Genomic DNA, 72,089 nt, shown 5'->3' with positions numbered 1-72,089 from the left:
TCGTTTCGTCTAACTGCCGCTATTTGCACTCCGCATCTGTTTGCTCCATTAAAATCTGATCACGACACACAGAAGAGATTAAAATAGAGAATTTTATCGATGCTCGTAAAATTCATAAGCGAAATGTCGAGGGATATGCGTTATGTGAGCTTAAAGCGGCAACGAGGATAAACTCGAGAAGAACTTTGCTTTTACATCGAGCTAGTTCTGCACGCGTCTTCTAAGAAAGTTACTATTGCTCATAGCAGATGGGAATCGATTGACATTTACGAGAAGATGAGTCCAACACTTCCCATAACGCAGCTCCTAGTTTCCACTGATGCAGTTTCCGGCCTCCTTACGATCTTACAAATTTTGTTCGCGACGCCTCGCATGCAAGCGAGCTCTCTCGTGAATAATGTATCGGGATAGCGCGAGAATTGACGTTAACGCTACGATGGGTTGAGTGCTCTTGTATAAAAAAAAAATTATAATCTATGATAAAACGATACCATCGATATCATTATGCCTAGGCGAATATACGTGCCCTCGAGCTCACCTGATGAATATTTCACCACGATGAGAATATTTGAATTTCAAGCACGCACTGCAATTGCGCCGTGCAGATTTAATTCCTGTAATTATAAGGAAAAAGAGTTTTAAATTCGCGGAGATTAGTTGCGGATTAACTGCATGGAACATGAACAAAATTGCATATGTAATTTGCAATCGACTTTTTCGCAGCCGGCATAGACTCTCAGGAAAGTTAAATTACGTCTATATTTTGCATTAGAAATAAAAGGATTTAAACTTGGTTAGCTTCAGCTTTGAATTAATAAAGTTTATTTTAACAGAAATTTCATCGGAGACTCATTACCGTGTTGTGGTACATTCGCAGATAGAAGTGAAGAAGTTCCGGTAAATGACATTTCTCTACTAAGAAAAGCTCAATTTTAAATCTGTGTCGTAGAATCTATAGAAATCTCCTAAAATACTTTGCGTAACTTCTGGAATTTTATATAATTTCTGGAATTGCTAAAATATTTTTCTTTGAAGGATTCCGTGTTTTATTTTCAACTCGCAGTCTATTGCTTTCTCAAAGTAGTCAATTTCTGATGCATATGCTTTAAAGAATACAATATAACAAGAAATCTTATGAGGTAAATACATTAGATCTGTTCTTTTTCGAAGAATGTACTGAACTGGTGTACTGAACGGTTGCTCTAAATTGGAGTGAAACAATCATATAATACGTATTTGTTTTACTTATTGCATCTATAGTGTGCACCAGTTCAGAACATTCTTCGAAAAAGAATAGACCTATTTTAACACAAGTTGCGGATTGTATTAAGAACCAATTGCGAGCTATTTTCTTCCCCCAACCAGCGATGCGATTGATTCGACCGCCTTTAATTTGCAGCTATTGTCCGTATCGGCCTGAATGTTGGGATATTTGTTCCTGATTTGGCATCGCATTATCAGTCGCGATAACACAATCCCGCAATCTCACCGCCTGCAGAGAAGTCATGTTTCGCGTTTCGCGCGAACGCGATATATGCGTATATGTGCGTAATAATGCAAATTGGTTTATAGATCGCTTATATCAGATTTTATCTCGGCACGGAATATGCGCATCGCGCCGCTGATGATCGACATGACATGGGTTTTGACATTGCGTTTCATTTAGATACGTACTGCCGTGCGTGAAACAAATGTGTCAGAGTAACATGCGTGAAGCGCGTGTTGAGTGGGCGATTCTCGATGCCTCATCAAGCGGCTACACTCATCCAAGAATATTGGGACTAGAATAACGCTGTAAATGCGTTTATCCTATAATGTTATCTAAAATTGCATAATGTCTTTATTATATTAATATTGTAACGTTGCGAATTTAAATTCTTACGTTATGCATCACTTTATATGATAGTCTATTTTATTATAAAAAAAGGCACGAAAAATAAAGAAATATATTATATTTTATTAAAAATCTAAAAAACGGCGAATTAACTGTGTGAATTATTTAAGAAATACTAAAAAAGGATCTATATGTCGCTTCTAAAATTACATTACTCATCAGATTTCCAAGTAAAGTCATATTAAAATATACTATTATACTTCTTGTTTAAATGAGATTTTAAAAAACTTTTTGTCTCTCTTGAGAAATGAATACTCGATCTTTTATTTTTATTATACAAAAACATAGAAAAGAAGGATTTTGCTGAAGTATCTATCTATTTAGGTATAGGTATGAAACTTTATTAGACTATCGAAATAATTATGTAAGAAGTAAAATGATTATGTAGGAAGAGCATGATGAGCAATGCAGCAAAAGATTGACATTCTAGCAATTAATTTGAGCGTCCTATATAATAATTTTGATAGTCAACAAAATTTTCAGACCTGTATCTAGCTACATTTTTATTTTCTAAATTCTTTAAAGTGAAATCTCACTCTAAAGGGTGAAAATTGAGCCAGTTTTGAAAAAGAGTGGCTCAATTTTCAATCTTTAAGAGTAAGATTTCACTCTTCAGAGTGACGATTTCGTTACGATTTCGAGTTACGACAGAATGATGAGTTCACTAAAAGTTTTAGAGAGTAGTACTTCAGCAAAAAAACTATTCTTTTCGTGTAAGAGTATGATATTTGACAAAATTTTTTTATACGTCAGTCTATGTGAAAAGATATTAGATCTCATGTAACGTTTGAAATTCGTATTATAGCATCAAAGGTTGATAGAAGATCAAAAGGCATCGACTATTACGATTTTCCAATATATTTCAACGCTGTTGTAACAAAACGTAATTTTCACGTGTGCATGTCGAGCATAGAAGCCGGGAAAGAGTTCAACAGATAACACGGTCGGCCGGAAAGGGTTGCTTCGGTTGCGATAAAAGCGCGCTCGCGAATCTAAAATGCTCTTTCACTTTTGTATGCAACAGCCGTATCCATTTTAAGCCGGATGCTCGTACATCTAGCAATTTTTTGTCGTTTTCTCTCTATTTTTTTTTACATACGCCCACTAGCCGTTTGCGCCGCATAAAACGCAAATATTTTATAACGTATTGCCTATATTTTCTTTGATCCCATATCACATGTGTGAATCGATTGAATTTATATCGTGAAATCGATACGATATTCGTCACTCGTAGTTAGTTGCGATAACGCGATCAGCGAGAAGTTTGACAGCCAGACATCGTATCGATTGGAAACGTGCTCCTCTCGAATCTGAGCGAAATTTCAGAGGGAATTTTTGTCAGCAGATTTTACCATGCGAGAGAACAGCTGCAGCTGTTAAATGTATGAGTACGTATGTATACTGATTGTTCGCATGCGATGTGCTTTCCATGTATACTCACTGATGTATTTCCCGCGAGAAACCTCGCGAGACTGACGTACGTATGTAGTCAGCGATTTGCATGTATACGCGCTGATGTACTTCGCGCGAGAAAACTCGCGAGATTGACATCCGAATGCAGTCAACAATGTGATTGACGTGAGTGGCTATCAAGCGTTTAATGAAACATCTTGCTCAACATTATTATGCCGTGACAACAACGGAACAATGCTCGCACTTAATTAAAAATTCTCGTAATTCGACTGCTGAGCTGCGCTGTTTCATAAAAGCGTGTGCAGCGTGAGGTAAATGAAAAATCACGCGCCGATACCCGTTGACTTCGCGGAAATTACAATTTTATGAATTAACAAGTGCATTAATGCATGTAAATATATAATATAATTTAAATGATTCATTAAAAAGGGAGAAAGAAATGAATTATAAAATTATAAAATTAAAAATTTTTTATTCTACATTATTTTTATTTCTAAAATCGGAAAAAAATTATTTTTAAGGTAAATTTACGTTTAATAGCGGAATATATATATATATTGTAACATTTTAACTATAGTTGTGAATATGGGAAAGTAATTTTTAACAATTAATTTAGATCAATAACAGAATATATCAGAATTTTTCTCTGCCTATTTTTCTCGTATAAAATCCAAATTATTGCGAGCCACGATATCAAGAGCGGATGGAATAAATCTCGGTTGAATATAGCTTTCCGAAATAAACTTGCGTTGTGCATTCATTGATTTTCAGATAAAAGTAAAATTCCGTTCGTTTGTTTCGATATTTCGATACGGTGTTTTTCTCTTGGATATAACCGAATTTTCGTTCGCCGGACGTGTAAATCAAATGTCGCCGTCGATTTCCTAAAACTACCCCCCGACCAATGACTCGTATCATTCATTCTCGAATAACGATAACGGATAGTATGGCGTTGGTTTCGTTGAGTTTAACCACATGAACAATTTTGACGTTCTCCAATATTTGGTGGCAAAATCCGGTATGCGGTCACGCTTCCTATGCACACACTGCCAATCCGGCTTTTGCTAGTACGTGGAAACGTGAAATCCAATGACCGAAGACATGAATATACAAATGATAAATTCGAACAAAGACGGTGCTTAGGTATTATTTTGTTGCCTTCAGAAATAGTATATTTATAAATATAGAAATTAGAACATATAAAGAAATATAGGATAATATTATTCTATATCGTGATATGTTATTGTGGTAATGTGGATATTGTGAAATTATCATCAATCTAAATAGAATTAATATACAATAGGTTTACAAATAGAAAAGACGGTTTTATTGAAATATCTAAAAATTTAGCTGAATACAGGTTTGAAAACAATTTGGACCATAAAAATAATTATATAAAACATTCAAATTGCTGGCATGTCAACTTTCTGCAATATTGTTTATAATGCTTGAGATTCCGACTAATTATTTTGATAGTAGATAAAATTATTTTCAGATCTGTGTCTATAAACTCAATTTTTAAATGCTTCAGCAAAATCGTTTTTTCCGTATAAATTCTTTTATCCAACAGTAAGTTTAACATTGTTAGTATATTTGCAACGAGTACATATAACTGAAAGACTTTCAATACTAGTCGCAACATACGCGAATCTATTTCTAATGTTCATATAGCACAATGCGTGAAGTACGTTTGTGCAGGAAAGAGCAGATTTGGACAGACAGTTGAAATAGAGACACGCATCAAAGTAGCTGGACCAATTTTCCCAGACACTCTAAATGCAAATCAGTCTTGTTATCTTCGTTAGATGTGAATTTTCGAGGCTGCGAACTTCTTTTATAGAAGTCGTGACGGGAGAGAACATCCGTTTGCATATAACAGTGTGCGCAGACAGTCTACGACGTATACTAATCACTTGAAAGCGTATCATATCAAAGAAACGCTAATATTATTTTTCATTAAGAAAATTGCAATGGCATTCATTTCTATCCTCTCCATATCGCGGCGATTCTACCGCACGTAAAAAATTTTATCGTCATTGATTATAAACCAGGAAGAGACATTGATATCAAGTGTAGTGATATACCTATTAAGCTTAGAGAAAACAGATTTCTATTCTAACGTACATATAACAAAGTTATAATTAATTAAAAGTTTTATACAATACACATTTTATTTAATTAATTAGCATATATAATATCGTAGAAAAGAGATATTAGAGTTTAATGCAATTAGGATAATCAGAGGAGGAAATGTTTTTTCATATTTTCTTTCATTTATTATAATTATTACCAACTGTTCATGATTTTAATAATTGTTTTCTTGTGTTTGTCTTCTCTTACAATTTGGATGTTAATGTAATATTATGATTAAGTGCATACTCAGTACATTATTTATAATTAAACACAGCAGTGTTCATAATTAAGTTACGCAGTGAAATTATTGATATTTTCATTGCATTAAGCAAATGCGATATTTTCCACATAATTAATCTGAATGATTGCATTTTACAATCGTACGGTATGCAAGAAATAATCTTATCATCAATGACAAGCGATGATTTGTTGATTTGCGACGAGATTTGATAAAGATATTGAACGTGAGAACGATTGTTACTGATTTCACGTAATTTATAAATTTTTTACTATATTGTTCTTTTGGATTAAACTCTACAAGTAAATTTTCTTCAAAAAAATTAATGATCAAATCATTAAGTAATATTGTAACGTAATGAAATGAAATCCTTTGCGATATCGTTATGACGAAAAAGCTAACAGTATTTCTTGGATAAATAATAAAGCCTCGGATAAATAATAGATGTAATTCATATACGTCACTTATGCCTCATGAAATCTCACTCAAGAGGAATGACAGGGGGGAATTTATTTTTCATTACTCGTCGTGCTTTATTCTTTTGCGCGTCCATTTCACTTCGTTTCTTTACATGGTGGCAAAGTGGAAAATTGTCTGCGAACGTAATATTATTCGTTTGCGGAACTCCAATTTTTCCACGTCATTGCGATTGTGCTGAATGGAGGTATTCCCGCGAGATATCGCAATCGATGAAACTTGAGAAAAGCAAGCGCAATGTCAGTAATAGATAAAAGCTGTCTTTATTTCTACCCTTTACACAATAATAAACAGTAGTTGAGGGTATCAATTACAAGGAATTTTCATCTCGGTATATATTTCATGTAAAGTTTGTTAGGAAGACTCGTTAATCAAAATGATTTAATCAACTTCGTGAATATCTCATTACAGTTAATGCCAATCGGACATAATTGTGACAAGAAATTAAATGCGATCTTGCGCGATATCTTGAGATTTTCAATCATTAAAAAACAATGTCCATTTCACAGTTATTAAAATTATATTTAAAAATTCGTAATACTAAAATCAGGATAGTTGCAGTCTCGTATTAATTTCGCAATTATTCATAATGATGAGAGAAAGAATTGTTTTTAATACACAGAATATTACAATAACCAAACATAATATTTTAGATTCGTAATTTTTCTTATATTTCTTATCAATTTGATAAAAGATAATTAGGTATAATATGCATCTAATTAAAATATACGTCTTTCACGATGAGTATTGTTTCTATCTTTAATTAAGTATTAATTCTAAGAAAAAATACCTTGGCGAAATTGTTATATTTCGCCATGTTGATAAATTACTTGCGATTCTCAAAGGAACGCTTGATACTCTTATAATAAGGTAACAGCGGGGGGATTATCTTGCAAGATTGTTTTGCCAATTATAGCAAATTGAGAGCTCGTGTCGATCTTCTTCGAAGAATTGCAGTTATTTTCGAGCTTGATGGCACAAAATTATCTTTCCGTGTTGCAAAACAATTATCGGAAATTTCTGTTTACACGATGGCACAAGGAATGGCTGGAAAAAATTGTTTGCAATAAAACAAACAGTAGTTATAATTTATTTTATAGAGAGTATTAGTGTTTCAGTCACTAAAAAAATCATTGTATATATATATATATATAGTACAGGTATTAAAAATAAACGACAAATCAAAATTCTGTTACTCAAAAATAGTCTTAAACAAATGTTAAAAACAGATAGATTATTTTTATTTATCTATTTATATGTATCTATGCATATATGTTTATTCAATACATAAAAAATAGCTGAGTTGTCGAAGAGTATTTTGAAGAATATTGATACACTTTTCGATACTATTACAGGAAAATATAATTTTTGAAAATTAATTGCACAGTAATGTAAAATGTTGATTAGTCTTGGGATGGGTTCAGACGTAGACAGAAAAGCAGAAAGCGGCAGCCAATTAGAACTCACGCTGGTAGTCAATAGTTTTGACTTTCTGTACTGCGTACTACTAGCACAAGTTTTGATTGGCTGCTTTCTGCTTTTCTATCGAAATCTGAATCCATCCTTATACGTAAACATGAGATATTTGCATATGAAAGTTCCGATATGTATAGTGGATGATCATAGATTCATACACTTACTCGTGCGTATTATTTTGCACGAATGCATGGCAGATAAACAGCAGGAAGAAAGTGTATCTAAAAAGACCTTTTTACTTTGCGCCATATCGCTCGATATTATACACGTAGCTCAGTACGCAATAGCGCAACTATAGTTTCACATGTTTGCCATCCTGCAAACAAATAAACAGAAATTCCAAATGTGTTTGTAACGCCATTTATAACGCCTCCTACATCATGGCATCGATTTACCACTTTCCCGTCGAGCAAAAATCTCGTTCGCTTGCAAAACGTTATCGCGTTTTTGCAGATAGTCTAATCGCGAAAACACATGAATTTTACTATATTATTACTGTATATATAATTACTTCGAGATTACCGCTTAACGCGAAACTTAACCATTATTATGAGTTATTACTACACGCATTGCTAATATTAGCAAATATATGATGTTATTTTAAATTTTAAAATTGAACACAATAACTCGCGCGAATAAAAAATAATTTAATTCCCAATTATATAAATATCGAACGAATAAAGTTTTACGAATAAAATCCTTAATAATAGTTTGCTGCATATACGAAAAGACAGTACCAGCTGAAATAAATCATAAAAAATAATGTGTTAAGCAAATTCTGATATTATAGAATCTCTTTAGCATTTCAAAATGAAAAGCGTACAGAAAGATTAAATTATAATATTATACGATTTTGGCATCGCGTAAGCGAGTTGTATGCAGAATAAATAATTTATTGCATATGAATTTTGTCTTATTCATCATTATTTTATATTTGTCGAAATAAAATGTGACAGTCTTTTTTCATATAATATAAACACTGAATTAAATTAGAGTAAATTAGAGTGAAAAATTTTATTTTAAACTGGACTTAAATTGAAAAACGATTGAAGATATATTTTAATTGAATCACAATAAATATGAAAACATAATTAGGCAATATATATATATATATATAGTCTAATTAATTATCCACTGGAATATATTGTATATAATGTGAAAACATAAGTAATCCGGAATTTGGTTGATTAATTATAAAAATAAAAGATAACATCTATAAGATATCTATAGATATCTGCCAGATATTAATTAATTAAGGAATGACATAATTACATTACATCTAATTTCCATTAGGTTGTTTTGTGTTACGTAATTATCTCAGCCACCTTATTGCGAAAGTACATAGAAACTAGTTAACAACTCAGTTCACTTGAAACCCGCAAAATCTTGTGAAATCCATTCTCGAAGATTCTAGTGCCCGGAGGCAATACTTATATCGATCTCGAGAAGAGCGTAACCAGTATGGTAGAAATAAAATTCTATCCTTTTTCCTTTTTTCGAAGAAAAATATAAAATAAATAGATAATCATAAGCAACGATAATGTTAAAAATTTAATGATTAATATTTTTTAGAAATTTTTAAAATACAAGTTTCTAATTATATCTCTTAAATCATGCTGAATCATTTTAAAATGATATATATTAGTTCTCTATAGATAATATATCGTGTGTAAAGAAAGAAAACCAATTTTATATTTCTGTAGAAAAATAAATATTCGTCTACTGTTAAATTTCGTTTCCAAAGCATGTGACCTTTTTGAAAGAATAAATTTAAATATAACAAAGGATAAAAGGATCTGTATAAGTAATACTTGTATAAAGATTCACAAATCCCATCTACGCTGTTGAATGATTGAAAGGCTTTGTAAAGACGACTATGTCGCCTATCCACCTTAATGGAAAAGTCAAGTCGGTCCATGATAACTTAGCTTCTAAAGCGAACAAGTTTCAAATTCTCACTAAATTTCGCAACGAAGGCATTGATGGGAATTATCTTACACAGGGGAATGCGTGATAGGATGTTAGATATTCCTACAGGAACCATACGTACATACATCGTGGAACCTCCTGAGGGATTGATCGAGATCGGATTCTTGAGATGAGCGTTATTTTCAATATAGAACGTATTTATTCGACTTTCTTAGACTGGTATTCATAATTCGTTCTTATTTTAAGACTTAAATAATCGTTTTAAATAATGTTTTAAGATGCAAATACGGTTTTGTGATTCGCTTATGATATCTCGAGACTGTACTTAAGATATAGTCTTGAATATAAGAACTGATTATAAACACTAGTCTTAGTGACAAAGATGGACGAGAACGACGACGAAGTGTCGCCAAATTCTCATTGAAAGCAAACAGACGTGATATAAAAATTACTATGAAGGACACTCCATAACTTTCCACTTTGCTTTCAATAGATTCTTTAATGGGTTTGGAATCGATTTTTGAATAAAAAAAATGTTGAAACACTAAAAGCTTACGCTATTACCGATATTGGATTTAATTAAAAGAGAGGCAGTGTAATATTTCGTTTCAGTTTTTATGCTTAATCAGTTTATTTAAACGTAAATTACAATGTACAAGAATATTTTTGCAAGTTTGAAAAACAATATCCGTAAGAGCTAGCATGATCCATCTTTCTGTATTACATTTCCTTTCGAAGTCCCCGAACATTGGACCCATTCTCTGAACTTTATGTAGCCCAATCATTCATATAACAATATGATCAGCTATCGTTACGAAATGCGCGATCAGCTATCGCGTATCAAACAAACAAGTGTCATCGAAAATACGGCCAATTTCATTAAAATCTAACTGAATATGAAACATTAAATCTTCCATTTTCTACAAAATTTACATATAATTTTATCTTCTGAAATTTTATTATATATATATATACAAAAATATATTCATGATAAACAATTTTTTATAAGTAAATATTAACATGAAAATTGCATACACATTATTTTTATTATCAACTGCAGCGCACCAAACGTATATTATCAATCGTTTTAAATAATCACGTTGTTATCATATAACTCGTTAATTTTCCAAGGAATGTTTAGTTGCTAGTTATCTCACGAAATGTAAAGTTGAATTAAGTATTTGCATGTGGAATAGGAGTTCTAATATAGTTCTCTCCAACAAGCCCGATGTTCATATAGTTACAGTACCTAGCAAAGAGCATTCTTTAGGCGATAAGTTAATTTATATCAAAATTCAAAATAAAACTGTATTTACAATATTGTGTGCACGTACGAAAAATTATAAGAAAAAACTATATAATATAAATAATAACAAAATACACAGCATATAAAATTATAAATACTATTTTATCGTAAACTCCGACATAAATTATAATAACTTATTTAAGTGAGTTTAAATAAGTTTAACACAGAGATTTTCTTTCGATATCGTAAGTTAAATTAGCAATGCTAACAGAATTCTAGTAAAGTATGTAGGAAAACTATAAATTGTTGGAATTTTATGAAATCTCGAGTAAAAATGTAGAACAACAAGAAATGAAATTTTAGTGATTTATGATTTCTTACATATCTTTAATTTAGATATTAATATAATATATTAAAATTAGTTTATATATTAAAATAAACAACGTCGCATACGTATTTAGTATTATAAAATCATATATATATGTCATAACGGACACGTTGGTGAGTGATGACAAGGGTCGATATCATCGTCTTTCTAATTGAAAGAGGATCCTTAACGCGCCATAATCTGCCCTCTGACATTTTGTTCGTAAAATCGTGTCTGATGTCAGTGATCTGACACCACTTTACCGGTAACTAAAGATTTCCAACGTCGTTATCCATTTACGAATCTTAGTCTACCAATCCAACGATGCTCCTACAGAAGTGAATGCTATTTGACACTTTCCAAACTATTTAACATTATTCCGCTCTCGTATTTACAAACTAAATTTAGTTTCCACTCCAGAGTAATTTGAGTAAGAACGGTAATTTCAGTCATTGAGACGAATTAAGTTATTTTATGTTCGAGATTTGGAGAATGTTCGAATTTATTATCCTTTTTCTTTATATTTAGATCACTTTATAACTCTTATCACGTCCTCGTTAATATTATCGGCTATGCACATGTTATTCTTAGGTAATATCATAGCAAAGCTGACTTTGGTTCGAGATAAGAAAACAATCGATACCCGTGCAAACTGCAACGCTTACGATTTCAACACAGTTCACGTACTTTAACTCAAGAGCGTCATTAATCCTTTTCGAAAGATTGATATAGACGACAGTGTCCACACGATATGGTGCAAATATCGGGTTTGTACTTGCTTTAATTTCGTTTCACGAGAGGTAAACAGCTACAGCAAACATTTAATCTTTTATTTAATTCCTTCATTTAATCTCGCGAATTATTGCTATAATAGATATAGAGATATTGTTATTGCTTGTGAAAATTTTAAGTTAATGGAACTTTTCGTGTTGCAGATATAATAACAGATCATTTTTGTAGCGCTGCTTAATATCGCAATTGAGAATTTCACGTAATAATATAATATTGAAATGAAAATGAAGCTCATTATGGAAGGACAAATTATCATCTGTTTGCGAAGAATTAATATACCTAATGCTTTTATTAAAATACGTAATGCTTTCATTAATCATATAAAAAGTCTTTAACATCATATGAAAATTTTCATCAGAAAAAATAAAAATTATCGCGATTAGGGAAATTCTCTATTACATTAACTTTATACGAACAACTTTTTCAAAATTTCTCTTTTCAGGGATTCTAATCTCATCCTATGTAATGAACAAAAAATTAAATTATATTAAAATTAAGTATGTAAAATACATGAACACTTAAATATTACGTAAAAAATTTGTATGCTAAAGTTGTCTAACTTTATTGTATAATATAGAACTTAAAAGTATATTAAGAAGTTAATTGCAAAATAAAAAGGAGAAGATAAAAAGAACGTAACTTCAAATAGCCGCTTTAATAATAATTTTTCGGATAATTAATTATTTTTTCATATTCAGTACCTACTATCTTGTATCTAGTAATAATCCAGTTGAAATAATCCGACATCACCCAAGTGAATTGTATCAGAAAAGAGTCAGACGAGTCATAGCCAGTTTCTTTACTTTTTTGAAGAAGGTTTTATCTTTAGTAAAGTTTTTCTCGAGGGGTTTGACCAACCAGTTAATGTAGTTGACCGTGAAACTCTCGTGAAACTCGAACTTCAACTTGAAGGTTCCGTTAACAAATCCTTTGGTCTGAAATCCTTCAGTCTGCCTTTCCTTCTTGAAAATCGCACCGACCTAATTCGCTAAAAATGTTTAACGAGACGGAATGATTTCATATTCTTGCGATTTACTACTGACTCGTAAGGAAAATAAGAGCGACATTCTTAGAAAGCGGAGCATTTGGAATTTAAGTACGCTTTTGGAACTCCGACCTTCGTGAGAAGAGTAGTTCGTCTAATAGCCGACTCGAACTACTTGCGCGTCCAGGCACGTAGATGCGATTCAAGGCCGGTCGTTGTCCCAAAATTCAACACACGTAGATAAGTTTAATTTTGACTTGAAGTGCCAATGTTCCCGTCCCAAAGTGATGAGAGCAGCGTGATGATAAATTTGAAAAAGATATGTCCTTTTTATTAACTTCTTTTAGAGAATTTAATCCGCTGCTCCTGCAGAACGAAAACGAAAAAATGTGATTTGTATTGTAAATATTATATTTATATTTAATATAATTTAAACAAATTTGTTTAACTGTTAATATGTAACTGTTAATATGTAACTTGTTAATATGCAAGTTATAAATACTGTAGTTACAAATCGATGAGCAGTATGAGTCGTGCGGTATGAGTGTGCATGCTATTAATCAGATTTGAAGTAGATATAAATAATTATATTTATAATTAATTGAAAATTCCAAAATTCAGTTTATCAGAATTAATTTATTAGTTAAAGAGGATCTCAGTAGAGATTGAAATCGATAATAAAGTTCGCAATCATTATAAGTATAATTATTTGTACTTTAAAATTTGATTAACTTCGTACACTCAATCAAGCACTCGTACTGACCACTAATTTATATTACAATTAATGTATCATAACATTAATTTATATTATTACATATAATTGAGGGGATTGGCGGAATAAAGACCTAATTACAAAATCTTGATTTTGATAAAAATTAAAATAACTTGTTACTTTTTTTTATTATACCATAGATGGGAACAATATTAATATAAATGTATATTTATATAATGTCTTTGAGAAGTTATATGTTATAATATTTCTTTATTATCAATATTTAAAAGTTATTTGCAATTTGAAAAATGCACTTGGTCCCTTTTTCCGAATAATGATCACAATATTGTAAGAATCGACAGAAAGAAAAGACTATGAACTGCAGAAATGTTTTTTATTTTCACATTCTTCTAAAAGAAGTACAGAATGAATATGAAATATATTTTACTTTTACACTTGTACAAAATAAATTAAAATAACGTTCAATCATAATCTGATGAGTTTTCGTAAGATTTTTAAACATAAATATGTTGTAATGAAAATACATTATTATCGTACCATTTTCGTTTAGTCTCTCATAAAAATCTCATTAATGATTTTAATTCATGCCCTTTTTCCATAAATTATATCATTTTCACCACAGGACAATCGAAACACATTCATATTTAACTAATGTAAGCAACATCAATTCCTTGTTTGTTTGCGCTAATCTTCGGGAAAAAGGTCTAAAGTAGAATTGTACCTTTATTCTGCCAATCCCCTCAATTATACGTATATTTTTTTAACAATCATCCGATTTCTTTTACGTAAACAATCACCTTAGAGCATTTTTATCCCAATTAAAATTTATTATTATTAACAATATATTATTAACATATTACTAACAATATATGTAGTATAGATTGTTTTCTGATTTATTAATGTTAAAAAATATTAAAGATATGGATTTAATCACAATTTTCTGGAAAAAAAACAGTAAATAAATATCAAACAGATATTAAACGGAATAAGCAGCTTATAAATAGTATTTCTAAAAAATAAAGATTTTAATTTAATATAACCCTTTTTTATTATGGGTTTTCGATGAAATTGCATATTTAAAGTTTCGTAAAGTCATTAAAAAAGAAAAAAATATATTAAACAATTTTAACAAAACTTATTAAAATATGTTTAACAAAAAATATTTTTCACAATATTTATATAAAACAATATTTTACAATAATTTACCTTTTCTCGCCACTGGAATATAAAATATCCCACGTTATAAAGATTATAAAATCCTCTTTTTTGCTACGATTAGTTTTTTTAAATTCGTAAAAAGGCGATTAGTGGTGAAATCCATTTTGTCTGCATATTCAATGAATTACGATTTTCGACACGAATTTATAATGAGATAATTCATCCAATGATGATGATATCTGTGAACAGTGAACACAGGTGACGAATTACCGTAAACGCGATTTTCACATTACGAGAATTAATAGACTCTCCGTCGCCAAGTGCTGTTGACCACTTAATCGGTAAATATCCACATGTTTCTGCAAGTGCAGATAAATATGTTCCTGCCGATAAATACGATATAGCACAGCGTCATACCGTTTCCGACTACAACAAATCCACGGGAGAGTCTCGCCTACCGCCGAAAATAGGAAACTAATTTGATCTGAGAATGCAAGCGATTTCGGAAGCGATTCCGTCGCCTTTCTCATAAATTGCCCGGAAGTAATCTACGTGGTTCGCCCACGTATTTTCAACAATATGAGATAAGAGACGCTTTACTCCTCGCGCGAATAGTTTGTGTAAAGTTGCCACGCGTACCAACATAATGACACAATTTCAGCATGACGAAACGACGACACGTGAAATGACAACAAGCATTTTCCGACCCTACCCACAAATACCGTGTTGATGTGACGGTATGTCTGTAGGGTGTGATATCCCAAAACAGTGTGATAAATTGTTTGCGAATAAAATATGACTTATACGAGACTGGCTTCATCTGCTGTATAATAAAGTGGTCCAGCAGAAACGAAATACTTGCGAATAATTCTTCTAGAGTTTAAAAATGTGAAAAAACGTTAAAGAAAAAATTTTTTATGATGCAGGATAAATCTATCTTAGTGTCAATTACAAGATATAAAGATGAAAATATATCTTGTAATATACATAACAATATATACGAGTAGATACCATTTAAAAAAGTATACTACCATTAAAAGAGTATTCTACTATTTAAAAAAAGTTATACGGAATCCGGGATGTCTTGCATATAATATAAATGATCCGTCAAGATTTTGCAACGCTGTTTTTTTAAATCAAATTTAGCATACTGACTTTCGCATCGTGATGAGAAAACTGGGTCACAATGTTTCGCTGGAAAACTGCGTCGAGGAGGGTATTAATTCTTGTGTCACCGTTGCCTCTTGTCTCACGAGACGTTTATTGCTCGTGTCGTTGCTGCGTCGCTGTAAAATGCGACATGAAGTCGTTACATTTTTGTTATACTGAATTAAAACGACCAGATGCATTTGTGCCAGTAGCTTCCAATCTGTAAAACTATGAGAAGAAATGACACACTATACTATTCGCTACTTGAAATCTTTAGCTTCATTGTGCAGAATGGACGTAATATAACGTAACTTTATCGTATTCTCGGCCGAGTCTATTAACTTACGTTGTAAACTTTCGTGGCGTTCACGAAATATTGCAAAACGTAGTGATGTACTTACGAGACATTTATACTCGGCTTATAGAAAGATCGAAAGATTTCCAAGAAAATAAGAAGTGACGACAACAGATAGTTAAAATTAATATCCAGCAGTAAATTTAATTATTTCTTCCTGCAAATTTTTGCGCCAGAGTGTGCTAGGAGTTACTTTTTGCTTGAAAAAGAATTGTAATTAATAAGGAAACAAATATAACAAGAAATATAAAACAGAAAGAATCTTATTTCGTTAGAAAAATTTTATTTTGAGACTAAAACATTATTTTTATTTTAACGAGCAATTAATAAAATTATAATAATTAAGCATAAATTTAAACAATTCAAATATCATTTATGCAAAATCGTGCTCTATTACTTGTAATATTTTCTCTCTTCAAAGAGATAATGATTTTTCTCTTGTTAAAAGCAAATAATACAATGCTAATGGGAAATGGTATAATTAAGAAACATTAATCACCAAATTTAAGAGACTGCTAATCCATCACTTTCAATGGTTACGAACAAGCAATTTACGTAGCATTAAAGACTTCTGAAATACAAATGAGCAGCGTTAAATCCTTCATTTGATCAATTAAACTTTCTCTAAAAATAGACAAAGTGCAAAAATTTTCATAACAAAGCTAAAATCGATATCGAGTAAAGTTTTAAGTATATTCTATCTTTAAGCGTATTTCACGTATATATAATATATATATATATAATATATATAAGGACTAAACGACAAGAGGTCTAGAAAAAGTTTACTCGTATAATTACTTGTAAATAATAATCTTAAAATAAAATTTGTAAAATTATTTATAACTTCTTCCATTGTGTTTTTTTTTTCGTGCTGCACTCATTGTAGCGAGCGATACGTTTCTTGGTTCGCTAAATCACGACACTTAATTTTACATAAATGGAAGCATTGCATAAATGAATTGCCTCTCGTTCGGCGCAATGCGCTAGTTAAAGTGAAATTTTAGCTGGTGTAATAACGCTCGAGTTTCATCCGCTGGTTTTCAAGCGAGAATCAGAAAAACACATGTTCAAAACAGTTGAGAGGAAATGAGCGCATTATAAACTTATGCGTGGAGCAAATGTTACAGAGCATTTGCAACATGAGTATCTATCATTTTACATTCTATTACTAATCTGTACGTATATGAAATATATATGAATATAAAAAAATAATTACAGATATCGTATACATTTCTCGTACACTTATGACAAGTAAAATAATAAAACATATATTGTACGTTACAAAGAACAAAACAATTATCAACATGAACAAGAATTGAAAATTATATATTTTAAACATTTACTAATCTTTAACCAATAAGTATGTAACACAATTCCATAATAATTATTAAATTAACTTCGGAGATATAATTAATTATCCAATGAGTTAAAAAATCAAGTGTTTAAAAAATGTCTAGAAATTATTAGAAGCATTTATCTATAATACATAAAAGAATATATATTTTATGTTTTTTTGATAATATAAAAGCAATAAAATCTTTTTATATTAGCTTGTTTACAGCAAATAGAATTTTCATGGAGAAATTTTAAAACATTTTTCATTAACGTAACTATATCTTCAGCAATAAATATATACTATAAATTTTATTTCACATATTGTATAGTAACATATGTAATTGAAACAAATCCTTTGAATGTACTTCATACAAAATTAACAAATAGAATATTATATAAAAAAAATGATTTAATAAATAGACTAATAAACAAAGGAATAAAGAAATTCTAATTTGTAGCTATGCGATTTGATATTTCCTAATTGATGTATTTTCACAAAAAATTATAAAGAAGGAAAGAAAATATAATATTTTAGCGCGTGAAGAAAATACTTTTTCATTGTGAAACGAAATGGGAAGTCGGTGAGACAGCGGAAATGTGCCTATAAGAGAAGGAACAGTAAGAGAAACAGCGAGAAGCAAAAACCAGTAAAACCACTCTCATATACCAGAAAGGTTTTTACTATTTTGTTGTGTAGAACACGCACATACGTACGTTTGAATAATAGGAGTGAATTAGCGAGAATTATTCTCTTATTCTTCACTTAGCAAAATACAGAACGAATATGTAATACGCGTAAACTTAACATTATCCTATATAAGTATAATTTATCTATTTACCGTTCATACTTTTGTTAATGTCAATAGCATTTGCGAAGTATGTCGTATTTTGAGAAAGGCAGATATAAAATATGCTACATTTCAATAAGTTAGATAATTTGAATCACTTAAAATTTAACGAATCTAGTAAGAGATTGATCATATTTGCACTATTTTTAATTTATTAATCCATTACCTAATTTATTTGCGTTTTCTCACCCATCTATTTTTTTTATATTTGCTATCATTCTTATGAAATAGAAATTCTCTTCACTGTTATTTTCAGCTCTGTCCGTGTTCGATTAACCACAGCAAACTGTTTGTCAAATTAATTTTTTAACTGCATTCTGATTCAGTGGAAATGGATAGAAATGGTCGATAGGAACGGGACACAGAGAACATCACGTTGATTTAAAATTTGTCAGGACAGTTTTCGTAGGTTTTCCATTGGCGAGTGGAACGCCGCTTTTAAAAAACGCCGATCGATCAATCACGTCTGCTTTTCACGAAACATTGGTACTTGATTGTTCTTTTTGCGAAAAACTGAACGGAAATGGAAACGCAAAATCAAACTAAATGAATGCTTAAAGGAATCGTATCCACAAAGTACAAAAGTACAGAAATTCTGAAATGTCATTTTCCAAAGAAATGTTTCAGACAAAGTTTACTTGTTTTTCCCCGTAGAATCCAAATATGTAACATTTTACAGGGGGTCCCATTTAAAACTTTGAAGTTACCCCCCGCCCCTCATCAAGGGGGGACGGAGGTGGATTTTTGTTTACGCAGTTAGAAAGGTCCCTCGAATATATGAAACTTTCTCATGAACAACTTTTTGATAGGACAAATATTTTTAAAGTTATTAGCTTGTAATACTTTACGTGGGCCACCCTGTGTATATTTTATTATTTCATTACTTAATACTGTCTGTGCGATAAATATAAAATTGTTATAATAATAGATAGTGATAGAAAAGTCAACATAAGCAAATGATTAGGTAAAAACTTGAAATTATTATTTAAACATCAAATAAATAAAATTTAATCCTTCAGTAAAGTACCTACAGAGTATGGAACGTTTTGATTTTACTTGGTCGTCTTCAGCCAATGTGTGTTAAATTCAACACAAATAGTTCTTGACATTTTCGTTAATATACGCTAATATTTCATTTGTAAATATTTTGCAGTATAACGTTTTGCAAATGCATCGTATTCCGTCGGCGGAAAATAGTATTACACCTGACATATATATATATTATAAACAAATAAAATTATTAATTATACGTAGCAATTGGTTATTTTGTATTATTATTTGATATCAGAAATCAAATACATTTTATATAATGTAGAATTAAAAATGTCAGGTGTAATAATATTATTTTCCGCCGACGGAATACGATGCGTTTGCAAAACATTATACTGCAAAATATTTGCAAATGAAATGTTAACGTGTATTAACGAAATGTCAAGAACTATTTGTGTTGAATTGAGCACACATTGGGTGAATAATTTGGTCCGATACGATTACGGGATAAAAATTAAGCGCATAAGCCAACGAGAGAGAACACTGTACCGTGTTCGAAATGCGATGAACTGTTAATTTTAATTCGGATTAACGTGTTCAGCATAATAACGTTGTGAAAATGATTAATACAAAATCATTATCGCGGTAACAACATATCGCTGGTTTACGTTTGCACATAACGATGCGTAATAAGAGTTTAATCCGTTAACAAGCGCACGATTATTGTGTTATTGGTTAAAATAACCTTAAAGTAAATTGAAAGGCAATTGTGAATAAAATTTAACGTTAACAAATAAAATTTAACGACAATATGCCTATATCGATTTATTAATTAATACGAATAAATTAAGATAAATGTCTCAAGAATTAATGTTTCCTAAAACATTAATATAAAGAAATACATCGCAAAAATTTAGGTTAAGAGTTCAACTCTTGTTCAACCTTTGAAAACACGAACAGATAAATAATATAATATATATATATTGTATTGTTATTGTAAAAATTTGTTTTTCAGAATGGATGTCGAATTGTAAACAAGAGTACTTCGATCCTTCTTATTACGCAATGTAATCCGCAAGTAGCGCGTTTACGTCCACATAATCACCGATTTTGGTTAAGCGATCTAATTAGCAAGATGATTTCCATCGTGGGCGAAATCGCATCGATACAACATTTGTTTATTCATTGATTCGGTAATTGATCGACATTGACAGCTCGAACGAGCTGTATTTTAACGTAGAAAAACGGATCTGCCGCGCAATTCATACGTTTCACCCGTTCGATGCGTTTCAGAAAATTGGTTTCATTACCAGCTTTTTTCGAGTAAGAACAAAACCGAGTTTTTGCGAATAGTATTGTTAAAACTTTCTTTTTTTCGCTGATAATTAAACCCGCATCTATATAATTGAGTATTGAAGCATAGCTTCGTTAACGCAATCATGTAGTTTCGACTGATTTTCGAAACATATCGTGATACCTACATGAGGTTTGTAAAATGAAATTTGGTATAAATTAGGGCAAATGAAAAGTTATTATATACGAATAAATTTTTTTATAGTAAAAGTGAATATCCGTGGAAATGTATTATCCGAAGATATTAAATTTTAATCAGGTATTAAAATTAGAAAGAGGGAAATATTTTTTTAAATAGAATTTTAAATGTTTTAAAAAATTTTTAAGAATTACGGAATAAAATAAAATTTGTTTTTTGTATAACAAAATCAAGGATCTTCTCTCAACGGTAGTTTCCATCGGAAAATAAGATTCTTTTCTCTAAACAGCTTTATCTTTTAAAAATAATTTGATTTGGCTTCTTAGAAAGAGGCTATTAACATTTCACAAATCCGTCAAATCCAATAAGAGTGTAAGTTCATTTTGTAGATGTTCATTGCCAATCTCATTGTTCTGATCGATTTATTAAGGATGGCATTTCTATCAGACACTTATTGTTTAATGCAATTTTGCTAATAAAATATTCATCGTTCTTTTGTAATCTCCTTATATTCAAAAGACATTTACAAATCCTTTAGTAAAAACTTCGATAATACTCAGACAGGCTTGATTACGAAGTTCCTGCACCTCCCTCGGCTTTGCTGTCCTATTCGATAATGGGAATTTGTTGGAACAGATCGAACGGTTCGAATTGCAGCGTCGATGTGAATTGATAGAAAAGTGGTACGTTTCATGAAACCTACATTCTTTACACGCGTTGGTATATGAAAAATCATCTGGTTCGATGATAATGGATTATCACGATCTAATGTGACAATTTCACTTTTTTCTTATATACAAGATATCAGTTTTTATATCGTTATTTATAGAATATCAAAGAAAATTGAATATAAAGGTTATTTTATGAGCAATGTTAAGTGGCAATCAACTGGAAAATGTTTAACACAAATGAGAGAAGATCATATCCGGTCAAAGCAAGTTTTAGTGCCTAATAATATTTTTGTGTGAATTTTATAGTTTCCTAGCAAACTGCACGCCAATTGAGATGCTCATTATCATCAATAATATTAAATTGCTTGTCAATTTAATTTGTAATATTATCGTTGATTTCATATATAAGCTCAATTAATATTATATAAGATATTACGTACTCCAGCTTCAGTTCAGAATTGTGTTTGAAGACCGACAAATAATTGACGTGCCATTTGATTGAAGAAAAAAAATTGTAAATTCATACAAAAATATTATTAGACAATTTGCTTTGACAGGATAGTTTTCTTTGCTCATTTGTGTTAATTTATGAGATTTTTAATTTAAAATTTAGTCGTCAGAGTAATATCAAAAGTAGATTAGCAGTTAGGATGATAACTTGAATCTGAAGTAAAAGCTAATTAGAGTTACTCACAGGCTGTAAATATACTCTGACAAATTCTTGGTATTCTTCCGGCTGAATTACTAATTTCCACATATACTTCCCATTTATATTTTCCTTTGATTCAGATATTGTGAATAAGGTATCATATGAATATATCTAATCTCGGAATCATATAATTAGAACTTTTTAAACACATCTGTTTGTACCTTTGTGTCCGTTGTATAACATACTATGTAATCATATATCTTAGACAGTCTAATCAGTGTGATAGCAACTTGATCGTTGGAATATTTCGATATTATGTAGCTATCGATCGATCTATTTAATGTTCAAGAGAATAACCAATGACTGTAGGTATATTCTAATTGACATTATCTCTTATAATATTCATATTTATGCGGTTATTGTTATGTTGTTGTATAACCTTTCTACGCATCAAAATTAGTTTATATTTCTGAAAATTACAAAAAGAAGGTATTGCTGTATTATCTTTAACAAATCGACTCGTAAAATTATGTTTATCGCTATACTATGATATTGTTTCAAGACCAATGTATCCTCAGATGAGTTTATGATTATTGCAATAAATTGAATAGATTATCTGGTAATTTTCTGGTAATAGATGAACATCATTTCTATCGTGAATATCTAATTTTCATAACGAAAAAAAGAAAACAATAACTTATAGTAAGTTAAAATATTTTTATTATATATTTAGATTAATTAATTGGATAAGTATCTCTTATACACGCTGAAAATTTTAATTTCTTAATTTAAAAAAGGACTATATTATGTAGAATTTAAAACAAATTAAAATATTTTTCAGGATAGTCCGCAATTAATTTTTATTTGTTCTTCTGAGGTTTAAGACAATTATTTGCATGAAATTGTAGGATCTAAAGGCGACAAATCGATGTAAAGATCTTGAAATGAGTGAAATTTGAATTATTTCTTAAAATGCAAATAATAATAACGTTGGAAATTTAATTCGCGATTTTGAAATTTAAAATTTTATATCAGTTTAAGCAAAAATAAAATCTGCTAAATAACATATATTTTGAATCTGTTAATAGGTTTCTAAATTACATCATCTATCACGTATCTTCTAGAATACAGTTATTATTATCTATACACAATTGATTCCTTTTTCCCGTCAAAACGTTCCATGATAAATGTCAATTCTCGCAAACGGACGTTATCTTGCGTATTTTTTTTTATTCCATCTACGATATTTACAGGATGCGACCGAAATCGAGCATGGCTCAATATATCCACAGAACAAGTCATCGAAGTGCTGCGATACCATATGATGGAATATTACGTAAGCCGTTTCATTTCGCGTCACATCGTGCTATAAAAGAACGATTTAATATCGCCGTTTGGGACTTTACCCGTTCGAAGTCCGACTTGCATTCTGCTTTTAAACAAGCCGTGTGTGGGTGAGCTACTGGGAGAGTGCTTTGAGTTTTAATATATGGAAGTCTCGACAAGATTCGATCCCATCCCCAGTTTTACGAAACTTTCGATCCATGACGCGTTATTTCCAGGTCTGTGGAGGCCATTTATATTGGAGTTACCGAACTTCTTCCCATGCACTTCTCTTTTACATTTGGAGACTTCTGCCCAACTGAATCATGGCATATATTGTTACGTCGACGCTAAAATATCTCGTGACACAAGATTCTCTGTGAAACTTTTTATTTCGCTTCTATAATAACCTTCTTCGTTGTATTTCCATAGCGACGGGCCGATGATCGACGACGATATAAAGGGAAAGGATGTTTTTATATTGTAATGAAGGTCTGATATAACAGATTGTAAACACTAAAATAAGAATTTCAGAATCTTCCTTTTTAAAACGTCTTTATATTTATATTGGGAAAAGAGGTATTTGATATAGTACACACACACACACACACACACGCACGCACGCACGCACGCACGCACGCACACACACACACACCAAAACTACGTGAGTACAATAAAATATATGTTCATTAAATTAATGAAAACTAGTCCAATGAATTCTCATAATGATTTAGATTATCAAAATATTACTAGAATTCATTGCAAGAATACGTGAATGTGTAGTTATATTAATGAATCCAGTTATTGTATTAATGAATTAACTGAACATTGATTGATGATCATTCATTAGACTAAAAGTGACCAAAATTTCTTTCAGTGCAATAATTAATTTATTAAGACAAAAAAAGTAATAAAAGCAAAAAAGAAATATATTACAATTACAATTCGTATTAGACCAACAAAAATAAATTAAAACAAATAAAGCTATTTTTGGATATAAAGCCAATCTTAGTGTCTAAATATTTCAGAGTGAATTTATATACATAATTAATTCCGCAAACCACGCGCGCGCCGAAATCTTTTTCGATCTTGAAATGCAATCATGAACAAAATTAAGGTAATAATATTAAATATTAACAAGCAATTTAATAATTTTTTATGCTAATACACATTTTTTAGAAAGATATTAATAATTTGATACTAATCTTAAGAACTAATAAATTTGTTGCAATTTTTATAATCTCGAGGTATTATATAGCTAGAGATTCACATTGGAATTTAGCAAATTTGATTTATAATTTTATATAATGCCATGTATTTATATGTGTTATGTGTGCGCATTTCAATTCCCCTAAAACATCTCTCATATTGTAATCGCATCTCAAATTATAAATAGAATTCTCTCTCTGCCACGATTTATAAACCTTCTAAAGTGAACTTTACATACAAAAATATTTACTCACAAGAGTAATCAATCGATCTTATTCCAATGGAAGTTTTCACTTACACAATCTACATAAATCAAATTCATATAAACAGATGAGGGATATCTATAGCAATTTTCTTTAGACGTATCTCCTGTTTTGTTTCAATTCGCGCATCGACGAGTCGGAGAATGAAACGATAACTTTTCGTGTAGCGGTCGTTACGTAAGTCGATCTATCTGTTTGGAACAAACGTGGTTTACCGTCGCATCAGCGTAAAGTGCACAAACGACTAAACGTGGGTGGAATTCTCAACAATTGCGATGTGTGTTACTATCAAAAAATTTCTCCGTCGTGAGAAAGCTGCACTAGCATTTTGCGAATTTCCAATGTTTCGTTTTACCTTTCTGTCCCTAGCTCGACCGGAGGTGGAAATCACGCACAAGTATTCGAATGACTTTCCTCCCTCTCGTGAATCTCGTAAAGCTCTCGGTATTCCCTTCTTTAGTATGTCCGGCTATGTATCCGCGCGTATGTATGTGCACTATGTTAGCCAGTTGGCATTTGTCGTTCCGACAGAATCTCATAAAATACATGTACGAAGGAAACTGGAAGTATCTAGAACTGAAAAGCTACGGAGATGAACGTTTTTACGAAATCAAAGCATCTCTCTCACCAAGATATATAGAAAAATCAAGTTTCTTAAACGAGCAAAATGTCCTAGATTCAAAAGATGAAAATCTCATGCTATATTATATGAAGAAATCTTATTACGACATACGAATGATATTAGAACAGTTTGCTATCACATTCGAAAAAGTAGCAATGGTAAACTAATGCACGAAAATTACATAGAGTAACGTATAGTGGGATATGAAAGAATACGTCTAATTAACACGTTCAATTCCGGGCCAATTTTAAATCATTTGACTACGTTGCGTGAGTCATCGATGACTCTGAGATGTTTATTGATATTAGATATTATCGCCTGTTTGATATATTTTTATCTTTGCTGCGAAAATCGAATAATAAAAGTATGAATACAATAAACACTTTATAATTATTCGTTTTACGAATATTTTAAATATTATTAAGATATATCTTTGATATAATTATATATTATATAAATATTATATGTATATATTATATAATATAAATAGAAAAATCTTATATAATAAAAAATTGAAATTAAAGTTCATAAAATATAAAAGATTTTAGTTTTATAGTGTCTTATGCGCGTTTATAAAAATTTAATAATATTATTATGTAACATAATACAACGTTTTTATTGCTTTTATTAGAAATATCGATATGTGATACTTCATTCGATACATTGACTATTCATTCGACGTTGATATAAATACTTTTTAAATTATTCAATATATTCGTATTCGATATCTTTTTTCACGATATTTTTATTTGCATTTATTATATTTGTTAAATAACATGTATTTCATAATGGTTAAAAAAGTTATAAAAATTATTGTAAAAGTTTTTTTAATGTACCAATCATCAATGTATCATCATATATCATAATATGTGTATCCACATATAATATTAAAAATTATTTTATGATTACATTTCTTTTTATAGCCAAAATGTTAAGTGAACTGAATGGAAAATCCAGGCCAGATCATCGGTGACACGGAAAGCGTTAATATTTGCGCTTCCAAACATTCATTTATATACATATTTTCTGGTACATTAGACGTGACATGTAGAAAGCTATTTATAAAAAGATAATTTTTATTATCGCTGTGTGAGGGATAAGCGGTTTTTAATTTAAGCGTTACAACGGCCGTTTAGACAATGGAAGAAAATTTGGCAAAGGACAAACTTAATAGATACTCAAATTGTTAAAATACTGTCACCAACTCGACAGTGAATGATCGAGTTGATCTCCTACTGTGGCATTTTCATTATGTTAGTTGACGTTTTCCCCATTTGACATGTCTAGCAGCTTTATATAACGAAATGTATTTGCGCACCTTTTTCTCACAGAGTCGCGTCGTCGAAATCCTTTGAGGAACTCGTAGGCTGATCCAACTCCTTTGAGATGTTTGTCGTCTGCTCCAGAATGATCATCTCGCATCCCTCGGGAGTCTGCATTTTCATATTACTGGGCAATAAGGTCTCTTGCAGGGTGTTATTACCGTTACATATCTTCTCGCCCCTGCAGTTCTTCTTGATTCTCGGAGTGTTACTGTTGGAGTTTCTTGAATAACACGGCAAAACCTATAAAAATTTATTTTGCGAGTTAATTTTTTAGTTAATAATACGAGATTTTACTCTCTTTCTTTCTCTCTCTCTCTCTCTCTCTCTCTCTCTCTCTCTCTGTTTCTCTCTTTCTCTTTCTCTCTCAGTATTTAATAAATGACATGCATTTTCTTGTAACGTACACGATTTGTTATTATTTCCCTTATATAATACTGACTAATTTAATATTGGCCAATTTAATATTGAAAGTAGGTAATTAATTACTTATTTGGAGTACTAAAAGCACCGAACAACAATGCTTTTAATATTTAAAATAAGTAATTAATTACTGTCTTTCAGTATTTTAACTAGTATTAAATTGACTATAGTATTAGATTTCTGTAAAGATTATGCCAAGTTGGATTTAGACTAATTTATGTCACTATTTATAATATTATGTTATAAACGACTTATATATGTTTATATATTCACACATTTATGTTAAATCAGGCAAATATATTACACTAGTTTACAGCAAAAAATTATTTTGGACTGGACTACGTGTGTCTTATAGATTTTTGGATGCTGAAAACGATGCCGCAAGCGAAAAAATTTTAGCACGTCAGATTTCCAAAATAACTGAGATTTAATATGTAAAAAATGGTTTTTTTGCGATATTTGACATTTTTTTATAAAGCAGGTGAACATTATCTTGAAATTTTGATCAGAAATCATGAATGTATTGTTCATCCCCTCTAAAATGCATTTTTTTTATTTCAATGCCTTACTTTTTAGCCATGTTATGAAGGATTAAAGATAGGAGCTATTTCGAATATAAGGACTCCGGCAGCGTCATGTGTGTATGTGGATTAATTTTCGTTTATATATAAAAAAATGTAAAATATCGCCAAAAAAACATTTTTATATTAAACCTCAATTATCTTGGAAATTTGATGAGGTAGAATTTTTTCGCTTGCGGCATCGTTTTCAGCATCCAAAAATCTATAAAAGACACGTAGTCCGGTCTAAAGTAATTGAAATAATATTTCTTAAAAGTTAGTTTAGTTTTTTGTTATGATTTCATTGACTCAACTATATATGAGAGCGATATTTGATTTTATATGATATCCTTTAGTAGCGATATTCCTCAAGGTGTGGTGCATTTAAATTAATTTTATCTAAACGAAATTATTAATATCGATTCCGTAATTGCAGTTTATGAGAGCGCTGTTATGAGACAATCGTTAACCACATTTTATTATTGCGAAACTTAAGGTCGGAAATTGATGAAAGGGCGTAATCAAGTTGTAGAAGATGTGGATAATTAAAAATTAATTCAATACAGATCGAGAAAAATTAATCAAACTTGACGAGCGCGAAGAAAATGCTCATGACTCGACTTTCGCGCGATACTCAAGTCTCATTAATATCAAAGCATTTTCCATGAACGGAATTACGTTGCAAAATCAAATTCATTAATTTCTTTTAATTACTGAATGTTTATAACAAGGTGAATGTTACAATAAGCAATCGATCACATCAAGTGATGTGATCGATCTATCTTTTCCGTTCCTATTTCTATAACAAAATAAATGTACAAAGAGAAAAATAAATGGAAAGAGCAATACAATGAAAATGTAGAAAGAAGAAATAACAGAAACGAACGTCATGCAAAATCCGACACATATTTTCCGATAGAATATCAGAAAACGAGAAAATACCACAAAGTATAAAACGTCCATATCGCGTGTAAATCTTTTTCTATTTTATAAATTCGCAAGTAGCTGAAGGAAAGTCTTTTCGCGAGAAAAAAGAGCGCAAAAGTCATTCTTTTACCATAAATTCTTGCTTCGGCAAACCTCTCGGTTTGTCCCGACCATGCTCGAAACCACCAATACTGGCATCTTTGAATCGATTGAATACCCTTATTCAATGCAAGTTGCATTCAATAGACATCCGACAAAACACGTTTATGCATCTCGTTTATACGCGACTGTCTTACTGGTGCGCATTGATGTCCTAAACACGTTTCATCATTTCACGAATATATAGAACTCGAAGAGAAGAAATAGCTCTGCTGCAAATTAATTTCGGCGCGATAGAATTCTAGTTTCTCCTTCAACGTGTTGCAATTAAGAACATAACACATCAGATTCTTGCTCCTAGGACGTAAACAGTTCTGTGCCCTAATTACTTGAAGTGCATCCTTGCACGCTCCTTAGAAATTGCATGTAGGTAGTTCTAAATGCATTAAATGTATGGCGTAAAATCATATAAAGCGATGTAAAATCATAGTATTCGTTACTAAAAAAAAGATATATTATGTAAAACACGCTGGAACGAATTTTACATGCAACAATCTTTAATATTATTTTTTTTTTCATAAAAGTATTGCCTAATTTCTTTACCTAAGTAGAAATTTAAAAAGCTGGAAAATTTTTAAGTAGAAATTTAAATTATTGAGAGCTTTGCGTTTTCGAGAATTCACTTACTTCGAAAACGTCGAGAGATACAATTTTTAACGCATCATTTCTGTAGTTGTACGATTTCGTGAAGGTGGATTTTAGTACGTAAGTATACAGGGTGAGTCATAAATATGTTTTAAAATTTCGTGTGTTTTTATATTAAAAGAAAGAATAAATGTTTCTATAAACTTTAGGTTACAAATGCTTTGTCGTTGAAATAATGAATACGAATAAATGTGAAATAATGATTGAGTTAAATCACACAAAAAAATTATTTCTTTCGTGTGCAGAAAATCATAACAAATTTATGTTTTTAAAAAAAGGTAAAAAATTATGCGTGCTCCTTAGAAAAAACTGTTACATAAATTATTATACGTGCTTGTATGTGCAAACAACAAAAATATCCACGTGAAACTTTTAAATAAAGTTATTATTTGATACTGTATTTGTATTGTACCCATTATTTCGATAACGAAGCATTTATGATCTAACGCTCATGGATACATTTGTTCTTCCTTTGCACGAACACGCTCATAAAATTTTAAAACGTTTATGATTCACCCTGTATAGAAGTAATACATATATGTGCGCTCCGACTGCATTAAAAATGATCTACTTGCTCGTGTATATCTCGCAGATGAATGGAAAGCAGCGAAATAGGCAGATTTTTTCCGATACAAGCTTCGCAAAATCCAGATTTCCTGTATTTCCAGAAATCTTGATTTGATACTCAATTATTATTTAAAATCTATTCATATCTAATTTATAACATACATACGTTTGAGAGCGCCAATAAGCGGTCAAAGTTAGAGATGTTATGAATATAATATATATTCTTAACTTTTTAAATTTTTAACTATCTCAGATGTGACTGTGCGCCGAAATTTTGATCGCTTATTGGCGCTCTCGAACGTATGTATATTGTACATTTATACAGTCGGATCTTAATTCTTATATATCTGATTTAGCCTTAATCTTCGTGATCAGAAAAATAAAAGCTGTACTAACAAACTCATTGCATATACACACCTGCTTAAATTCCTTGCGGAAGTTGTCGTTGAGCCAGGCGTAGAGGAACGGATTGTAGCAGGTGCTGCTCATGGCGATGCAGTGCGACATAAAAAAGCAGAGTCTGTAGTAGGACCAGTCGTTGGCGTACGAGTAGAAATCATCGACGACGTTGACAATATTGAGCGGCAACCAGGATACACCGAATATGGCAACCATGGCGATCAGCATCCGATTAGTTCGGCGTTTCCTCTCGCGATCCGCTTCTTCACGCTTGCTGGTCTTGGTACCGGGTTTAGCACGCGCCCGATCGTTCAGCTTAATCGACACGCATATGTAGCAAAAGGAGATTACAAAGAACGGCACGACAAATTGCAGTATCGATGTGAGCGAACTGAAGACTTTGCGAAATGGCTCACTGGGCCAATTCTCCTCGCAGAAAGAGATATACGTCTCCTCTAGCTGCATGTAAAGCCCATATGGCAAGGTAAGTAACAACGCGATCACCCAGATACTCACGATGATCGCTAAGCACATCTTAATCTTCATGCGCGGATGGAACGGATAGATAATCACTAAGAATCGATCGACGGCTATGCTTGTCAGCGTGAGCGTGCTGATGTACACGCTGACGCCCTGGGAGTAGGGCACCAGGTGGCAGAGGGTCTTACCGAAGATCCAACCGCTCAAAAAGGTGTACAGAGGAGTGAAGGGTACGGCCAGTACGCATAGCAGCACATCGCTGAGCGCGAGATTCGTGATGAAGAGATTGGTGACGGTGTGCATCTGGCGGTTTCGACCGACGACGAAGACTACCAGTACGTTACCGAATATGCCCAGGACGAAGATAATGATGTAGAACAAGCAGAATATTATTTGCACCGTCAAGTTCGACGTTATGTCCTCCGACACGTAGGTATAGTTGTGCGCTGACAAGTTCTGCATGGTGACCATTATTACCGACGATGCTGACGTTATTTGCGCTGTACCGTTATTCATGATACATCTCGAAGAGTACTAGGTCAGTCGCGTTACACTCTTCCTCTTCCTCCTTTTCCTTCCTTTTTTCTTTGTTATCTCGACGAATCGATCATGCGTCAGTGATACGCTGACGCGGATGAATTCGCTAATGGCCCATCTCCCAGAACGAATGCGAGGTGGAAGAGATCGATCCGGTAATGCGATTCGGCGAGGTGGGAATTATCCGGAAGAGAACGAAGTGTACTTCGTCGATTTCGAGAAGTGAATTAATTTCTCATGGAGCTCCTCGGCTATTAACGTTAACAGCACTGCTGTTATCCCGCGCGATGGATGTTCAGGCGTCGGGGGGTTCTGATAAGCGAGTTATAGCCTCAGATAAGCAGATTAACTCGAATTTCATGCCGCGGTATCCTTGCAGGGCAAACTGTTTAAAGGCATCGATTACACTCGACGTGTGTACAAGCTTTGCAACTCTTGCTTGACTTCTGCCGAGATAATCCTTTAAGCACGATTTAATTTAAGTTTAATTCTCTGACAGTTTAAAGATAGATTAATGAGGAGTATACCGTGCTTTTGTCATTATCTCTTATCGAATATTTAATTACTCTTTATATCACGTTAATTATAGAATCTTGAAATCCTCTTCTTCCGTGTTTTTAAATTAAGTATCTTCTTTTTGCATTCTCACGACAATACCGTCTTTCAAACAGAATTCACGTTGAAACAGAAAGTAGCGAACGTCGTAAATAAATGATGATGAATTTAGAAGTAACACCAATTGTCTTGTTCATTAATTCACAAGGTAGCAATGAATAAATGTTTAATTAAAGACCAGGGTACAGTCAGACAAGCGGGAATACCACTAAAAAGTCAAAGGATCGTTGTATATTTCACTCTTATTCATAAATTATAATATAAGCTTTACGCTGTTGACAATGCACAACGGAGAAATACTTAATCGTCCAGAGTTATTTATATTAAAAATTTCTTCGACTATTAGAGATACGGTATGTGAATATTATATGCTTGTCGATATATTAATAGAAACGTCGATTACACATCAATTCGTTGGGCGTTCACGTTATACTCGGAGCGAATGGCGGTGACAGTCAAGCAATTAATGTTTCGCGACAAAACTTTCAAACTCTCTGGGAAACGACGGTCGTTCCTCTCGCTGAAACAAGACATAGAGAGCAATTAGGAGCACCGATTATGACCTGGTCGGTGTGGGCGAAACCATCAACAAAGTTTGGTGGTGTCGTCATTGCCGTCAAACAAGCATTTCGGAAAGTTTCGAACGGTCGACAATACCGGCCACGTCGTGCTTCATGAGTCTTGAAAGTGAAGAGAGAGAGAGAGAGAGAGAGAGAGAGAGAGGGGCAGGCTATTTAAAAAGCTTGATAGAACTCGTTAGCATCCAGCACTCCTCAAGATTGTTTTGTCATTAAGATGTCATTAAGAGTCGAAAATAGAGACGTTAGTATCTTCTGATGACACAGCTTTGCGTTCTCTTTTTTCTTTCTCATTTTTTCTTCTTAGATGTTGAATAATAATTTTGTCGATTTTATTGATATTTTTTAATGGCTACTTCGTGCGGATTTGCTTACGCGCGGCTAAGGGGTCGTAAATTACACTGAGCGAAAACAATTTTCCACTCGTTAGATACGCGATGCGTATTAATTGAAGATTAATGGAATCGCGTTACGTGCTACACCGTTGATGGACACCGATTTTAGCGGCTATGGTAAATATTTTGATGAATTCGATGTGAACTAGCCGAGAGAGTATCGAGAAATTATTACGGGAGGCTTAGAGAATAAGTAGCATTTGTTAAAACGTCTACTTTAAACATAAATTATTGAGCGATTAATGTAGCATGAGTTAGTAAATCCATTGATAATTGTTAAATTTTATTGTATCTTGTACTTCAATAAATAAGAACATAATTTTTTAAATATAGATTTAAGTATACATATATACTTAAACCTTAAGTATAATACAATATAACGATATATCATAATTACGATGTATTTATGATATATCGTAATTTTGCATTTCTATATTTATTTGTATATAGCTTCAGTTTGTTAATAATCAAATAACTCCTTGTCGATTTATCAAATATTAAAAATTTTTTAGTTATATTATATCTCTCAGTTATTATATTATCTCTCTGTAATTTAATAATTAGATAGCAAGTTTATTATGTGTAATAACGTAAACTTTTACTTTTATTTTTTATATTATATAATAATATAAAATTTTAATTAATGATAAAACTAAAAAATGATAATTTAATTTTTATAATAATCTTGCAATTAACTACCACGTTTTTTACTAAAAAGTTAGTAAAAAAGGAGAGATAACTCCAAAAGAGTTATGTGCAAAAGAAGAGTGCTCCGAAAGCATTTGAACAGATCTCTTTAAAACTCTCTTCTCTCTTCCCAACTTTACTTCTCACTTTCATATCTACAGCTTAGAGGGTCCAAGAAGATTAAACAAAAAAAAACAATAAACAAAGAAAGTAAAAAGAAAAGGGTATCGTGAAAAGTGATGTGCCGTGAAAGATCACGTACGCTTGTACACGTGCGACATCGATTTCGGCCACCTGTTGAAGAGTCCGCGTTGGAAAATCGCGGCAATTTCTTCTATTACGCGACGGGGACGATGGTTCACCAAGTTTCGTCGAGTTGATACGGAATAAAGTTCTTAGAATCTATGTGATGCCGCGCGGATTTCTTGCGCGGACATGATTACGTAGGAGATTTAGGCTGGTATTACTACTGAAGCTCGTGCATCCTCGAGGGGATCCATGAAACGAGAAAATGAAGACACGCACGCGGAAAAATATGAAAACCAATCTCACATACACTCACAAACGCGCACTCAGACTCTCTACGCGGTTGTTCCTCTCTTATAATTCATTGCAGTTTCATTCGTAACACGCTCATCATTCTTCCCCATATAGCACAGATCTCTAAGGGACGTTCTGAAGGACATCCCCTACGAACGTCTTAACATCCCTTCTCAGGAAGATCTCTGAGATAAAGTGTACTATATGGGTCACGGTGGAGCATTTGTTACACGCGAGTACGTTTGAGCATCGTCTATAATCTAGGCTATCCGAGCACTTCTCCTCACGAATTTCGTTATCAATCCATTTATCTATCTCTTATCTTCTTTTTTCGACACGCGTGGAAAATCGCGATACGTCGTGAGAAGCACACGTGTCTCTATTATACTCGATTTCCCTCGCGGGATGTTCAACGCGTGGTCCAGCTGTACAATGATTCTCGCGACTCATCGAGGATGCCGGGACCACGATCCCGAGACGATAATCTGTCGTGCTCGCTCGACGCTCTCATACTAACGCGATCACCACGAAACGTCGCGACGCCGCGACTATGTACGCGCGCTGCTTCCCTGTCCGCGACTGAGACGAGAGAAAATCGGCTTTCAGCCTTCAGGGAAACCGAGGGCGGCTTCGCGCGCAGGCGTATGATCGCATGTGATGCACCTATCACGATGTACCTATCTGTAGATGCAGAGATATATTTATAATAGAGTATTTGATAATGTCGATATTTACCCACGCAGTAAAACTTTCAAAGGACATACTAAAAATGTTTAGATGAGATGTCTATAGAATGGTCCCAGAACGTCCATTAGATAAAGTATTGTACCGATAATTTTAAATATTGAGCGGAACGTAGGTATGTCGCAAAAGGATGTACATTTTCTTCCCCCTCACTCTAAAATTATGTAAAAATTTAATATCGTTATAGGTATTAAATATAATTCTTACGTTTTTAACATCAATCAAATTTTGTAACAAAAAATCATCATTTTGATTGTCATGACGTCAAAATAAAAACATTTTGACTTTCTCTTGACTTGGTGTGTTCTTTGGAATGATGTGAATTTAACATTATGTGGTGTTAAATTTTAATGTTTTATATCTACACCAAAATGATGAGAATTATACGAGTATGTATAAACGTCAGCATGATGTTAAATCCACTTCCATATTTTCTAGAGCGCGCGTAATATTTTGGTCCATTTTACATCTCCCTTATGAGCAAGAAAATGGCACATATACCATTTAAATAACGTTATTATCTTTCATTTCAAAGCTTCTTTTAGTTTTAAAAAGATCTTTCAAATAACTGATGATTTTACTCAAATAAAACGATGAATTTTTGAAATTTTATACAAATGACTTTACTTGGAATATCTTCAAAGAGGATTATTCTTCTATTTCTGTATAACAATTTATTAATAAATTAAAGTGAATTTTAGAATTGTATCTGAATAGTCTAGTAGGCTAAATTAATAGGTGAAAGAACAGAAATACTATTACAAGAATTTTTGTAAAATTACTCGCTCTTACATTTATTATTATTATTGTCATTATGTATGACAATAATAATAAATATAAATAAATCATTTTTTTGTTCCACTTGGAATGGAGAACCAAGATGGAAGCAAAAACTACAAAATGCAGCTCATTAACAGCTATTAATTTAAGCGAACTGGAAGGTAATGTGTAGAAACTTAAGTCTCTTTTTCTCGGCGTATTTCCGCTTTCTTGTTACTGTTTCGCTGTTTTCCATTCGGCACAAATCGACACAAATGTCATTCTGTCTTTGTTACTCATCAAAAGTTGTAATAAAAATAGAACACTTGTGTCTACTTATATCACTTATGCTCGTTCTAGTTTCTATAAATATAGTTTCATTTTAATCTCGGTTCAACTAACTCTTCTTTTTTCTTAAGAATTAAAAAAGACGAAAAGCAAGTTGTATTAGGAATATTCCGATCTCTAAAAGATCGGTCTTTCCAAACGACAATAGCGATTTTAAGTTTCCGATCTATTTTTTTTTTTACGAAAAATTTATTTTTCTAAAACTGATTTTTAAACCGATTTTTTTTTTAGAATCACTTTAATTCTTTTTAACTATTTCGAAGTAATCTTTTTGCAAAAAATCGATTTTTAGCAAATTGATCCGGAAAGAATTTAATCTACATTGATAGAAATGGGCATAAATTCTAACTTGTAAAATTAAAAAAAGATAAAGAGTAAGTTGAACTTAAAAAACCGAGATTAAAATTAATAATAATAAAATTAATGGAACCGGGCCTAAATGGAAAACACTCTCGTTAATTTTAGTAAATCGCGGCCAGTTAAGTCAAAAGTAAAATATTTCTTCCGCATAGAATCATTATGTTTTCGTGATTTATCACGATCTATTTCGTGCCACGTGTAATCGAGAGCTATGTCAAGGTGGCGGCCAAAATACTTGAGATTCTCGCAGGTCCAGAAGCGTTTTCCGGAATCTAGGTAATAAAGTCGAAATGAATATATATTCTTCGCGCAAAGGTCCACTGGTGTGAATTCAGTTTTGGGGCGAGGAGAGAACAAAGAGCGGCAAATTTGCACGGGTGAAGAGAGATTTCCCGTTTGCATCTTATTGCTTATAAAAATTCTTTGACTCGGATATGCTCATTTGAATGATGCGCGGATTCCTGTCGCGAGATATGCCAACTATTTCACATTCGATCCGAGATGACAGAGAAATACGGGGTTTTATGCCCACGGCAAAGAAACGTCGATTGGAATGTTGGGAATAAGAAGTCGTACAATACCCGTATTTCATATGTACCGCCATTGAATTGACAATCGGGAAGATCGGGAATCCGTGGCTTTTAAATTTCGCTGCAATGCCGAGCGAGCGCTGGCTGAAAAAATTCGCTGGTCATCCGTTAGAATGCAGCACGCGACGGAACGATGAAGCTGCGCGCTTTATCATATGACATATATCATTCAACTAATTGAACTTTGCGTCGATAATTAAATTTGAGATAAAATGTATTTTTTAATAGAATTAGTGATATATGACCTTTTTTTATTCCTCGTAAAGAGATAAAGGCGATTTTTAGGATTAGTGAATAAATATTGCAAGTAAAATGTCAATAAACGGAGAGGTAATTGTACGAGTATAATTTAGATATTTAAGAAACGTAAATATAATAATAGTAAGCAATTAAGATTATCGGCTCTGATGAATAAATCTAATAAATTTAAAAGAATAATGATTATCTTTCACTTTCTTAATGAATAATTTATACGCTACCACTCGGTACTGACTCTTATTGGCGTTTTTCTCTTTGTAAATACAGTACACGTAATATATTCTTATTTCGTAATTCATAATATAACAATAAATATAGTGACGCAATATCTACTTTGTCCCTTATAGAAATCCAATTTAATACTGAAAATTATTTATTTTGAGTATTAAAAGCACTGAACAATAATATTTCTAATACTCAAAATAAATTATTAATCACTATTTTTCAATATTAAATTTCTGTAAAGGGATGTTCTTAATCAATGTATGACAGAAAAGATTATTTGCAACTATTTACAATTTACAAAAGCACAAAGCATTTTTTAATGTTTTCGGAGTACTGTATATATGAACTTAAGCTACAAATTACATCACATATTTAACTGCGTGATAGAGATGAATCAAAGGTTACGTGGATAAATAAGAGACATGGATGTTTTCATAAAAAAATAGTGCGATTATAAAATACAGTAATTTATTAATAATTAATCATTTATCGTCAGCGTACTCATCATGATAAATTAAAACTTGCAGATATTTCATCTTCTTCACTATACACTACACGTTTTGTCACATTTGTCGCAGCTTATAATATACAGGTCTCGGTTTTATCTTTTTTGCTATTTATATATATATATATTATTTATATATTTATAATTTCATTTATTTATAACAGCGTGTGGCAATTTGACAAACTCGCAGAAATCTAGTTACACATGCACACGTGGCCATTCGCTCGCTCTTTCGCTCCTTTCTCTCCCTCTCTCTTTCTTTATTCTTTCTATATATCATATTTATATATATATTGCGCACGTATACGCACATTTCTTTGTCATAATATTATATCGCGGCTCCATACCGCGACTTCTTTTCACCTTTTACAATATATCGTGCATCATATAATTGTAAAAAGTAAAAGCCAAGATAGTGCGAGGGTGGGAAAGAGATTGCGGTCGATTTTCTACACGGAATCGCAGAGAGAGCGACGGACTGTCGACGACCACCGTGGTTTCCTTTCTTTTTTCCTTTCTTTAATCGATACAAGAGAAAAAAAGACACTCCTAACAGGATACATCCAATCGACGTACGCTCGAGTTACGGAACATTCAGCTAAAATCGCAATTACATATTAAACTACTTGGAGAACGTTGGCAGAAAAAGAAAAGCGGTAGGGACGATACATGATTAATCCTTAAATTAACATTACGCTTCTCGTCTACGGTTAATTCGTAAAGTATGTGCACTACTAATGCGTCGTGATATCTTTGTTGATTGGTCATAGGTAAGGCCAAAGAGCGGATCTCGGAACGCACGGGGACCCCTCGGCACGACACGATTTGATTTACGGCAATATTCTTCAAACGCTATTTACATTGTATAATATAATAAGTATAATCGCGCGCGGGTCACACCGCCGACCGCGAATCATTCCGAACATCCGCCGTTGCGCCTTCCATCTTGCTTGAAAATCCTAAAACGACACGACGTTAACGGCACACATTTGTCGCTTATGAGGAATAGAACAAAACCGTCTCGAATCCGAGAAGGATCACAGATTTGTTTTCTGCGCGCGCGAGAGAGAGAGACTATTCCACTTTTACGAGATGAGGAGAGATACTTCGAGCTCAATAAATAATAGTGACACTATCATCTGGTATATGTTAGTCCCTAGCATATTAATTTCCCTATAAAAAATTCGATACGAAGGCACGAAACGTCTGGGAAAATGTAATCGTGACGGCGATTTTTCGTACGGTTCTTTCGTATCACCCGGTGCGCTTCGTTATTGCGGGCGTCGCGTTGGCTTAATGATATATCAACTTATTTTACAATTTGATTATTACAACTTAAGATCAACGAAGAAAAAAAAAGAGCAATATGTAAATAATTATATTTGCTAATCTGCATACACATAACGCCTCTAGCGTTATGTCACGTATCATCATTCGTGAAAATAAATAACAATCGCTTCCATGCATACACATAATTACAATAAACACTCTGCTCTTCCGCACATTTAACGCTAATTCTGACCCGGTCGTTATGCAACTTCCTAATATTAAATCCAATATTGAACACGATCGGATGTTCAGCGTTAAATTCACGATAAAAATAATAGCAGCTTTGTATGCAAACACACGTGTATGCACTACCGTGTATATGCTACGCGTTATACATTTGTGAAATATTCCAAGCGTTCTGTGATCGTCAAAGAGTTTAGGATAGCTATACATACTTTCAATGTTAGTGGCTGTGTCGTGTAGTCGGAGGAGTTTATCAAGGAGCAAGTTACGAGTTATCTTTAAGATTCAGTATTCTCAAAGATTCTACTAGACATTAAAGAATCTGAAGACATCCTGCTCTTCTATAGACTCGAAATCTCTGTATTCTTACTCTAAAATCAAATTATCTTCTCTGTGTGACGCATGAAAATTCTTTGTCTACTAAAGGAAATTACGTTTGTATCTATTCTACGATATACACAGCATTTGAAAAGGATGAGAAGCGAGAAGAGGAACATAATGTCGTTCTGCCACAGCGATCATCTGTGGAGGTTTAAGTGGTGAGAGTTAGGAGATAAAATATTATTGTATAAAACGTGACTAAATGTGATCCTGCTAAAATTATGCGACGGACGTTCATAGTAAAGTACAAAAGAAGCAAGTGTCACAGTGTTGTGTTTCATTTGTACTATATAGAGACATTAGAGATACAGAGCAGTGGAAGTCCCTGCAATGTATACGAAATATTATTTTCGTTATAAGAGATACTACTATTACGGAGCTTACAAAATCCAGCGGAGTCTACCACGTAGGCAAAGTACTCTCCGAGTACCTTTGGTAATTTCCGCCGGGAACGAGTGGTCGAAGATTCGAAACCATTCTGCTTTCTTTATAATGCAAATTTAGTATTTTTCTTGGAACTCATATTAATAGCTACGGTGGCAGGTTAGAGTCATTGTGGATACGAAAAATTGTTTGGTGCAATGCAGAAATTTGTGCATTATAGATGAAAAAAGGAAAGTATAAGATTTTGCGTTTTGATGACTCTGACAAGCTAAACGAATGCAACTAACGTGAAGAGTTTACACTATACATTATAACGACTAAATGGATAGCGTCTCTCTAATCAATTTCTTCATAGTGTTGCCCATCGTAGTGGTCGACGGACTAGAAGTCGTGAAAGACAATTTGAAGAGATACGGTTGTATGTCCGGGTACGAGGTATCGAAGATCAGATCCAATTCGGCCTGACTTGGCACTTTTGGAATGTAATCGTGCCGATTCATGACCTCGGTGATGTAAAGGATCTTGTCGGTCAGCAGATCGCCCACCTTTTCCCGACATATCTGCCGTTCGTGCTCGGTGGCCAATTTGATAAGTTCAAGGCGCACAGTCCACACTTCCCATGGTATGCATTCCGGTTGAAACGGCCAGCGACTCTTTTTCCTCTGGAAGAATTCTAGGGATATCTGACCAGAACCTGGACTGTCGGTGGAGCGCAGCGCCTCCGAGAAACCCGATATCTCACGCTTCAGCGTCTGATCGAGGTGCACCGACGAGCAGCAGACGTAAGTGAAATCAATGAAGTCGCAGTCCACGTCTTGGTATCCTACAGTGCCCACCGAGTAGCTGCCTTCCTGTTTGTACTTGAATTTGCCAAGGCTCCGATGAAATAGCACGCTGTGGAATATACTTGCCACTGCTTCGTCCACCTGACGTCCCTCCATGCTCAATTCGAACAGCTGTGTCCTAGCATTCATGGTGATACCTGCGGAACAATTATCATGCCAACAATTTCTAACAATGTGTTTATTAAATAAAATACATGAAAAATAAGAAATAAAAAAATAAAAAATTGTCTATATGTCTGTAAAAGTGATGAAAAGGTTACAGAATTAAATTATATACTAAATCAAAATGTTCTATTATCATCATCAAATATTTTATGATACAGTCGATAGAATAATTCCAAGAACAATAAATAAAAGGAGCATAGAAACCAACATTGTTACCGTAAATATTTTAAATATTTTAAACAAGACTTTGCATGAAAAAGTGTGGCTTCTTTTAAATTCTATACTCCTTTTAAATTTCTATTTCGCACAGATGAATAGAGGTGCAAAGAAATGACTCATAGAACTCTTATCATAACAAAGGGAAACAAAAGAAAAGAAACAGTGAAAGGTTAACTCTTTTGACAAAGATCCGAGATACGTGTCTGTCAAGTCATCATTAATTTAAAGAACACGGCAATTTTCATCAATCAGACCGTTACAATCATGCAAGCCAGCAAGCCTAACCTCAAATCCACAATGAATCTAGCGAACGGAAGCATGCACGATGCATCGACGCACGTGGGCGATGAATGAAATTCCAAAATGAGCTCGGAACGTGAAAGAAAAGCAGGGACCGACACGACGACGTCGGTCTTGCGACTGATTGTGCTCTTCTCGTTCGCGCTTTTTACGTAACGAGGCCTCAGGACGAAAGAAACGGGCGAAAGGAGGAGAAGAGCCGTGTTCTAACTAGGAAAATAACACACTTATCGCCGAAGGCGCGAACTAACTTTGTCGCTCTTTTCCCTTGGTATCGAGGCCACCCTCTCGAGATCGCTCCGCCTCACCGTCGTCGTCCTCGTCGCCGTTCTCGTGCCGTGCGATGGCGGACGAAACTAGGTTAAGTTTCACGCGTTGTTCTTCTGGTGACTTCTGCCGGCGCGGTGGATACCGCTACCCTCTTCCATCGAGTCCGTTTTCGCGCGTCCCGTTCTTTTCTCGACGCACCACCACCACCACCAGCAACAACAACAATACAACCACTATCACCACCACCACGGCCGCCGTCGCCGCTGCCACCAGCACTGTCACCAACTCCGCCGTCGCCGCCTCCACCACCTCCACCACCACCGCCGCCGCCGCCGTCGTTGTTGTCGTCAACTGTCGTCGCTGTCACGTTCTCGTCACGTCGTCGTCACGTCGCTCGCGCAACGAGTTACTCTGACCTGCTCATTCGTCGACAATCTCCCATCGTCCCCGACCAGTTCCGACGACGGGGAGCCCAGGCCGCGCTTGTCCTCTCTCAGCAGCAGCAGCAGCCGCGGCAGCAGTAGCCAGTGATCCGCTCCACACGGGTTTGTGGGTAAACAACAGCTGTGATTGTGGCACACGCCATCTTGACGCTGCGTCGATGATTCGCGCTTCGTCACCTGGCCCCGCGAGGGCTCCACGCACTCCGTCTCCCCGGGTCCCGGAGCGTGTAATGTGTACCTTGACTCCGCGTGCACGCGCGCGACGACGTCAGGAACACGGGATCAACGGGAAATCCTAAGATTGCCTGGGATAACCAACGAAGGCGGAGAACTCTCTCTCTCTCTCTCTCTCACTCTCTCACACACATACACACACTCTCTCTCTCTCGCTCTCTCTTTCGCAGAAGACGATCGTCTCGCAACACAACGTTTTGATTAGACTTCGATTAGACGTTTGGATTACCGAGTCAGCTGCGACGATCTTTCTTCCTACTCTCCGGGAATCACTCGCCTGGTGCTACATCATGAAATCACGCGACGTATACCATGTACGAAACGACACAACGTGGATCGATTGACGTCTCGCGTCAGGGCCGGACAGTCTGGCACTGGACAAACTGGACTGGACCTCCCACTCCGCTGACTCCGCTCTGCTCCGTTGTACTCGGTACTAATCCAATCTAAATTCTACGATAAGTCGCACGCCGGATGTGTGCGTCGGTGTGCGTCGCTAAAACTGCCGCGCGACGCCTCGCGGTGAGATCGGCGTCACACGTGCGCAGTTACGAAAGGCGCGAAACGACTTGGCTTCCTGGAAATTTCGCCGCGACGCCGACGCCTCGAAATCGCGACGCTTGATCGTGCCTTCGAGCCGCCTCTCGGCTCGTCGACTCTCACCTTTCGAGACATTTATTCCGAAATCGTGTTTGGACGAATAAGGTTCGTTGTGCGTCAGATGACTTTCGTGATATTCTATTTATTCTGACCTCTTTAGCGATAGATTTTCTACTTTCGCGTCTACATTTAGGGATGTGCGATCTCCGAATCGATTCGCAACAAAAAATCGATTTTTTGTAAAAAGCTCCGAAATATCCCTTTTTGTTTAAAAAAAAAAAGAAATTAATTCATACAGAAATATAAGCACCATGTCAAACTAAGAACATCATTTCTATTCTAACGAGATTTATTTTTCGACCTATGTTTTTTATGTATTCAAAATCTTCAACTTTTTTTAATATATAAAATGATGGTTAGAGTCGATTTAAAATCTAAAAAACAAACAAAAATCCCTATGTTGAAAAATGTAAATTATTTATATTATTAAAACAGAATATCTTTTTTATCTTAACGAGATTTATTTTTCGAGCTACGTTGATTAAACAATTTTTATTTCTCTTAATGAATACCGTGCGCTTCTAAAGCCTTGATTTTTTTAATTTGTAAATTGAAAGAGATAAATCGAGATTCATGTTTATCTAAAAAATCATATAAATCCATAAAACAATTTATTTGTATTACCAAGCAAAATATCGTTTCTATCATGACGAAATTAATTTTTTTATCTATATATTTGATTAAACAGCTTTCATTTCTCTTGAATATCATATGTTTTTAAAGTTCCTTTTTTAATTTAAATTTTCAATGATAAATTGAAACAATTTCACTGTAACAATTCAATTTATTATGAGCTGATCTTCCTCGATTGCTTTTATCGTTTCAAGCAGCAGCGTATCTGTATGTCTCGGACATATGGCGGCCGAAAATAGTGTGGTAGAAATTTTTAAGGATAGTCAGAAAATGGTAAAGAGACCATCATTTTTCGTTTATAAATTTCCCATGTATGTTGTTGTAGATATGTCAAGCGATACGTTTAGTGCCGGTCGATTTGTCGCCGTGTGGGATATATTATTTTAGTATTAGGTTTACACAAAAGGCCCTTTGCGTTGTTTATTTTACTTGAACTTCTTTATCCTTCTTACCTTACCGCGGACTTCCTCTCTGCTGTTCCGGATGCTGCTGTACTCGGCGTTTCTCCAACAAAAGACGTCGGTCTTACTTTTTTATAATATCACAAAACGGTCACGGACGACATAAAATATAATTGAAATGAAATTATAAAAAAATACTATAATATAAAGTATACGGGCAATGAGAGCGTTAATACAGCGCGGAAATTGATGCACAAATTATATAACGAAAATTCGAGTGATATTTACATAATATATTGATCTACCGTGAGTGTCGATACAACTCTCTTGGACGTTTCGGTTTTTCTTCAAATCATCTTCAGCAAGTTGTGAACAATTTTCGTCGATGTCTTGACAAAATATAGTCCGCATATGTTGGAAAGATAGGTTTGAAATTATAAAAATATTTTCAATCGAAATACCAAAGATATTCTTTGTGGTGAATTTTTTATTTTAATAACTAATTTTAATATTATTTAAATATATTGCATTAAAATACTTTCTGCTGATAATATAATTATAATATATAAAATATAGCAAAATTATATATATCAATATATATTTTAGGGATGTATAAAGATATTATATTTTCCTATGCGTTACTTTCATCAATTGTCATTTTGCAAGTAATAAATCATTGGCTGCGTTCAGCGGAAAAAGCAGCTTTGCAATTGTTGTAAAATTCTTTAATATGATTGATCTTGTTCTTAGTTTCTCACTAGATCTAAAAATATAAATCAATCATAATAAAGAAATCTTACAACAGTTACAAAGTTTCTTTTTCTAAATGTAGCCATTAATAGCTTATGATTGTAGCTTATGATTGCCTATCAACAGGTACCCCAATTTAACTATCGCGTTTAATTTACTGTATCTTTAAAACAAACCATCGGTTCGTAGTTTCAAAAAGCTCTTTAAAGTACTGTATCTTTAAACTAAAACGTTTTTCTTATAAATGAAAGTTTTCTACTTTCGAAGTCACCGAGAAAACTTCAACAATAAAGCTTACCCGTATAATTTTGCTACGCTCTGTATATCGTTAACAATCTAAATTAGTATAATGTTCAAATGTTGCACTAAATAATACAAAGAGAGTTTTCAAAAATCTTAGAAACATTTTTATTGGACTAGTTAACATGCTTTGGTATCAATCATGATTACAATATTATATGATATTGCAGTAATTGAGTGTACGAAATAAGGAAAAAGTCTCTTCGCGTAATGTATAATATCCCTTCACAGAAGATATTGCATTAAATAATACAAAAAAAAATTTCTGAGAATTTTAGAAATCCTTACAGAAATTTAATACTAGAAGGTAATGATTAATCACTTATTTTGGATATTATAAATTGGTCAATATTAAATTGGATTTCTGTAAGAGATTTTTATTGCACTAGTTTTAACATGCTAAATGTAATGCAAATACCTAAATAAAGGAACGTCAAATAAATGTATGATATTCCTTCGCGGGAAATATTGAACTAAAATAAATCGAAATTATACTGAATTCTCGATTTTTGTTCTTTTCTTTATAAAATAAAACAAAAATGATTTTATTAAATTTTATAGGACCGTATATGTGAGAAACACAACTTATAGAAATCAATGTTCTTAAACGACAAAAAATGATTTTGTCTATTTTACCCGTAATTGTCATTTTTACTTATAATTTTGATTCATTCAGACTTTTAAAAATATACAGAATAGAGGTTTCGTCGATATGCAAAAAAATGCGTACGGTCGAAACATGAACGTATATTATTTCCTTGTCACACAAGTGGAGATGCAACCGTAATTATACATTAAGATTAAATCAATAAATACTAGAGTAAGGCACTATGGAATAAATAAGGCGTGAATACACGAATAGCACCGTCGTGTAACCCAGCTGGTAGTCGCTCTTCGTAGATATCGCTCGCTGTAGTTAAGTTCTGATTGGATTGTTAGAATTTTTTTGTTAGTAATAAGAGAGCTGTTGCTCCTGATTATGGCGTATGGACACGCCCTGATGACCTGAATGATGGAAGTTTTGGATATCATGAGTTACTTGCTGTCCTCGATACTGATTACAACTCGAAGACGTCGAGGAGGACACGTTGCAACTGTTGTTCATAAGCGTGGTTGTGTTGTTACTTTGAATAGCGAATGGCCATGACTGTAATTAAAATCATCCTTACCGTATTATTGATTCGAATATTTAAATGCCTCGATTATAAAGTAAATCGCGGTGCGCATTGATAACTTTTTCGAGTATTATTAAAATTGTTCGCCGTAAAATACTGATTAATTATAAGTGTCGATATATCGATAGTGTATTATAAATTAGACATTTATTTATGTATTATCATGAGATCTCACTTTTTTCAAATGTCAACTCGAATTTATTTGAATCTACATAAAAATATAATTTAAATTTACATAGCAAAATAACATCATTTTTAACAATTTTACAAACAGAATAACGTTCTTTGATCTTCGCGAAAGAAGGGCAACGAGAGACCAACTATTTCGCGGCGGAAAACAGTATGCTTCTTCAAACAACGAAACTAACTTAGAATTAATGGTAGTAAAGGGTGGGTGGAAGGTTTTGAAGTGATTCAATCCACCTGGACAGACATAAACAGAGTAAGATGACTGCGAAGACGGCGCTCGCGACTCCGAGTGGATCCACCTGGTCTCTGTGTTATTTTACGGAATCGTTATCAAGTCGAAAGTCTGATCGTAAGAACGAGAAATAGTTTGGAAATAACTCGCACTTTAGATTCCCGTTAAAATTAGATAAATCAACAATTTTGTTTAATCCCACATTTTGTGGAATGAAATTTGTATCAAAGAATAACAGTAAGATTCTTTATGAAAAAGATCTTAAAAGGTACTTGACACTTAGATTTTTTAGGGTCTCTTTTCGTTAAATCTATTTTTTCTAACAATTCTCTGATTAATGAATTAATTGTTAATTAATGAACAATTTTATTTGTTTACTGTACTATAACATTTTTTAATATTAGTATACGTATGATTATTGCTATTAACGTTAATTAAAGTTTAACTGCAGTTTCTTAAAATAAAAAAAGGAGTTAAACTTGTTCGAATTTTAATTCTAATTTTAATGAAGATAGAAATGGGTACTCACCAAAGCCAGTGACAAGGATTTCGTGGTTTCAGTATGAGTTTCACCATCGTCTCGAAGTACTGCTCGTAGATGAGCGATGTATGTTGCGGCCAATCGCAATGTATCGAGTTTGCTCAATTTACTATCGGCGGGTATCCATGGCAATGTTGTTTTTAATCTACAAAATGCTTTGCTTAGTATTCGCATTCGTGCACGTTCACGGGCATTAGCAGCGTTTCGCGGAGCGCGACCGTCCATGTCGTCCTTCATGTATTTTTCCTCAGAAGGATATTCCTCCAATGACGATGTCGAGGCGCGCCGTTTTCGAGGCATCCTATTGTATCAATAACAGCTATTGTTAATTAATTATTAGATAATTATGCTTTGGTAAATTGCAAGACACGTAATTATTACTTATATCGCAATATAAAGAAAATTTTTTAATAGTTAATCAAAGAAAGACTGCAGCTTTTTTTCTTTATCATATTCGAAGCTTTTATTTTATTTCTTTTAAAAATGGAATTTATTAAACACATTTCTTATACATTTCAGCCAAAAAAATATAAGATAATTATTCACTAAATAGAAAGTACTGAAATTCTTATTTTTTCTCTTTTATATTGAAGATTTAAAATACAGATTTGGATGAACCAAACTGTACAGCAAAGCTATGTGTTTCGCAACGCAAAAATAATTCATCGATAAATAATGATTGCAAAAACAATAAATGATTAATTATAAGCGAAGATAATATGTATACCGAAGCGAATATAATTATACCGAATGTGAAACTTAACTTTTTTGCCGTATTATTTTTACAGTAAAAAATTACATAAATTTTTATTTAACTCAATTCTATTTATTACTTTAGATAAACTTTAAAGTTATTGTATAATTTTCTTTTAATATTTTGCATGTTTTATATTACAAAATCTGAATCTAATAGGGAAACTTTGTAAATCGCGAAATGAAATGCCATATTTAGTGTTATACGAGATTAAGAGAAAAAAATTATTTAGAACATCAATTTAAATATCAATTTGGAATTAAAAAATTACTTTTAAAAAACAGTTATTTTTAACAGTTCTTTAAGAACAATAATCTTACAATTAATAATAATTTTGATTATTGTTTAAGTCTGCACTTTGCACACGTACAATTCAATTTTTAAAAGCACGAAACTTTGTTATATTTTTTAAACACTGCCATATGTAACAACAATAATACTTATAATAACACAGAAATTTAAATACAAAGAATTACAAATAATAAAGTCTGTAATATGATTATTAATTTAATAGGTATATCATGATAAAGATAAAGATTCAAAAACTACAAAGTAAAAAACTACGCGATATCACTTTGTGTATTATGAAGAGTACTATAAGAATTATTTTTTTTTTTAATTGTTACACTTAGAATCTCAGATCACATTGATGTTCTCGTCGTTGTCACACGCTTCTAAACTAATAATTGCAGCACAATTAATATGCAACTTGCTCAATACCTATGATCGATTATTCCTTTTTTTATTCACGATTACGAATCTATTGGCAGGCCCCTCAACAGATCGCGTCTATGGCGTGTAACTAATTGTTAGTCAACGTTCTTTGAGCACAGAAGCTGAAGGCTGGACCGGGTGGAGCAACGCAAATATGAAGAGAATGAAACAAACAGAAGATATATTCGTTGGAGGGACGCAAAGATTTGGGACGTCCCGAAAACCAGGCGGAGCTTTCGAACATCAGTCCCTGAGTCTCATTCGCCTCATCTCGTTTTCCGAGATGCTGCTCGATCCAATCCGCGGGAACGTCGCGGCATTCGTAGCCACCTGGTACATCCTTCCTGATTTTCTTCTTTTCTTCTCTCTCTTTCTCTCTCTCTTTTTCTTTCTCTCTCTCTTTCGATGAAAGTGCAAAGAGGAAGAAACCAAGACTTGTATTAATATCCCACATTAAAAGCAAATGATTTTGAAACTTTATCGCATGAATTTTTACATTGGTGACGATTTCCGATTTGTTGGATTCTGTGGTTTTAATTTTAACATATAATGTAATCGTAAAATAATATAAAAAGTGTGTTTATCCGATTTAAATCTCTCTAGATGTTACACTAGTTCTTACAATAGACTCGTACATTCCTATTTATTCTATATTTAGATTTAGAAGATATTAAAAGATATCTTAAAAAGATATCACCTTCAAAGATGATATACTAAATAAACAATATTATTTATTTATAGAATGACGTTGATATTTTACCAAATATCGAAGATTTTAGTTTCTTATCGTTATCATTGCACTTTATTCTTTAAGATAAATGATTTCTTAAGTATTATGTCATATTAAGTATTATGTCATATTAATCAATTTAACAAAGAGAGGATGCTCCTCAGAGATATTCTCATAATTATAATATATGATATCCTAAAAATATACTAAAAATTATATTAAATTGTGCTTCACTGTCCTTCGCAATTATATCTTGAGCTCAGAGGCTATACTTAACAACTCGATTAAAATAATTATACGATTGAAATAATTATTACTTAATCATCTGCACGAACACATACAGTTGCGTAATTGTTGGTGCATTTGATTATATTAGCACGTAGAACTTCTCGCGTATTCAGAGAAACTGTGATGAAATTTAATGCGCGTCTATCACTAATATTTAACAATGACTCCAAATTATGCTCTATACGACTATATTTCTCCGGGACACGTACGCTCGTTCTTCTTTATTTTCATCTATTCAGACTTTAGCTTCGAAAGGAAGGATCGACTGATCCATAATCCATCGCAAATCCCCGTCAACCGGCAGTCATCCGTTTCGTCGAAATTAGGATTCGAAATGGATCCTGTAATATGAGGTTTGCGGTGGCCCCTGCTGATCCTACTTAGAATACTGAAGAAGGCGTTAAGTTATTGCTCGACAAATTCATGAAAAATGTAGGGCAATTTGATACTTTCCGACCTTTTTCTCACTAACTTGTCTCACGGAATCATTTAAAAGATTTATAACAAATTGTGAAAAAGCGGTGTACTTAACACCTTGTAAGTAAAAAAGTTGTAGACAGATTTAGTATCTTATATTAATATTCTTTGAAAGATTTAGTATCGATCCTTTTTAACGAAAATACAGTGGATTATTTTATAAAAATTATAATAATATTATTACATCTTTCTTCAATTAGTACAGTGAGTTAATAATTACAATTGCGTTTAAAATACAATTAAGATTTAAGATGCTTTCCTTTTAGGAGATACTGTCGATACAAATATATTATTCTATCAATAAGATACAATAAATTAATTAGATTGTAGGACTCCTTATGTTTTAATCAAAATTCATACATATCAAAGAGTGATTTTGGAGTCAGCGCGGTAAATAATGCGCCATAATTGATTATACGAAGTATAATACTTGAATCAATTATTGCGCATTGTTTACCGCGCTGACTCCAAAATCGCCCCTTGACGTATATGAATTTTGATATTATTCTATCTTATTCATTGAATGCCAAGGATAGAACATTTGTGCCGACTGTGTTTTTTTTTTTTTAAGGAAAGTAGCTTCATTTAATACACAACGTGAGAGCAAAGTAACTTATTGTTATTTTTATATCAAATTATATCACCTGTTTATTTAAAAAATATTCTATCATTTACTATTTATTGTAATTTCGCGTTTATTGTAATTTAACTTATATATGAATTATATACATAAAAAAATACTTAAATGAAAGTTAAATGCATATGCAAATGAGTTGAATAAAATTAATTATTTTAAGTCTAATTTATGTGACCTATAATTTGCGTTATTAGAGAATTCAAAAGAAAATTCTATTTATAATTTTATATGCTATACGAAAAACATTTGAGAAGTTTACCAATAAATTATGTATAAACATGTATAAAAATATAGATATATATGTTTTTTTTTTTCGAATATGAATTCTATCTCAAAGTTTGATACATTATGAATTATAGATATTTTTAAAAGAATAAAAATATTTCCTTAAAATTTATTGATATTTGAGAACTTCTATACTCTTTCTTTTTTTTTTGCTATATTTTTAAAAGTTTTTAAAAGATTAAATGGAAGAATCATAGAAGAATCAATGGAAAATTCTTCCTTTTAATCAGAAAACATTTAAAAATATTGTTAAAAAACCAACAAGAAATCTCTATTTTCTACTGAATGAAAACTTTTCGATATAAAATTCAATTTTAATCTCGATTAGGAGAAATTCGGCAAGTTCAATTCGTACGAATGGCGCGACCGGCGCGACATGATCGCGGTAACTTCACGTCGTATCTTCTCGGTTCGCTGTAAGATGGTGCTGATTGTGCCGAATAGCGCGACGTGCATATTTGCGACGGAGTTGAGCGGAGTCAAGTCGAATCGAGTCGAGCGTGTCGCGAGGTACTGTGGTTCCTTTTCCTCGGGTGTCGCTCACGGATTTTTTGGACAGCCAGTGCTCCACGCCCGTGCGTGTACGTGCGGGATCGATTTAGGTTCACGCCAAGGGTCGAGGACGATTCATGAACGCGGCGACGAAAACTCCGGATTCGCCGCTGCAGTCTCGATATAACGACATTTCCGGAAGGCGAATCGACGTCCGCTCGCGGAATTTTTGGCACTGACGGCACGCCGTTCAAAAGAACGTGAGTCACGAAATCGTATTAGGTATCGCGTTTAATTCCTTTAGAAATCTACTTTCGTTGTTTGAAGAGGTTAAGTTTTGCGACGTTGACAGTGTAGGAAGAAGCGCGGTAATTTGGTAGAATTTTTAATTCGCGAGGCTTCTCGGAGCTCGCTTTGTTCTCGAAGGTGGCTTTGTTTGAAATGTTTGAATATTGAACAAAGAAACATCAGTATCTAAAAAAGTTAATACTTTTTATTATTTTAAATTATAAGATATTGTAGTTTGATAAAATTACTAAAATGTAAATTACTTAAACTATAAATTATTTAAATTTAATTACTAATTAAATATTAGTTATCATTTATGGCATCTAACATTTTATGAATATAATTTTAGAATTATGAAATAAAAATGAATATAAATAGAAAAGATTTCATGTATTTTGTGAATGTTAATTTTATTGCATATTAACATAATATATTGGTTTGTAAAAAAGAAATATAGATGTTTATAAATTTTGCCAAAAAATATAATTTATAAAATTGTTTATTCATAATAAAAATATGTATATTGAATTGTAAATACATATTTTTAGATAAATATGTACTTTTATCATTTATTTGCAGATATCTTCTGTAATAATCTATATTTAAACATGTCAGAAGAACATCAATTGCCTTCTGATTCGGATGAAGATGATGAAGATTACGTTCCTAATGGCGCTGACAGTGATCCAGTATCTGAAGTAGAATCTGAAGGCGATATTGAGAGTGGTCCAGAGGATGAAAATGATGAAAATAAAAGAGAAACTGGAAAGAAAGGTGCAAAGAGGTCTAAAGGTCAGAAAAGTAAAAAGGCAAAACGCAGAAGAACTTTAGAAAAGTCTAAAGTATCAGAAGAAGAAAGTAAAGAAGAAGAAGAATGTAAAGAGAAAAAAGAACTCACTGAAGAAGAAGAAAAAAAGAGAGCAGATTCTCTTTGGGCTGACTTTATGAAGGATACAGGTTTGTACAAAATTTTAATACAATGAAATATTACATATAATTACATTATATAGTTATATAATATATAACAGGAAGGAATTTTTTTATTATATTAAACAGTACAATAAGTCATTTATTTTAAAGAACAAAGTTATAGATTATATCTATAATGTCTATAATATAATTTCTAAAGATACATTTAAAGATATTTTTAAGGTTAATGCCATTTATGGTCTATTCTTGTAAACTGAATTTCTTGCACCAAATTCATATCTTCTCGTTTTCTCTTTAACACGGAGAAAAAAGAAGAAATATGAATGATGCAAGAAGTTCAGTTAAAACGAACAGACTTTTACATTAGAAGAATCAATAAAAGTGTATTATCGTATCTAAATGAGATTAATATTATCTTATCTAAAGAGATTTAAATATATGACACGTTTATATTTTTACAGCTGTTGTATCGAAATCCAAGCCACAAAATTCAATCAACAGATCGAATGACAAATCGTCACCAATCCAGAAACCAAAAGTTCAAGAAAAAGTTAAGATAACCAAGGTTTTTGAATTTGCTGGTGAAGAAGTAAAGGTCGAGAAGGAAGTACCCGTTGATTCAGCGGAGGCCCGATTATCTCTTTCAACGGCCGAAAATTCCGCCGCGAAGCCACCAGAATCTACATCTCCCGCCGTCAAAGAACGCGGGCGAGGCGGTATCAAGCGCGTCGGATTAGGCGGCATTTCTTCAGTTCTAGGACAAATTGGAAAAAAGGCCAAAATTAGTACATTAGAAAAGTCTAAATTAGATTGGGACAACTTTAAGAAACAAGAAAACATTGAGGAAGAACTTAATATTCACAACAAAGGCAAGGATGGATATTTAGAACGGCAAGATTTTCTGCAAAGAGCGGATCTACGGCAATTTGAAATCGAAAAACAATTACGAAATACTAATAGACGTAGTACGCGGTAAATTCGCATTTCCTCGTTTATACATGTCTCTTCGAGATGGAATATGGAGATAATAATATTGTGGTAGAAGATATTTACTCGCCAACTTGCCAAATTCGAAAGCTTGTTGCACACGTTTAGCCTAATTCATTCGAGTTTCGCGCTACATTTTGAGTAATACGCAAAAGGAGCGTTGCCTCGTTTGACTCGATAACGTGCTGACTACGATAGCGATCGGTGATTTTTTTTGAGGGACCGATCATTCCAGTGTTTTGAGACTCATTTCTCATGCGTACGTAATATAATAGCTTAATTTACTCTCTCAGCGAGCCTTTGTCTCGGCCTGATAATTGCACAGAACTTCGCATCGAAGCAGATTATTTGAAGCTTTTGACGCTTCTTGAAAGGATTGTGCCCATGTAGAATATATCCGTAAAATATTTTTTTATTTCATTTCAATAGAACGCGATACGTTTGCGTGTGTAGTATGAATATACGCGACATTCTAATAATAACAATTAGTTGAACGTTACGAGTGAGTACGAAGGAATATGTGTTTTAGGTAATATAACAAAATGATAACATAATGACATTAATTGACCTCATTCATGACCACTGCCTTTGGCAATTGTATGTGGAATATTTATAAATGGACCTCTCATAATAGATAGTATATACATAGATTATGTTGAAACAGTTGCGGTGAATTTTGTATATCATTGTCTCAAATTGTTATATAGAAAGATAGTTCAACACTATAAAACAGCATTGTTACTTTCGTGTAATGTATATTAGATAACAATAGGCCTTTTTCCATACCTCAGGAAAATTAAACTTCTACAGTTCATATTTCTTTTTCTTTTCAGATTGAAGAAAAAAAACAAAAGATGTGAATTGTACAAGAAGTTCAATTCTGAGCTGCGTTCAGGAATTACGCCTAGATAACTCTAAGGTGCATTTTTGCTATAATATATATAACGTAACCTACAACTTAGAGTTATCTGGGCGTAATTCCTAAACACAGCCCTGAGGTATAGAAAAAGAACAAGCCTAATATATCGAAACCTAATATAACATATACATATATTCAATATCCAGTTAACAATTCTCGATTCAGCTCAGGTTACGATTTCCTCGAATTTACATTTTAATGTATCCTCGAAATACATTTTAATGTAATTCCACACAAGGACTGCTTTGTGAATTCTTTAATAATATTACCGAATAAATTGTCAAAAAAAGAAATAGTATTTGATTTTTTTGAAATATTAAATACCAGTTGATATTTTCAGTGCATCTCTCAAAACTTGCAATCAGTCCATAGTAACATGAAAACTAAATAATATTAAGAGAAAAGGGTTATATATATATATATCATTATATATATAATTATAAATATATGATTTTTTTCTTTTCAATGTTTTATAAAGATGGCAACATTACAATATAAGAAATAATGAAGTAAATAATGTTAACGTTGATTTTACAATTGTTTTAAAATAAATTATGTTATTTTTTACTTTAAAAAATTTATATAAATTATATATATTATTAGTAATATTCAATTTAAAAAGTAATAGATTCGTAGAATTTGCATGTTAAACAAATAAAAGATGATTTTATACAACATTGCGTAAAAACATGTATACAAATAGGAGCGCAAAAATATATATACAAATACGTTTAACTATAATTGGAATACCAATCCATCCAAAGCTACTAAATTATTGTCTCGTCATCCATCTAATTACGAAAGCACTAAATCTGTCAATTCCTCTGCGAACAGTGTCTAATCCTGTAATAATCACGCTCTGTTCTTCACTGCAAATGTCGATAATCAAGCAGAACTCGTTAATGAAACGCTATCTCATTATATAAGAAATACGAATGTGCTAACTTTGGTTTTGCTGCCGATAATTCGCGTGAATGTTTAAGTGCAGATTTCCTCTTGCTGGTCGATGGGCTTGCAGTATATCTACCCACTTGTGTGTCATTCTTTGATGTTTTTTTACACGTTACTCGTTTCTTCCCTTCTTGTTCGCCCTGTAAAAAGTCGATGATTCGCAGCAGCATAATTTTTGATATTTTTATGTTTAATTTATATCTCCTTTCTTACTATATTCATATCAAACGCCTTGTTTGATAGTATATTCTTCGATAAAATAAAAATTATTTTTTTAATGTTAATTTTTAATTTCTAATTAAAAAAAGATCTCTCGTATTTATCGTATTTATCGTATTATTAAAAAAGAATTCTCAAATGTACGATAAAGTGTTGCTCCATAGCAGACAGTAAAAATTGTTATTCATTTGGAATTAACACATAATGTGATTTTTATATTATTTAATTAATTTAATAGATTAACGATTAACTTTAACAGAACAGCACTCGCAATGCGAAGGAATTCCGTGAGACGATGTGCATTTGCAAGCTCTTAGCTCATCCGAGCTGCAACCTCGCACACAGGCGCAAAGCGTCACGAAACAGTCACGTCTCGGTCGATTGCTTTCTCTTTTCGAAGTCTTTTTATGTCGGCGACGTGATCTTTTCCTCCGCCTCTTATTCCTCTTCACAGGATCCGTGCTCCGCGAATTTTCGTGCGAATTTCTGCTCCAAGCACCGCGATGCTCTGCCAAAAATTCACGGGTGAACAATGCGAATCCTCCAACACGTCATGTCTAAAGAATTTTTTTAACATGTTTTTTCGTTACCTTTGCGACAGGTACATATTTGCTTTTTACAATCACGGGAATTGCCGGAAACTTGTCTGAATGTCTTCGTCGTGCTGCATACAATTCAGATAAATGCGATAAAACCGTTACTTTGGCTTATTCAACGTGGATACGTTCAATTCTTTTAACTCCTTTATGTAGATAAGTATGAGTGATAAATGTAATCGTTTAAGCTTAAAATGATCATTCTTTGCTGATATTTTTTAAAAACATTCCCGTATTTCATTTTGTTATTCTTACATTTTTTTATCTTCAATATTAATATTGCCTAACGGTATTAGGTAAAGTATTAATATACCAGGATACTAAGCTTCTAATATCGCGTGCTGTTATTTTAATGTAGAAAGGAATCTAGTTGAGTCAGTAAGCTGATAGGAAGAAAGGATTCCCAGGAATGCGGGGAAAGCAAGGTCGAAATTATTTCACGTAAAGAAGGAAGTCTTTGAAATATTATTGAATATTGAATTTATCATCCTGCGTCTCACCGTAACTTCTGTGATAAATATTTCGAACTTTCAGAAGTTGATTGCGAGGCTTGACGTTTTTTGCTAAAAGGAATTTCAAGTTAATAAAATTCATAAAATAAAATTCTGCTGAAAGGATTTGATCTACATTTCTTGTATTAATATTTATCGTACGAAAAGTATAAGCTAACTAAAATTTCATAATTTACTGCAGAATCTTACCACATTACTAATTTTGTCTAAAAAATATTTTAGAAGAATTAGTAATATAAGGCGTAAATTATTTAATACTTTTTGTAATCTCTCGATTTGTTGAACGATAAATTCTTTAGGTTGTCTTTGGAACGCTTTGACTTCGGCTTCTGTGCTCTTTTATTTTGCCACATAGGATTGTCTGAAGAACTTCGACGTGACGTTGATGGCGGTCTCGAATCTTTCTCTTTTTTCTTGTATTTACGACTGCTATCAGCGGTAAAGAAAATACTTTCCAGGTATGTGCACAGTGCGAAGTTAAACTGTGTATACGCCACAGCCTTATCGTAAAACGCTACATTTCATGGAGATCCTGCTCGGTGACGTGGCATTTCCTAAAGAATTCGATTACAACTGTCGGCTTTTTCACGAAGTGACTAGGATCCTCACGAGATGCTGCGATTTGTGACAAGCTTACAAGAGAGATTTTCTCTCGCAGAGATGACTGATCCGCACAGTCATTTGGATTTAATGAACTCATTGGTTCGAACTTAATGCACGAACACATTCACATGCATTTATATATCATAGACACATTTTTATATCCACACATATATACACATTTTTGTGAACAATCGTGCAATAAACATTTGAGAAAAAATAAAGGCAAGATGTAGTCCACTTTCAGAATAATGAAACGCATTAAAAAAAGAATGAACAGATTGATATATATGTTTGATACAGATGGAACAGGATAACAAAAAATTTAAGTTTATTTTTATTTATATTTTAATTTAGAAAAAAAGAGAAAATATAAGTGTGACAAAAATAAAATTGGACATTTCGAACGCATTGTTACGTAATTAAATTTCATAATTATAATTTATTGTATTATTATTTGCGCAATTTATATATAATTTCTTACGTCAATCTCTTTTTACTTCCAATGCACTTTGGATTATGACATTGTCTCGGCATTTCCGATTCATCCGATCAAAATTTGTATGTTTCTTAATCGACCTGCTGTGATTTTAAAGAATGCTAAGATAAATAAAATTTCGTGGCTACATACATTTTATAAATCATTAATTTATGATATACCAGTACAAAATGCTGCATATTTTTCAAGTATTTTTTTTCTTCTTAGGAAAAATTGATCAAATATAGGATAACCTTTTTATTTTTGTTTTAATTGCGAGTGTTCACATTTTATTTATTTATTTATTTTTTTCATTACAATTGACAGCAATCGAGAGAAATTTATTCGATTTTGTATCAAATTAAATTTTAACCTAAATACATAACACAGATGACATTTTCCATTGCATCTTTGCGCCTAACTTCAATTAAAGAATATCAAAAAATGAATGGAAAACTTTTATCAAATCATAATTCATTTCTACTTCTATGTTTTCATAATTTTATATATTCCACATATTTCTCATGACAAAAATTTCTTATCACAATTATATAAATCAAATTATATAAATTATATAAATTATATAACGATCTGGTATTAATAATTTGCAGTATTCTTAATTCTTAAGTCTTTCTCATCAGATACGTAAATAGCTTTAATTTTCCGAGAGAATGACGCTGCTCGGTTTTGTAGGGAAGTTCGCGGTTACACTCGCGATGCCTGTCGAACATTATCCTCGCCCGCGCGTTGCAACTGGCATTATCGACGCCAGACTGGCGGCCGTTAGTCCGCGGCCTTGCCATCGGCGATTTATTCACCGGTCGGAATATTTTACCGAGCCATTTCTTCTTTCAGCATCAGTTGCGTCCATTCCGGAGCGCGAGCGTTAATTTTCGCCTTTTTTAAGCTCTCTCCACATACCACATTATTGACCTTTCCTCAAGTTTTTCTTTTTTCTAAGAAGCAAAAATTCAAATATATATAAATCTAATACATATTAATATAATTAAAATGAATATCATAAAGGCTTTTAAAAATACACAAAGAAATTTTTTTTAGAATTTTTCATGTATTTTTTGGAATTTCTATATAATTTGATAGCTTTTTAAAACATTTCTTAGATTTTTTTTTATATGAACTGGAACATGTTTCAGAAATGCTGAAAAAATTTACATTTTCTTAAAATTCTTTATATGTGAATTCTAAGAAATATTCTAAAATTTTTTATTCTATAATTTCTGAAGAAAATTAATAAAATCTAAAGTTGTTTAAAGTATTTTTCAAATATTCATAAAGTTAGAGTATACAAAATTCTAAAAAAAATTATTAGATATAAAAAAAGTGTTCTAATTTAACCAGTGCACAAATAATAACGGAACAAAGCAAGTACAAAATGTTTGTTGATCAACAACAACAGACTTGTGGTACACATTTACAAACTGCAGAGTATTTATGGCATATTATTATTATTATTTTATGACAAATTGGCAAAGACACTCTCTTTGCTATTGTCTTCTAAGAAGTAATGATTTTAAATCATTAAAATCATCTGGTATGTGTTGTGAGTGGATTTGAACCCGGATCTATGGCATAGAAAGCAACTCACAACTCTCTATGCCATGATTGCCACAACACTTTCTTAATTATTCTATACATACATATGGAAATTCAATTGTAACCGAAATAACAGGGATAACAAAGGTATGAACTTACTTCGTAATAGATTTTGAAAGCATCAATTGCATCAATGCCTCAAACACCAGCAGAAGCAACTTTTCTGTTCTTTTAAACCGCAGATAAATATGCACATTTGACGAATAGTAACTTTAAGCGATTTTTCGAATAAAAACGTTCACCATTTTAGTCTGCTTTATATGTCGAATGTACATAAAAGCTTGATCTTGCGAGATTTTACGAACGAAGTACACTTCTATGTTAGATTTCGTCTTTACCTTTATTGATTTTTTTATGTGTGAATGTGCTGTATAGTGTTATATATTTTACACACACACACACACACACACATATATATATAAATTAAACATATATAATATTTCAAATAAGAGAAATCATCCTATTTCGATCGAAGCGACAGGTGGAGATATTGTCGCAATAACTTCCACGTTTTTTGCAGTGTTTTAAGATGCTTATTAGCATTATTATTAAATCAATATAATTTGTGATTACTTTCAGATTCAATGATTGCATTTTAAATTTGACAAACCGAAGCGTGCAATTTATAGAACTGAAAAATGTATTTACAAATTTGCATATGAGTATTATGAAACACTAATGCCCGTATTTATAGTCAGACCTTGTACGTAAGGCTTCCTTAAATTTATCTTTAGATGCTCAATAGCCAATGAAATAATTCATAAAGTATCTAAAGATAAATTTAAGGAAGCCTTAAATATAAGGCCTGACTATGAATACGGGCTTAAAATTTGCTTCGTCTAAAAATAAGATTCTATATCTCTCTTATTTTATTTATTCTTATCGATCTAATTTTTATTTATTTATAATTATATATAATATCTTTTCATAGTATGTTTATACAGTCTTAATTTAATTCCTTTTAATACCCCCAAATATTTCTTTTGCCAATTCCCTAAAAGCCCTTACAAGATCCGTTACCTATCATTCATGAGTTTCCATTCTATAGAATTATGCAGTACCATCCCTCCGAAGTTGTGTATGTATATGTGTATGTGTATGTATACTTAGTGCATATGTACATGTGTGCAAACATTAGTTCGAATACCTAACGCTACGCAGCGCAACGTATGGAAATCTTTCTCGTATTAAAGATTCTGTCTTTGGCTTATAAATAGAGCCGAAGGAAACCAGGAAAACATACTTACCTGGCGTCGAGGCTACCGTGATCAGTAAGGCGGTTCCTCCAGGATGAGGCTCTTCCATTGCACTTCGGTTGGAGCTGACCCTTGCGAATATCCCTAATGTGGATATCTCGGGCGTACAATTTTTGTTAGTCCGGGACTGCGTTCGCGCTATCCCGGGAATAATATAGTTACAAAAATAACCTACTTAAAAATTTTCGCCAAACTTATAATTAGATTTATCCACAAGTCGATATGATTCTGACAGAATCTGACTGTTAATGGTAGGTTAGGGGTAGAGAAGTCTCGTTCTCAAGAAAAATAATACTACCCCTATATATATAGTATACATTACGTACATTAAGAAAAACTTTTCTTAATTTTCTTAAATATAATATATTGTATTTAAAATCTAAAAATTAAATTTACTTGATTTAAATAAATAATGATTAAATAATAACACTTTACATTTTAATTATAACCAAAGCATTAAAATTAGAAAATGATTTGTGATTGATAAATTTACTTGAATCTAATTCGAATTTAATACATTACAGTACAATATTTGTTAAAATCTAATAAATAAATGTTTAGAATGTTGAATTCGAATCTTTTAATTTTAAAAACAATATTATAGTAAAGAATTGTTTAAATTAACTTTTAGGAAAATAGTAAATGGATTTTTTTTATAAGAAATGGATATTTTCTAAAAACAATTTATTATATAATATTTAAAAAGAAACGTATATTATTTAATTAAAGTTAATGTATTCGACAAAAATGACAAATTTATTTGTAACAAACAGATTTTTTAAAATTTTTAAATGAACTTTTAATTTACAATTTTTTTTATAATTCTTAAAGTCTCTCACTTGCCAGTAATATGCAACACCGCCGATAGATGGATATTATTTTTTATAAGTAAAAAAGTACACAGGAAAGAATAAAAGGCGCAGCATGACCACTCATTTGTGCGTTTTTATCGTACGACAAATTTTTCAGCCTGTTGATTAATTACAGGATACAGAAATCCAAGAACCTGCACACATTTGTTTTAAGTTTACACTTTCTCATTTTTATAGTCCAAGTCAGTAATTGGCAGAAAGTAAAAGCTATAATTTAGTATATATTAACTATATTGTAAAAAAAATGGTTGTTACAAATTAAAGGTTAGTTTACTTAATAGAAAAATCTCATTTTGAGAGAGAGAGAGAGAGAGAGAGAGAGAGAAATGAATAAATATTATTGAAAAATCATTAATTAGAAAAAAATAATTAAATTTTAATAATCTTCGACTGTATATAAAAATCTTGCTACAATTAATGAATGATTTTCTCTTTGTAAGAGAACGTTTTTCAAATAAATACATCTAATTTCTTAACTGTGAACACATTTTTTAAAATTAAAAATATGTGATTTAAAAAATGTGTTCACAGTTGTACTTATGCAAATACATGATTTAAAAAATTGTTGAATTCACTATTTTTATTGAACAATGAATAAAAGCGTTTCATGATTTAAAATTTCAAATATCAAGCTTCTTTCTCCTAAAGATTTTTTAACACAGAGACTTGCTTTTTGATGATCTAGTCGAGTTCGCAACCGCGTCGCGTGAACGCGAACGAGGCGACGTTAGAGGCGTCAAGGTTTAAATTTAAACTCGCTTTATATCCCCTCGTAATTCCTGCAGGATGTTCTTTGTATGTATACAAGTTCGCAACGACGTGAACGTGGATGAAGCCCCGTGAAAATTCTACGGCTATTTTAAGCAGCACGGAGCGAAAAAAAACAAGAAAGAGGAAAGACACGCTGCGATTTGCACACGAATACACAGATGGCGGATGGCATTTGTTAATTGAACACAATTTTCTAATTAACGATCGAGCAAATCGAATTTAGCTCGAATGCCGTGAGCATCGAGTGATAATCAACATCAATGCTTTGCAGCTGAACCTGAACTGAATTAGTTCTGTGTGCAACACCATTTTCTATCTCATTGAAGGACATCTCCAGTAACTAATGCTCAACTTAACCCTCGGCTATCGTAATATTCCAGTCATGTAGGTTGTCAGCTCCGGGTTATATTTATTTTTTCATCGGCTACGTGCAGTAATTCCAAGAGCGAGAAGATACGGTAATCATTCTTAATGAAGTTTGATGGGAAAAAAGGAGCAAACGCGAGCAATAATGTCTCTGGAACAAGAACAAAATGTGTTTAATTACTGAGTCCTTTTTTTCTTTGCGTTAACACGATTATTATCTGCTACATCTTTCGTGATAAAGGCTAAAGAAATGAACGTGATGAGTGATAAATCGCTTTGTAACGCGAGTACAAGGTCTGATAAAACTTTGTGGTTTTCATGGGAAGTCTGCCATACCAGCGTGATTTTTATTAATAGCATCTTAACAGAGTAATTGTTAGCAATAAAAATCTGAGGCGTCTTTCCTTTTGATCGAAGTTTCCGCTCCGTCCTGACAGACGGTAGACTCGTTTTACGGACAAAGTGGATCGTCGATTCCTCGCTCGACTTGCATTTGCATAATTGGAAATATTTCATTTTTCCCCCGTAGTATATAAGTGCAGTCGAGGACTGCGAGATGAGCGCGGACAAGGATAATTGATGCTCCAATGGATTCATTCCTTCTGGCATTGCTAAATGCAATTCCTGGCGCGTCTAGTTTGCGAATTCGCAAGGCAAACTGCACTCTCGCAAAGGCGACTGGTAAAGAGACGCTCAGGGATCTGTCCTCATCGGCGCCGATCATTCATGCGACGCAGGAATTCCCTCTGAGAATTGTCTAGCTAGGATATGGAAACGTCCGGGCGGGATGAAGAATCGATTCGACGAGATCGTTCGTCATTCTGGCGACAGATAATTTCAATTGAAAGCACTGACTCATGGATTCTGTGTACAATGAGCCGCATATATGCGTTAATATAGCGATCTTGCGATTTTATACTTAAGGAACACATCAAGTCAGGAGAAAGTCAAAATAAATTTATTTTAATGTCATGAATGTCAAAATGATGTTTTTGTTATAAAATTTAACTGTTTATTGACATTAAGAATTACAATAAATTTTAATTTTTTGTTGACTTTTGTGTGGCGAATTACGCGAATTATTTAACCATATGTTACGAATTAATGACTTTTATAGCACAGTTAGTTAACTGTGCTAGAAAAGTCATTAATCTTTTCCGCGTTTTAATAGAGATTGTTTTTCGGGTTTCCAATTGATCGCGATAGATTGTTTGGGAGTTAATTTCCCCTGGGAATATTACGGTATCATGCAAAACGTGAAACTGTATATTTCGGAATGCCGGTCTGCATTTAAATTAATATATCCTGTACGTATCCGCTTCGATGTTAATTTCGGAAATTGATGTTTTACGTCGACGATGCTCGCCGAAACTGCAGCGGGCATTAACTGGTTCATTCACCGTTTGCCGAACAAAAAAAGAATGATCCACTCAAAAATGCGGAGGGGCACTCGTGCCTAAAAGCACTTGTGAATCGATATGCGACTCAATTACACGAAAGAAACGTGGCGCAAATTAATGGGAAGCGAAGCGTGGATCGAGATCGAAGGGGGAAAAAATGAGACGCGAGAATGAAATGGTGGCGTTGAACTTCCTTCTTGGGATATATTTTTGGTCGACAAATTGATTGTATCGGACAGAACTCTTGAGAACGCGACGCGAATGAAAGAGCCGATTTATCCGTTAGAAGTGTAAATTTTGAAATAAAAGTTTGCCATTTCCGGTTTCGAGAAACATTCGAAAGCACTCAATTCCTAAGTATTGCAAGTATTTGCAATTAACGTGAATTGTTCTTTTGCTATTTTGAGCTGCAATAGTCTTTCTGGGATAATGAATAAGTCGCTGGTCTCGATGAAACAGCACTTATACACATCTCGTGTTATATCAATATTTGGACATTTTGTTAGTCTAGCGATGGAATTGCAAGCGCTCTTCAGCCATACGTACTTACACATTCCAACAGAATGACTCATGTCAACAGATACACTTTGTATTAAATTGGACGGTTGTGTATGTACATTCATAAATTATAGCCAGGTACATTTAATTTTTTTGTTCTTATTTTAATAATTAACTTTATACAGATTATATTTATACGTAATATTTTTGAAACATCTTTTTTTATAAACACGATATATATGTTAAATGAATATTTATACTTTTAATATATATAGTAATTATTACAACTTTGTTTTGCAAAGATTAGATTTTTTATTTAATTTAAAAAGAATCGATAAACATATATATACCTAGTTAACGCTAAATATTCACAGAGAGTTCGATTCGTATTACCAATGTACTGAATGTTTCGGAACAGTAAAAGAATCGTCACAGAATGTGCAAATGTCGATGAAATGTTCAGAATATTGTGTGAATACTTCTGGTATGTGTTTCACGAAAATCGCTAGCGAGCGAGCAGTACACATCTCCGCCGACAGATGGCCGCGGCGACGAGCATTTACTCGTAAACAAGAATCATCTGGAAAAGAATATAGGGAGCGCAGCACTTTGTTTGTGAAGTAAGCCCAAAAATTGGGGTCCAAGGTGAAAACACATTAAATGTGTTTTCCAAAATAAAATTTTGTTTAAAAACTGAATTCATGGTCGACCTGACCTGGAATTTTTGGAAAAGTCAACATTTTGGGGAATATATATGGAACATTCTCGCGGAATCTGTAACGATATACAAATGAAATTTTTAACCGACATTTGAATGTTTCTTTTACATACCGTAAATATTCGGAATAATTTGGAGTATTCTTGGAATGTTTTTTGGGGACTTTAGGAATATTTTATCAATATTTCAAGAATATTTAGCGTTTGCTGGGTATTCATATTTATATTTTAAACAATTTATATACATGTGAAAGTTATGCTTATAATATTCTATTTTTATTGAACTTTTATAATTTATTTTATTTACTATTTTTTTATTGATATAAACTAAAATAATAAAAATCTAAATATTTTTGTATAAATACTTTATGTATTAAAAAATGACTTATGCAAAGTTTACTGCGATTCATCAATTACAAAAATTTGAAACAAATAAATATTTTTTGGATAATTAATTTCTGCATCGCAATAAAACTTTACATAAGTCATTTTGAATATTTAAAGTACTTATATTAAAAAATAGAGATTTTTGTTACTTTTTATAATATACATTTCCATACGTTTCTGTTAGAGATAAGAGAATACTACTTTTTATTGAAATAACTTTTGATTCAGATGGTAAACCGTCATTAAATTTGTAAATTTTCTTAAATGAGATCTAGAATGATCTGTAATTTCTTCATAATTTTTTTATTATTTCGAAATATCTGTCTTATCTCCTTAAATCTAAAATTATGAAATGCAATTGATTAACAAGTTCTATTTCGATATTCAAATAAATTTTGATTTCGTCTCTATCTTAATACCTACAATCTGTAGAATTATAATTTGAAAACTTGTGAAAATGCTGAATCATGAATTTTCATGTCAGATGCGGTGACTTTTAATTGCGTTTACGTAAGGAAAAGCAATACTCGCGTCTACCGCGACGTCGGGCAACGACCTCCGACATTGACCGAGGTCATTTCAACTCTGTGGCAAGACGAACATTCGTGCGACGCATCGTTTCTCAAAGACCGCTTTTGCTTTCTTTTTCCTCACACGCTACCACATATTCTCACACTCTTCGTGAAAACGATCCCTTGCTTGTCTAAGAGTTTCCCCTCTGCGGAAAAACAGGAAGATGCGCGGTTTTTTTTTTTTTAGGAAGACCCTCGTTGGGTCCCTCCTTCTTCTGTCTTCCTTCGTCGAGAACGAAGTTCAATCCATGTTTTATGGATGTACTTTGGGACCTCTCGCGATGCCATAGCTTTCTGAATTTTTATTCGTTTATTTATTTGATTCGAACGTCTAGAAGGCCACTGATGTAATACATGGCATAATTCTCACAAAACATTGCTTTCTATTAGAGTTATTATATTGCTTGCACGTTCAAATTATAATCCATATTATAAGTGCAGCATTTTTGGAAACGCAGAAAATAAAATATTCGCTTTTATTTTTTCGAAAACATTTCTTTTAATTTATTACAATAATAACGAAATTGCTTGCCATATAGCAACGAGATTGATTTTACGGTTTACCTGTTCGGTTGTAATTTACAATCGCTGAGACGAACAGATATGCGAATGAAGAACTGATTTAGAATCACTCATCTTTGGAAGTCGACTGTGAATTATTCCGGAAGTTGAGCGCTCGACGATGTGAATAAAGGCGATCTCGTTGGCAGAACTCAAGATGTGGGTCATAGAAAGTTGCGCGAGGAAAGTGGCTCGCGATTTTAATTTAAGCTATTGGTTTATGCATGTAAGTTAAGACAAGAAAGGGCAGCCCATTAGCATTTCAAAATGAAAATTTGACTCCAATTCGGCAAGTTATTTCGCATTTAAAGTGAAGCAACGTAAATAAAAAAAAAAGATGAGAGAGATAATGTAAAAATATAAAATCTAAGTGTACCTAGAGAGATATGTAAATACGAATAAATTAGATATGCAAAGTGATGAAAATGTGTTGCTCAAGATAAAAATTCTATATCATGCAATAAAAACAGTTTATTAACATATTTGCATATATGCTTCTAAAGTTTCTATTAAAGATATATATATATATATACACAATATATATACATATACAATTATTTCAAATAGAATATATATATATATATATATGCATATAAAATTTCTCTGATTTCTCTATCTTCGTAGCTACCTAAAAATACATCGACATTAATAAACAAAGTACTACGTAGTTATAGCGTTGCAATGTACGAAGAGGCATATCGCAAAGAGATTATTAGGTGTGCTACCTTTGATGCAAATACTCTTATCAGATAAAGGAATAAGAAGTAATGTATCTTAAGAGAAGAAAAACTCTTTCTGGTTGCATTGATTTGTAAATCAAGACTTATTGCAAAATCGCTATAGCTATTAACATTAATTGAATAGACAACGTTTTATGAATCAGCATTTATTCATTCGATTAGCTCTAATTTTGGCGATCAATGAGAAAGAGAGAGAGAGAGAGAGAATTAACAATTTCCAATAAATGTGTGACATAGACGAAGTCAAGCTGAGAGAAGTGACTAATATGGCATCAGTATTTATATTGCGTCTTATATTACGTCACAGAATTCGTACATTCTTTGTCGTTAATGGAAAGCATCGACTCATTCCAGTAAAAAACATCACGAAGACGTCATCTGACATTGGCATTAATGGAGTTCCAGTCACTGTGACTCACGTCTTATATGATGTAGCCAGTTTACTTATCGTTATTTTAAACAGGTGTGGCTTGTGGAAATTCCGCCCGCTACTAGTCCATTTTTAACGCTTATTCAAAATTTACCTTTTTACTATTTAGTAATCTTTTATTAAAAATTCAAATTTGTTTAATAGTTATTATTAAATCGCAGAAAATATTTATATTAAGTTATTATTAAATCACATAATGGCACGCGCGCCATTACAATGTTAATTTCACGAGATATTGTGACACAATATGCCGTTAAATAATAATAATTCGTCTCGCTGTTAATCGATTTTTAATGTTCTTATCCAAAATTTACTTTCTTTCTTGTTATCTTGTTAACCTTATTTTATTAATCTTATCTTAATACGTCTTTTATTATTGTTATATTATTGTAATGGCCAACGTAATTTAATAATAATGTAACATAATATAAATATTTTTTATATTTAATGAATGTACTATCTGTATCAAACAAGTTTGAATTTTTAATAAAATTCATTTAACGCGTAGTAATTTATGCATGATATTATTGTAACAGGCGTTTATTTTAATTTTACAATGTAGTTTCTGCAGATATTGTAAAATTCATTTTGCAATGCAAATTTTGTCGCAAACGTTTAAATTAACTATACTATTTAATTCTTTTTTAATGGTTATCGGTAATTGCAGAATTTAAATGATATTCAAAATTCAATACGTAAATTAACGCATGCAAAAATCCTGCATGAGATTTTATAAAGATGATACATTTTATTGTTAACACGATCTATTGCACGGAGTTTTCGTAAATTTTTCCAACTATTCGACGGATATAATGAATGCTCGGCGCGATGGCGCGAGATACACATTATCGTTATTCTCACCTCAGTTTCTGGCATTTCGAGGCATTCTGTGGAGACGGCGTGGAAAAGAAAATAATATAATGGGCCACGGTCCTTGGAGGGACCGGTTGACGTAACCGGTCCACTATTTTTAACCGCATCCTTTTGTTTCACTTTGTCCTGGCGCTCCCGCATCTTTATTCGCGTCTTTGCACTGTCCTTCCTACACATCCATGTATAAAAAAACATTCTATTGTCTTTTTCTTCTTTGTATATTTATTCAAAACATTTCAGACAGTTTAGGACAGATAATACATATTCATTACATACATATGTATCAATGCTTTAACTTATGTTATATAAATAAAACACATTACATATAAAATTATATAGCGCGTCTTTAAATTTTTAAACAGAAAAGTTTAAGTTTTTAGGGAAAAGTTTATTAACAAAGAAAAGTAAACAGAGCAATTTAAAAAAAATTTAAGTCAATTTTGTTATGCTATTTTTGATGCTGTGAACATATAGTAGACTTTTGATAAAATTTTTTGTGCACATGTTGATGAGAAATAGTTGAAGTGTTTTATTGAAAAACATTTTGGACCAGAAATTTCGGAAACGAACAGCACAATGTAAACAGCTGACTAAAAAGTGTAGGCAAAAAAGTGAATAAATCCAAAAATATAATAAACACAGTTAAAAATACAGTTTTCTTGATGGAAGTAGGATGGAAGTAGACGGAGAGAAAGGAATTTGTCATTTGCAAAACAACTTTAGATACGACCATTACCTGCGCGACAACCGTTACACGACGAATACAAACGAGAGCGTCGCGTACAGAGAGTCAATTTGCAAAGAAAAAACGCGTGGAATTTCTGTGAACGTATTAAATTTATTTATTCGTTACTGCGTGTATTGTATAATCGCAAAACTAAACCTGAAAAGCTGTTTTCTACTTCTTCGTTATAAATTCTCTATAGATTCCTTTCTAAAAAATGATTAATTATTTATAACGTATAATAAATCAACCTGACTAAGACTCCTTATAAATCAGAAAACTAGGAAAAAACAAGGGCAATAGGAGTCAAGCACGGGAGACGTTGCGCAAATAACACGACGAAATAATTATTTATATTTTAAGCATGACCAATAATCAGAATTGCAAATCTTTATCTTTTCAGGGAAGTTATTCAATTCTTCCGTACTTTCTTTTGAGAGTTTCTTATATTTAAAAGGAAAGTATATATTAAGTAACCTCTTTGAAGTACAGTATATATATTTCCAGAATAATTAATGATAAGATAACATTGAGATAATCGTATCTACATAAAATTAAATACCGAATACAAGAAACGTGATTAGAATACATTTTATTAGTCGTTACCTTCTTTCTATGGTTTATTAATAAAATTGCGATTAAAAATATATTTATTATTTCCGTAACATCTTTATACGTTAATAATAGAAATTCAACAACCTATACCGGTCGAAACTAAACCTTTAGTATTTAAAGCTTTAGCTTTTAAAATAATTCAATGTTATATATGTTATATGTTATATTCAATATGTTATTATATATATGCAAGTACATATATAGTATATATATATAATTCACATTGAATTTTAAAAGCATTAAAGATTTAGCTTCGACCGATATAGGCTATTGAATTTCTATTATTAATTGTGTTTCTCACATGATACGGTCTAAAAATAAGATTCTTGTTAATCTTTATATGTAGATCGTAAAAAAATAAAAACTTATAACTTATAATTGATATTTTATGAAACAATATCCCTGTATCTTTGTAAAGCATACTTGGTTTAATTTTTCATGTTAGATAACAATATCAATTTTCCAACTCGAAATTGCAATGCAAATATAATAAAATTAGTAAAAAGGTTACACAAACGTGCAGTTAAATAGATCAAAGATTAAAACTAGTTTATTAAAACGTCAAGAAGGGAATTAAATCTATAGTTATTCATTAATATACAATGCATTTCATGTTAGACACTTATCGATAAAACTGTCAAACAGAATTTGTATTTATTCTTTTTATACTATTTCAAGTAAATGTGCAAAAAAAAAGGAAGGAGTAACCTCGGAGGTAACGCGTTTCCGAAACGGCTGCGTTGGCGCGTATGCGTTTGCGAGGGGGATGACAGCCGCTCGGTCGTTTCCGCCGGCGATCGCTGGTGCTCGGCGGCATTCGGCGGCGCTCGGT

General features: G+C 32.5%; 5 protein-coding genes across 8 annotated transcripts; 1 reads left to right on the top strand and 4 right to left on the bottom strand.

Annotated features, from left to right (window-relative positions):
* Positions 1-25,244: 25,244 nt before the first annotated feature.
* Positions 25,245-35,147, bottom strand: LOC108720577 (prolactin-releasing peptide receptor). Of its 3 annotated transcripts, none has more exons than XM_018444670.1 (4): positions 34,598-35,147; positions 30,768-32,226; positions 27,066-27,312; positions 25,245-25,701 (listed from the first exon to the last, which is right to left on the bottom strand). In XM_018444670.1, the coding sequence occupies exons 2-3, from the start codon at positions 31,743-31,745 to the stop codon at positions 27,073-27,075; spliced, it is 1,218 nt and encodes a 405-aa protein (XP_018300172.1). In that variant the 5' UTR covers positions 31,746-32,226; positions 34,598-35,147; the 3' UTR covers positions 25,245-25,701; positions 27,066-27,072. The 3 variants fall into 3 exon arrangements, with proteins under 3 accessions (XP_018300172.1, XP_018300171.1, XP_018300170.1); XM_018444669.1 differs by lacking the exon at positions 34,598-35,147 and adding an exon at positions 34,304-34,584; XM_018444668.1 differs by lacking the exon at positions 34,598-35,147 and having other exon boundaries at positions 30,768-32,349.
* A 4,972-nt stretch (positions 35,148-40,119) lies between these two features.
* Positions 40,120-43,733, bottom strand: Atg101 (autophagy-related protein 101). 2 transcript variants are annotated; one of them, XM_018444721.1, is made up of 2 exons: positions 43,353-43,733; positions 40,120-41,629 (listed from the first exon to the last, which is right to left on the bottom strand). In XM_018444721.1, the coding sequence occupies exon 2, from the start codon at positions 41,619-41,621 to the stop codon at positions 40,965-40,967; it is 657 nt and encodes a 218-aa protein (XP_018300223.1). In that variant the 5' UTR covers positions 41,622-41,629; positions 43,353-43,733; the 3' UTR covers positions 40,120-40,964. The 2 variants fall into 2 exon arrangements, with proteins under 2 accessions (XP_018300223.1, XP_018300222.1); XM_018444720.1 differs by lacking the exon at positions 43,353-43,733 and adding an exon at positions 42,428-42,498.
* On the bottom strand, positions 42,538-43,032 carry LOC108720574 (putative glycine-rich cell wall structural protein 1). Its single transcript, XM_018444665.1, has 2 exons — positions 42,990-43,032; positions 42,538-42,806 (listed from the first exon to the last, which is right to left on the bottom strand). Exons 1-2 carry the CDS (start codon positions 43,030-43,032, stop codon positions 42,538-42,540), a joined length of 312 nt encoding a protein of 103 aa, XP_018300167.1.
* A 2,877-nt stretch (positions 43,734-46,610) lies between the features above and the next one.
* On the bottom strand, positions 46,611-49,594 carry HLH54F (basic helix-loop-helix domain-containing transcription factor HLH54F). The gene is made up of 3 exons (XM_018444695.1): positions 49,479-49,594; positions 47,993-48,305; positions 46,611-47,014 (listed from the first exon to the last, which is right to left on the bottom strand). The coding sequence occupies exons 2-3, from the start codon at positions 48,302-48,304 to the stop codon at positions 46,817-46,819; spliced, it is 510 nt and encodes a 169-aa protein (XP_018300197.1). The 5' UTR covers position 48,305; positions 49,479-49,594; the 3' UTR covers positions 46,611-46,816.
* A 2,778-nt stretch (positions 49,595-52,372) lies between these two features.
* Yeti (yeti) lies at positions 52,373-55,771 on the top strand. Its single transcript, XM_018444726.1, has 3 exons — positions 52,373-52,641; positions 53,249-53,626; positions 54,061-55,771. Exons 2-3 carry the CDS (start codon positions 53,278-53,280, stop codon positions 54,573-54,575), a joined length of 864 nt encoding a protein of 287 aa, XP_018300228.1. The 5' UTR covers positions 52,373-52,641; positions 53,249-53,277; the 3' UTR covers positions 54,576-55,771.
* The last annotated feature ends 16,318 nt before the right edge of the window (positions 55,772-72,089 follow it).

This window comes from Mycetomoellerius zeteki, unplaced genomic scaffold, assembly GCF_001594055.1.
Source record: "Mycetomoellerius zeteki isolate Tzet28-1 unplaced genomic scaffold, Tzet1.0 scaffold153, whole genome shotgun sequence".
Classification (NCBI taxonomy): domain Eukaryota; kingdom Metazoa; phylum Arthropoda; class Insecta; order Hymenoptera; family Formicidae; genus Mycetomoellerius; species Mycetomoellerius zeteki.
This window is presented reverse-complemented; position numbering and strand designations above follow the sequence as displayed.

What these genes read in the sequence shown, in the direction of transcription:
- LOC108720574 (XM_018444665.1), bottom strand. Translation starts at nt 43,032, where the DNA reads ATGGCGTGTGCCACAATCACAGCTGTTGTTTACCCACAAACCC. An exon ending in TGTTGTTTACCCACAAACCC is followed by an intron (nt 42,807 to 42,989) that starts GTGTGGAGCGGA and finishes AGAACGTGACAG; the next exon opens with CGACGACAGTTGACGACAAC.
- Atg101 (XM_018444721.1), bottom strand. Translation starts at nt 41,621, where the DNA reads ATGAATGCTAGGACACAGCTGTTCGAATTGAGCATGGAGGGACGTCAG.
- LOC108720577 (XM_018444670.1), bottom strand. Translation starts at nt 31,745, where the DNA reads ATGAATAACGGTACAGCGCAAATAACGTCAGCATCGTCGGTAATAATG. An exon ending in TCCGCAAGGAATTTAAGCAG is followed by an intron (nt 27,313 to 30,767) that starts GTGTGTATATGC and finishes AAATTTTTATAG; the next exon opens with GTTTTGCCGTGTTATTCAAG.
- Yeti (XM_018444726.1), top strand. Translation starts at nt 53,278, where the DNA reads ATGTCAGAAGAACATCAATTGCCTTCTGATTCGGATGAAGATGATGAA. An exon ending in TGACTTTATGAAGGATACAG is followed by an intron (nt 53,627 to 54,060) that starts GTTTGTACAAAA and finishes ATATTTTTACAG; the next exon opens with CTGTTGTATCGAAATCCAAG.
- HLH54F (XM_018444695.1), bottom strand. Translation starts at nt 48,304, where the DNA reads ATGCCTCGAAAACGGCGCGCCTCGACATCGTCATTGGAGGAATATCCT. An exon ending in AATCCTTGTCACTGGCTTTG is followed by an intron (nt 47,015 to 47,992) that starts GTGAGTACCCAT and finishes TTTTAATTACAG; the next exon opens with TCATGGCCATTCGCTATTCA.